The sequence below is a fragment of the Microtus pennsylvanicus genome, chromosome 1 (assembly GCF_037038515.1).
Source record: "Microtus pennsylvanicus isolate mMicPen1 chromosome 1, mMicPen1.hap1, whole genome shotgun sequence".
NCBI lineage: Eukaryota > Metazoa > Chordata > Mammalia > Rodentia > Cricetidae > Microtus > Microtus pennsylvanicus.
In genome coordinates, this window is record NC_134579.1 from 174,825,255 (window position 1) to 174,880,164 (window position 54,910).

General features: G+C 38.2%; 1 protein-coding gene across 3 annotated transcripts; it reads right to left on the reverse strand.

Moving 5' to 3' along the window:
* Positions 1 to 377: 377 nt before the first annotated feature.
* On the reverse strand, positions 378 to 15,992 carry Gprc6a (G protein-coupled receptor class C group 6 member A). Of its 3 annotated transcripts, none has more exons than XM_075959237.1 (6): positions 15,799 to 15,992; positions 12,368 to 12,671; positions 11,684 to 11,995; positions 5,399 to 5,611; positions 2,482 to 2,605; positions 378 to 1,589 (listed from the first exon to the last, which is right to left on the reverse strand). In XM_075959237.1, exons 1-6 carry the CDS (start codon positions 15,990 to 15,992, stop codon positions 478 to 480), a joined length of 2,259 nt encoding a protein of 752 aa, XP_075815352.1. In that variant the 3' UTR covers positions 378 to 477. The 3 variants fall into 3 exon arrangements, with proteins under 3 accessions (XP_075815352.1, XP_075815350.1, XP_075815351.1); XM_075959235.1 differs by having other exon boundaries at positions 11,159 to 11,995; XM_075959236.1 differs by lacking the exon at positions 5,399 to 5,611 and having other exon boundaries at positions 11,159 to 11,995.
* Between the last annotated feature and the right edge of the window lie 38,918 nt (positions 15,993 to 54,910).

A 54,910-nucleotide genomic window follows, 5' to 3' on the forward strand; every position in this document is an offset into this window, starting at 1 on the left:
CAATACAAAGGAAGAATCTTCATAGTGATTGGAGATATCTGTCTTTCCATGGAATTTGAGAGCCTGGAGACTAGAAATGATCCATTGTAACTTCTTGTGCCTTTGTATTTAGTGTATTACTGGATATATACTCACTACCCAAAGGCTTGTTCAACTTCAGTAGACTAAAAGTATCACAATGCTTGAAAAAGTGGCTTGAGAATAGTAGGGAATGGAAAAAGGCTATTGTCTTATCCATTGGCTTCAAATTGCCTAAGAGGAAGACTGGTCAAGATAAAGGCTGACGGGAGTAATAGAAAACAAAGGGAGATTAATACCAACAGCTTTATTTATTTATTATTTATTATGTTATAGGTAGTTATGCAGGAAGATAGCAAAACTATACAAGATATATTTGCTTGGAAAGTTAACACACAACTTACAGCAAAGACTAGAAACTTCTCCTTGGGGATCATGGCATGCCCTAAAAACTCTAATTCATATACTTGAACTTCTTTTCTGACGCAAAGTTTTAGGCACATTCATAGCATTTTCTCTGCCTATGCCAAACACTTGTGCCAGACAATGGTTGCTGTTGGGACAGGCTGCAGCTTTGTCATTATGGCTTAGATTAGTTACTGCAGTATCATGGTTAGTGGTGTTCAGAGATACATGACTCAAGGCAAGATTGTTGGCACTGTGAGATGAATAATTGTAAACCATCTGGAGGAAGGCTGATTTGGTGTTAGTCTTTTGCTTGTAAAGAATAACGTAGCACTTGGGGAAGAACGTACAGCAGAGAATCCCATAGTTGGATATCAGAATAACTATAATCTCCACAGCAGGCAAATACTTGCCAAATGTGGTAGCATAGACAGGGATGAATATGATCCAAGCTATGAAGTAAATCAGCATGCCAAAAGTCAGGAACTTAGCTTCATTGTAATTCTCAGGAAGTTTCCTCCCTTTGAATGCAAACACGAAGCAAAGGAAGGCCAGGACTGAGATGTAGCCCAGCATGGTGCCAAAGGCCAGGACAGAGCCCTCCTCACATTCCAGGATAATGACTCTAGGCAAGGAGATGTTCTCCTCTACAACAGGTGCTGCCAAGACTAGCCAGAGAGTGCAAATGACCACTTGAATGCCTGTGCAGGTGAGGACAATGGGGACTGGCCTATAGAGGCACTTCAGGAAGGTCTTCAGCTTGGGATCAAAGCTGAACGCTAGCAAAATTTTCAGGGACTTCATCAAAATGCAGGAGACACAGAGAGTAAAACTCACACCAAACAGTGTCTGCCTGGTCTTACAGGCAAAATCTTGGGGTTCGCCAATAAAAAAGCCTGTGCTGGCAAAGTTCAGGGTATGGCAGGTGAGCATCACGTAGCAGACCGCTAATCCCCCAGATGATTTCACAACTGGTGTGTTCAGGTTTCTTGTAAATATTATGCCAATAGCCAGAACAAAGGCGATTCCTAGTAGGGAGAGGGCGATGAGGAGGAGAGCCAAGGAGTCATTCCAGTCCAGATACTCCACTTCCTTCTCGAAGCACACAGTGCTCCTTACTGGGGCCCAGTGGGTTTCATTGTTGCATAAAAGGCAATGATCCATATCTAGCAGGGAGAGGAGAACAATTACATCGCAGACATTTAAAATAGGTGAATGTCTACACTAATATATATATATATCTCACAGGAGAGGTCAAATTGGTTCCTTATTCAAATAAAACCTACACAGAACCCAAAAAATAGAGGAAGGTAAATGGAAGCAAAGAGGAAGATGGGAAAGTAATAGAGAAGTCAAAAGGCCAACTGGGCTGTGCTTCTTCAGGAAATCTATATACTCCAGAGAGATGCGAATCTCTCATGAACTTCCTATTATTAGTGGCAGTTTAGAGACCTTGTTAAGAACGTGATTTAGGGATTAGACATAGTTCAAGCCATTTCCTCCCTCTACACCTGTTATTCTCAAAATCATGTCCAAGCTAACTGAATTGTGTAAGACTATTTTTCGAATCTTTCTGTCTCAAGGATAAGAATAGAAATAAAATAAATAAAAATAGAGGCAGGAGGTGTAGCTCAGTCGTAGAGCATAGGCCTAGAGAGAGGTTAGGGATGTAGCTCAGAGGTGGAGCATGGGCCTAGAGAGAGGTTGGGGGTGTAGCTCAGTGGTAGAGCATGGGCCTAGAGAGAGGTTGGGAGTGTAGCTCAGAGGTGGAGCATGGGCCTAGAGAGAGGTTGGGGGTGTAGCTCAGAGGTGGAGCATGGGCCTAGAGAGAGGTTGGGGGTGTAGCTCAGTGGTGGAGCATGGGCCTAGAGAGAGGTTGAGGGTGTAGCTCAGTGGTAGAGAGTGGGCCTAGAATACACAAAGCCCAATGTTTGATACCCAGAATGGAAAAGAAAGAACTGTAAAACAAAAGATAAAGCTAGGGTTGATATTCAGAAAAGTCAGCCCAAGAGAACCAATTCAGAGGCGTCACTGTCAGTGGGAAGTGGCTGTGGTCACCTGTCTGGTTGCTATAGTGATTCTCGGGGCAGCTCACACAGTCATAGCAACACATGTGTTGGCTTCCTGTGGCTTTCTTCATTTGACCAGGGCTGCATTCCTTGGAGCATTTAGATAGAATTTGCTACAGTACAAGAAAGAAAGAAAAAAATCTAAATAATTAAAAAAGAAAATTATCCTAGCTATTCCTCATTTAAACATTTGCTAAGTAGCATTTTTGGTCTTTTTCATAGCATTCCTATCTTAAGGAACAGGAACGAACTTAAAATATTATAGGACATTTTGGATGAAAAAACTATGGATGTTTCATAATTTTTTTTTTTGGAACAGGATTCCTGACTGGGACAGAACTCACTCTGTAGAACAGGTTAGCCTTGAACTCAGAGAGATTCACCCAGCTCTGCCTCCAGAGTCCTGGGTTTAGAAGCATGCACCCCCATGCCTATTGACATTTGTGGCTTCTATAAGAAAACCTTTCAAAGAACTCCCAGCAGAGGAAAAGGCACATATTTGTAAAGCTGAAAAATGAAATGAAGCTCTGGGAATTTCTGATTCTATGCTGAAGGAAGAATTCTGCAAGAAAAATAAGACTTCTGTATTTTTTAAAAAAGATTTTGAAGTTTTATGTGCATGAACCTCCCCTCCCCCAGTTTGTGTGTGTGTGTGTGTGTGTGTGTGTGTGTGTGTGTGTGTGTGTAATCTCCCTCGTAGTTACAGGCAGTTGTAAGTCACTGATGTGGGTTTTAGGGTGACAGCAAACAAGATAAGAAATAAACAAAATAGAGAAAATGAGAGATGGTGACAACTGGGGAGAAAATAAAACAAAAACAGGGAAGTGAAGAGAGACAGAGCGCTGACGATGTTTCCACTCTCCTGACCACTCTCCCTCTTTTTTAAATCTCCTCCCCTCTTTTTTTCTTAATCCTTCCTTTCTTTCTTCTTTCTTTTGTGGATTCAACACAGTGTTAAACACGTTCTTTTCATCTGTACTAGTTTATAAGCTTAGATGTGCTTTTTTCACTGTGAACCCAGGCTCATGATTCCCCTGTCTCTGCTTCTCAAGTGCTGGGATGATAGGCACTCCCCATCATGCCTGATTCAGGAGTGACAATGTAATGTAGACTGGAGCTGGTGCACAGTCCTTCCATCAAGAAAAAGGAAGGCATATATAAGAGAGAAAGAGAACTGTGGAGTGGCAGGGGAATGGAAATTAAGGGGAAGATAGAAAGAGAGAAGGTATTGAGAAGAGAAAAATGCTAGATAGAGGCAGGAGAGGGAGCACTTAAAGACACCCACCAGCCCTTACCTGGAAGGAAATACAATGCTGTGGGAGAGCTCTGAGCAGACCACTGCATTTTCCAGGATGGTGCCTTAAGAACAGACTAAAGGGGTGTGAGTGTAGGTGGAGCAGTTACAAAGCTTGCACTCCGACCTCGGTGAGCAGTGGCTGTACCTTGCAGTGCAGTGGTACGACCAGGGGGTTAAAACAGTCATCAGACTCATTTTGGAAGTTAGACTTTGAGTGGGTCCGCAGTATGACAAGTATGTGATGTGGCAGACCTGGGACAAGCATCCCGTCATGGCGTCTCATGAGCAACAGAGAAAGGAGGGTTGTCATTCTCTGAGATGTAGGAAAGAATACCAAGAATTCTGTTTTGGAGACAGTCAGTGAAAAAAAAAAATTATCAGATAGATATCTGTGTAGAAATTCCAGTTAGGCAGTCATGACTTATTTGACCTAAAAGATAAAAATCAAGAACTCACTAGAATCCTACAAAATGACATTGTTTAAAGACAGGAGCCTGATAAGGTCACTAAACAGACAACAAAGAGCAGGGTTGAGCCTGTACACCCCAGTGTTTAGGGGTATTAGAAAGATAAGGACCTAACAAAGGAGACAGAAACAGTGGTTAGAGACACAGGGGGAAATCAAGAGAGTGTGGAGTCTAGGAAGCAAATAAGGCCAATGGTATGGAGAAAAGAATATTTGACTATTAAATAAATTATAATATTCAGATTTAGTACAAGTGAGCTAGACAAACAATTTTGATAGCATTATAGGCAGCTTAAAAGAGAATGGAAGGAATTGGGGCTGCTGAAATAGTGATAATAGGTTCTGCTTCAAAGAGAAGTAGAGGCTTGGGCAACAAATGAAGGAAGATGTGGAAAATCGGCACAGCTGCTGCCTTTTGAATACAGGAGAAATAAAACGTTTATATCACCATGTGGACAGTGCAGAAGAGAGAATCGTAGAGGATGCAGGAGAATGTGCAGTTGGCAGAGCAAGTCCTTAGACAGGTGAAGAGACTGGGGTGCACAAGTCAAGTGGAGGTGCTGCCTTTGGGCACAGGCACAGCTGTCCATTCAAGGGACTATATGGAATTTAGAAGCACAGGTACCAATGTGCTATGGGACCCAATGCAGTTCTTTTTTCCTAGTGTTTGGGTAGAACAGAAAGAAAGCACGATCAACTGAAAGTGATGGGGTAAAGTCAGAGAAAAGTATAAAGTGGCCAGCTAGCAAGAGACAACGTCACCGGGAAATAGTCGGACTGATTGCCCAGCAGCACAAGGTCAACTGGACACTGGGGCTCCTAAATTTAATGCAAATTCAATGAACAAGGTTTGTCTTTCCACCTCTCCCGCCCCAAGATCATTTACTTAGGGGATGAGTATATAGTTGACTACATACGGAGTTGAATTTGGACACTATTGAGAAATGGGAACACTGAAGAGAGAGGCGTGAGGAAACCGAGGACATGGGTAAGAGTGTTATGCTGGCTGGACATGGAATTTAGGGGCGGAAAGTGTTCCGCGAACAGTGGGACAATCACTGGAAGCCCTGTTGGAGACCAGGACTTCTCCAGGTGATATGCTAGTTGACTTAAATTTGGCAAAGCACCCTACGACAAAATCACCTTAAGTTTCCTGAATTCGCGCTTTGCTTCTTGACTTGTGATGATGAAGACGTCGTGCTGCAGGTCATATTCTGCCATCTTTGTGATGGTCATGAGGCCACCTATCTCCTTCCAGAGAACCACGTCATACCCAGTATTTAAATCCCCGTGGGCATCGAAATGAAACGAGTTCCTTCCATCAGAGAATGTCACATTTTTCAACACATCAAGTAGCTGTGGAAGGTAAAAATGAGTGAACATTGAACAGGTTTTTGGTACACCCTTTATCCCAGGGATGACATTGCATGCATCCTCAGGAATATTATTTAAACTGAGAAGAAAGGAAAGAAAATTTTCCATCACCGTTTAGGCAGGCTTAACAAAGAATTTTCGTGTCGTCACCGGGAGTTCTAGATTTGATCTCTGTAGAAGTTTTTCTTATGTGAAATTGTAAAAGCAGGCTAGTTTTTTAAGAGTTGGTGACTTTTCTAGCCTATGAAACTGAAATCTGAGTACCTGCATGTGGCCATGTGGCAGACTTTCAGGATGGGTTCTTTGTAGCAGGTGGGGGCTTTTGACTCCTTCCGTGATTGCTAGCACAATGTTGATGGCAAAATACACCTTCTCATCTTGCCTCTGATGGTTCGTAAGCATACTTCAATGATCAGCACTCAACCAAGTGACCTCTAAATTCTATTTCCAACTTAAGTTACAAAGTGATTTCTTTTCAATGATAAAGAGCTTCATTTCAATAATCAAAACAGCTTCAATGTACTCACTGCCGCCTGTGCACTGCTTTAAAGTGTGCTCCTTTCCTAAGCAGTGCTTCCGGGTCAGCCTCAATCACTGGTTTAGGAAGCATATCCCTTTTTAGTCTTGTATTTAAATTGTTATTTCCACCTGGTCCCCTTCCTTGTATCTAATTTTATGCAAATATCCGATACAGGTATGTTCTATAAATAACAATAGCATTGCATAATAGCCATGCACAACTTATGCTTTCTCTAGCAGGAAAGAAGACAGAGGAAAGTAATAGTGCAACCCTTACTTAGGAAATATGGTAGAACATTGACTTTGGGTTAAGGTAAATTTCGAACCTCAACCCTCAGTATTTAAATTATAAAGTGCTATTTTGCATCAGTTACTTTTTCCCCAATGGAGACTTAACTTGGAGTTCATATCACAAAATTTAGAGACTGAGAATTGCATTTCTGTGCTAGGATTCACCCCTGTATGCTGAGATTCTCTTTTGAAGACCACAGGCCGGGGCCCACACTAGTTATCATTATGTAGTTCTCTTTAGCTTCATTTCCTAAGTACCCTGATGCCAACCTAGAGTACAATAGAAAAAGTAGCCTCACATCTTTGTCCTAGAGCCCAAACCATACCTTTTTCTTTAGTCATATTTTCTGTGGCATAACAAAAACACGCAGCCCACCAAGATTGACAGTTTAACTACTAGCCCTATGAGTAGCCATGGTGGATCCCTTAATTCCGAGTTCTCCTTCCCTGACCTCCACAACTTGGCTCCAAGTATACCCCCTCTTTCACTCACTTAGGATAGAGCATACAACATAAGTTCTGTGGATTTCCTCAGATACTGTAAAGATAAAAAGAACTCCATCTCCAGCTTCAACTCTCAGAAGCACAGACTTGAGATCAGTAGCTACTATTAGCTGAAGGTCACATACTCTCCCAACTTTCAGACTATATGAAGCCACCATTGCATACTTCCACGTCTCCTAAGTTCTTGCAATACAGCATCTCCAAAATAGAAGGTTGATATTTTCCCCCACCAGACCTCTATATTTCTCCATGTTTCCATTTTTAACACACAGCATTAACTACCCTGATTGGGAATCGTTGGTAACATCTTTGTTGTGTTTTCTTTCTTTTTTTTTTAAACATCTGATCTATTCTAAATGCTCTCCAACCATTTTCTCTAATATTCATATCAGTCAAAATGCTATTTCTACAGTGGAAAATAGATCATCACTCTGCCACCTAAGAAGTATTTAATTGGCCCCCCTTTTGATATCTACAGTCCAAACTCTAGACATTCTTTGCCGATTCCCTATATCAGCAGCTGGCGTGTCACCTGGTATGTTGCTAACAAGACAAGTTTTCCAGTTCCAAAGCAATTCAATTGTAAGTCACATTTTTGAGATGTCCTTTCCGGCAAAGTCTCTCGGTAAGTACCCCACACGAATCCCTTGTCTCATTTGTTCCCAGCTTCCCTTTGAGACTCCAGTCCTGTGATGTTGTTCCTGCTCCCCAAAGAAGCCAGGCTTCGGAGAATGTTCTTGAAGTTTCTAACGCTGAGCTTGCTCTCAATTGTGTGCTGTGGTGCCATCTCATGTGTTATGAGATGTTGCGGTGTGTACTCCTAAGTAATGTTCAACTCCTTAATCATCTGAGTGTATACCACACAGACTGCCATAAGAGAGGATTCTGTTTTCCTCCCCAGGGTACCTTCAGCATTTAGCACAATGCCTGGAGCACTGAGGCAGCTAACAAATACTTCCTAAGCACATGTGAGGTGTAGCTGGTAGACATTTTCTCATCTCAGATGTACTACGCATTACTTTACATAGGATCAAATGGGAAAACCAGTCAAAACCAAACCATTAGCTTCAACTTGAAGAAGCTTTGCTCACATACACCCGAAGAACGTTAAAAATCCGCTAAAGTAAAATAAAGGTGACTGTGTGCTGTCCCCGGACACTGCTCTCACCAAACACAGACCCAAAGCAGCGTCCTAACTGCACTGTAATCTAAGTTTAGTTGGATCTAAAACCACTCATGAGTATTAGGGCGTTTTGCTAGGGGGTGAAGAAATTAGGAATGTATCCTTGATTAAGGATCCTAAATGTTAATGTTTTGTTTTGAAATTTAATGTCTCTTAAAGATTTTCTGCATAAAAAGGCCATTGATCGGAGGACTTGTTGTCCAAACCTGGCTCTGATGATTGTGTGATTTACTTGCATCTCACCCTGTCTCCTCTTTTCCAGTCTGTTTCTCTATTAACAGGCTTTCAGGGGTGTGAAATACATACCACATGGTGACCTGGCTCAAGGGCTGAGAATGCATCACGAAGAGTGGCCTCAGACACCTAGTGTTTAAATAAACTACTATGATTCTATTTACTCAAGTCGTTTCTTCGAAATGTGTGAGACATATTTCTAATTTAAAATACATTCCCAGATCTTTGACAGAAAAAATAAATAGCTCTCTCAGTTTCAGTTTCTTTCCTCTTACAAGCTCCTTTCTCATCTTCCTATGGTATTCAGTAGGTTCAGCTGCTCATCTCCATGCTCTCTTCCAGTCTCTCACTCCTAAATTTCAGCTCGGTCATGTCAGTATAACATTCTACTTCTTACATCAAAAAAGCGCATTTCCATAGTACACTAGGTGAACGCATTGGAATGTTTAGAGAATGCCATAGGGAATGTCATATGGGGAAGGAGAGTGATCTAAACAAAGACAAAGTTTGCTTTCCCCCAGTATTTTATGAGAGTTTTATAGTACTAAGGAAGTACTACAAAGAGATGTTCAAAAATTATTGGAAATATATTATTTAGAAGAATTTTAATGAAGACACTAATCATTTGCATCTTTATTAGAGTTTTGGCTTTCTATTTATAAAGCAAAAAGTCCCTGAAAACGATCAATACCTGCCTCACAACATGTATAATGATTGATTATGCATATATTAAAAATAGATATAAGTACAATTTAAAAAAAGAGCAATTTCAACTATATAGTGCAAGGGTTGAGAATGCAGTTCTGGGGTTCAGAATACTCACTGAACCCCACAGCAAAACAAAACAAAACTGACGACAACAACAAAGTAAGAACAAACAAGCAAAACACATGGAAATTACTCATCTAAATGAGGAAGCAGTTTACTTCAGTCGCTGGTGCTCATGTTGTAGGTGATTAAGACATAAGCAATAGTGACTGGGAGGGAGCTCCTGGCAGCACATGCTTAGCTTGCACAGGGCCACTGTTTGAATTCTAAGCAATAACAATAAAAGTTATGACAAAAATACAAATAACAGTCTATAAGGTGCTTATAACAACCCAACTGTCTTTCTTATTCTACTCTGCCTTCTGTTCACTTATAACTCTGAATGACATATATGTTGTATTATGGTATGTATCAATACCTGGTCTGAATGACATATATGTTGTATTATGGTATGTATCAATCCCTGGTCTGAATGACATATATGTTGTATTATGGTACTGTATCAATACCTGTTCGAAGTCTAGCTTTGAATTCATATGATTGAGAAGTTTGATTCTCACAAGTTAATATTATTATTAAAAGAAGCATTGTACTTACATACTTTGCTCAAGGTCATTAAAAAAACAACAATATGATTTGTCACTAACTACAGTCATAATAAACTTTAAGTCTTTCCAAAGTAATCCAAGAAAAGAAAGGAAAAAAATTGCTGTATGCACACTTGGTGTCCCATTTAAACATAGATTTTCATATCTTAAATCTAACAACATTTCCATGTAGAAGACTCAGAAGACTGAATAGATGGCTCAGTGATTAAGAGCACTCTTTTAGATGACTTGGGTTCTATTCTCAGCACCCTAATGGTGGCTCACAACTGTCTATAACTCCAATTCCAGGGATTCAACACTCTCTTATGACTTTAGCAGGCATGGCTTGCACACAGTGCACATACACACGTACATGCAGGCAAAACACTCACACAAATAAAACAAAAATACAATTCTTCACACACACACATACACACACACACACACAGCCCTACAGACAGCATACTTCTTATGATAGTAAGAGCATTTACTAGAGAGTGATTCTCAACTTTCCAATTGCTGCAGCCATTTAATACAGTTCCTCATGTTGTGGTGATCCACAACCATAAAATTATTTTTGTTACTTCTTTATAACTATAATTTTGCTACTGTTATAAATCATAGTGCAAATATCTGTGTTTTTTGATTGTCTTAGGCAACCCCTGTGAAAGAGTCATTGGACCCTACCCTCAGTAGATCACCACACACAGGTTGAGAACTGCTGAACTAGAGGATAGGATTATAAAGTACCTGCTGCACAATAGGGGGATGTCATGTTTATTTATGATGCTTTTTGACTATAGCTTCCTCATGTACACAATGAGCATCCCTAATCCAAAATGCTGCAAATCTGAGTTTTTGGGCACCAACTTGATAGTATAAGTGAAAAATTCTACACTCGACTTCACTGGCACAATATAGCTATGCTAAAAATATTGTATAAGACCACCTTCAAGTTATATGAACAAGGCAAATATAAGCAAAGATTAATTTTATGTAAAGACTTTGTCCTATACCTAAGCTATTGAATCTCAACATGTATATTACTGAGCATAAAAGATGAGGGAAACACTATTATATTTAACAATAGCCAAATAATCTGCTAGTTCATGTAGTCTAATACTTACGGGCAAAAATAGGTAAACAACATAATACATATGAAGTATTGAAAAAAAATCATATATCTGAGGAGGAAGATAATACTACTAACAGAATCTCTGCAGAAAATTAAACAGAACTTTGGGGCTTAGGGAAAGAAGTGACAATAAAATATAACTATCATCAAGAACAAAAAATTATATTAGCAATACACATTATAAAATGACAGTTTTTACTTTCAGAAGTTATAAGTTAAGAGGTTACTGTGGATCTTTGTAAAATAAATCAAGAGGGGAAACGGGGAAATGACAGTAGGCCAGCAGGCTAGGATTTGTGAATTAGTACCTCCCATGGTTGAAAGGCGTTGGGTTTCTGGCAGTCTCTAGCTTGGCACAGATCCCGGATGGCATGGCCAAGGGCAAACACTGCAAGCTCAATGCTGTGAATGAGTCCTGGCTCAGTATAATGCCACAGGAAGTCGTTTCTCATGAAGAACTGGTTTTCAAGGGTCTTGGTAGTGTCATGGGTCAAAGCAGTTTGAGAATAGTTGGAAATGCATTGAGTCAAGTCACCATCTTTGACGTGCTTACAGGCAGAAAAAAGCATGGCAAATTCATGTAGGGGTTTGTTATTGTCATTGGGATACCTATGCAGAGTCTGAAGAAAAGAATGGAAAGAAGACATATTGCCTCTTCTGAATGTAAACCCCATCACTTTACCAAGCTTCTTGATATTAGGAATGGTGATAATCTTGGTAGCGGTTGACCAGTTATCGCTAGCAATCCAGATCTTATTTATTTTCCTTTCAATGGCTTTAGTGAAGAGATTAAAAACATGGAATTTCCTCAGAAACACCACAATGACATTAACCCGGGCTTCTGCAATGATCTTCTCCAGCGTCTGATTGATCCTGACTTCAATGGTACTGTCTGAGAGGAAGGCCGGCAGCACCTCCTTGAAGGCAATGCACACGTTGTTTGCAGCAGCCTGAATTGCAAAAGTGTTGAGAGCTAGTCTTCCATAGTCATCATCTGTTGTGATGAGGCCAATCCAGTTCCATCCAGATTGCTGAATCAGGTGAGCCATTGCTTTAGTTTGGTAGAAGTCACTGGGTACTGTCCGTAAAAATGAAGGAAAGCGGATTTTGTCACTCAGGATTTCGGCAGTGGATTCATAACTCACCTGGAAGTGCACAGAATCTTTGAGTTATGGTGGTGGAGCACAGGAGCTGGTGGTAGTAAGCTCATCGCCCTTTGATTTCTATTATTCTTCCTAAATCCTCTCTCTATAAGAAGATCAACCTATGTCAGCACCCAAGGATATTTAGTTATATTGCTTTATTTGAACCTGGCTGAGGTTACTATGGAAACAGAGCAGGTGAAGCCCTCAGAGACAGGTGTCTTTTCTAAATCAACGTTTTAAAAAGTTGTCAGAAATTAGCTTTTGACTCTTGCAAAAGTGACTCCCTAGCTAGTTCCTAGGTTTCCGCGATCTTTTTATGGGAACAAATGTAATCAAAGCCAACATATGGAAGGAAGGAGAACAAAGATGTACCTGTGGCATGAGCTGTAAGTTCAGCATCCTTGAGACAGCCATGGATATTTCCGAATAGCCAGCACCTATGACAGCTTTCACCCTTGGCATGTAACTAGAATAGTCACACTGGAAGGTCACGGTTTCTCTAGAGCAGTTGAATTTAGAGAGAAACCTCAGAGTTGCTGCCACCGCTGCTGTGACTTCGGTGCATGTGTCATAGATTTCATAGCCTAGTTTGACTCCGGGTAACAGTGTCGAGTTATTGATCACCTCGATGCTGTGTACCATAGCCAGAGCTTGAAGAAACGCTGATATTTCAAAGCTGTGGAGAAACAAGCAGTTTCTGAAACAAACCATGACCATTCTATTGATATGGGGATAGCATCCCTCATCCACACCTCTGTCCTCTGATGGATAGGTTTTGGATGAATCCAACTAATTTCATGAAAAATGTGAACTTTATTTGAAACCAAATTTTCCCTTCCCCTCCCTTTTGATAATAATTTTAATAGAATGTTTTCTATTTATTTGTTAACAATTTTATAAATGTAATCAATGAATCTTTCAAAGATACATTTACCTTTTTTTTTATTGATTTTTGTTGAGCTTTGCATTTTTCTCTGCTCCCCTCGCTGTCTCTCCTGTCCCCTTCAACCCTCTGCCAAGGTCCCGATGTTTCTAATTTACTCAGGAGATCTTGTCTTTTTCTACTACCCATGTAGATTAGATCTATGTATGTCTCTCTTAGGGTCCTCATTGTTGTCTAGGTTCTCTGGGATTTTTAATTAAAATATAATGGCATCATTTCCTCCCTCCAATACCTACTAGCTACCTTCACTCAACCTATTTCCTCCCAATTCTAGCTGGCAGTCTCTTTTTCTTTGATTATTATTGTTACGTGCATACATATGTATGCACACACACAAATATACATATAAAAGACCTGATGAATTCATTTTTGTTGTGTGTATATGGTTTCAAGGCTGATCACTCTGTATTGGATAACCAATAAGGAGACTCATTCCTGGGAGAGGGTATTTCTCCTTCTCCCAGCAGTGGTTAGTTGCCTGTAGTGCTTTGAGTAATGCACCTTGATCATAGATAGCCACTTCCAACTCCTTCCTCCAACTCCCCCAGTGAAAATAATTTCAAAGGAAACCTTTAAAAGGGACAATGTCATAAACACAAGTTTTGTAAGTAGAGTCTACAGCACAGCCTTTAGTATTTTCTTGACAAATATGATTGTGTTGGACATTTTAATAAGCTGTGATATCTGGTGTGTTGTGTCTCATTCCTGTAGGCAGTTACATGTCAGCATGTTATTGCTGTCAATGCATATGCTTCTTAGACTTAAATCCTATCTTTTAATGTTCTGGTTTTAATCTGTGGATAATGGAAATCAGATAAACAGACTTTTATGAATTTAAATTTTTCTTTTTAAAAATATTTCTTTTCTTGAGATTATAATATAATTATATAATTTCATCCTTCTCTTTCTTTTATCCAAACCCTCCCATATATGTTATCTCCTTGTTCTCTTTCAAATATGTGACCTTCTATTCATTAATTGCTGTTGCATTCACATATATTTTTAAATACATGAATCAGACTTTTAAGAATTACTGTTGTCTGTCAAAAGACACATCTGTTTCAGAGAACATTTCTTGCACGCATTTTGCTTTGGGAGTATTTCAGAGATCTCAGTAATTTAGTCCTGATTCACTGCTATCTCATTCCCTACTGTACACAAACACTGTAATTATAACCTCATATAAAATGAAAGGTTAATGGATGGTTTCTAAGTGGATGAAGGGAAACTTCCGGGTTTTGATTCCAAATTTTGCTTACAATTCATTAACTTATAATTACTTGAAAATTATCATTGTCACTATAGGATAAAATATAGAAAATCATTGTTAAAATTTTTATTAAAGATGAGAGAAATGATTAATATATTACTTCATAATTAAACCATACTGTATTTTCATAGTCCCTTACATGTAAACTCAATGACCTTTGTGTCCCCGGTGCTCAGAAAAGGGACCAAATAACACTAACCCCTGGCTCAGCATTGAGTAAGATGCATTTCCCTTGAGGAATGACAAGAAAGTCAAACACTAATTTATTTGTGAATTTTTTTTCTTCTAGATGTTTGTTAGATCAAATGTTTTATCTTTATCATTGGTTATTGACTTAAAACTTTGGACTTCAACTCGTTGGGTACCAATTCTGTGCACTGAACATCTTCACTTTTTATTTTGTACTGTTTCAGCTAATCACTGGTTAGAGTAATGTTAACTCAAACGGGGATGAAAGACCAAAGGGATCTTGGTATGATACAGGAAACACGTGTGATCCAAAAGCATCTTATAGGGTTTATAAATCATTATTTGATAAGGAAAAAAACTGGAGATTGGATATGATGATACATTTTTCAAGGCACAACACTCCGGAAGTCAAGGCAAAAAGGATCAAGAACTGAGGCTGGCCTAAAATATACAATGAGCTCCTGTCTCAAGGCAAAACAAACAAAACAAAACAGAAAAGTAAAACAGAAAAGGAATTTAAGGTTACCTCAAATTGTGATCAGAATTTTAAGAGGCACAGGCAAGCTTCAGGGTCACAACGTCACACCATTTGAAGCTGATGCTGTCTGTGTCCTTAAAGGTGTCTGGCCTCACTTTTTCCAGACAGGAATTGCAAGTCAGTTTCTCAAAAACTGTGTTCTAAAACTGAAATTTAGCTAAAACATATTGTTTTTCTTCAAACAAAATCCATTTGTAAAGTCCCCCCCCCCTCCAGTTTCAGTTTCTTGTAGGACACCGTGCCAAGAATTAACACTGCATGTAGCAATGTGTTCGGTAAAAAGGAGAAAAAGCATTCTGATCCCAGGATGGTCATAACTTATTAGCAAAGGATTAGATTATCCTATTTTTGGTCGTGAGCCTAGCTTTTAACGGTGGAGCCATCTTGCCAGCCTAGGATTAGATTATTCTAGAGTGAAATGAATACGGCGCTGATGAAATGTGAGCATTAAAACCTGAAATGTGAACTTTGAAAAAAGACATAAAACCGTAAGCCTATCCTTATAATTCTGAAGTACCTGCTGTGGGTGACAGACACATGAGCATGGTGTGCTTGCTGTAGGGCAGGACAGATTACAACATCCTTACAAGTGGCTTCCGAGGTTTTTCAAAAGGCATAGTTAAAAAAAAATACATTACTGTAAAGCATTCTCAACCCCCGTGTTTGGAAGTTGGTTACACAAACAGGGGTGATGAATATATTTTAAGGACCACAAAACTACCCAGATGCAAATTCAAAAGAAACTCATGCTCTATTAAAAAAAAAGTTATCACAAGTAAACCATCTGCATGTCTTAGTCTTACAGCTCAATCTTGAATTCTAACTCTTTAATTCTTTTTATTTTTTATTTAAGTTTTACTCACCCAACACATTTCTGGATTTGTGGTCGCCTGGGATGGTCATCTGAGGACAGCATTTTTTCATGAATGGCAAATAAACCCCCAATCATGATTTGTCCAGGAGAAGTGATAGCCACAAAGTCATCCGGGGTGTGGCAAGACTGGGAGGTATCGAGAATAATCACGAAGCAGGTAATTACTATAATTAATAGTTCCATTCTTCTGTTTCATTTGCTCAGCCCATGAGAATTATTAGGAACCATTCAGTTCACAGATAACAATGACAAGATTCTCATTTCCCCTAAATGCTTTGGAAGCATAGGACATCAAGGGCCAGAAATGCTCAGTATTCAGATTCTTGATGATAGTGAAAACAGTTCGCTCACTGACAAGAACACGTCAGACTCTAACAGTCTCTGGTGTTGAGCCAAGTGACAGTGCACAGGTGAGAGCTAGGTGAGAGCTGATAGAATTATAAACACAGGGACATGCTGACAGAATTGCAAAAACAGGTCTTTGGGGTATTGTATCCTTTTACTCCAAAGGGATGTCAAAGGCTTCGCATCCTGTAGGCCTTTCTTTTGAAAAAGGTTGTAAAAGCTTTTGGAAGAAGCAGAATAGGGAAAAATTCTTCTGCTTATAAAATGTGCAGTTCTCTATATATGTTCCAAAGATGTTGCTTTCAATAAAAATAAATAAAAGTGTAGTTATCAGCTATTTAGAAAAAAAATCCCGCTTTTATTTCTCCTAAAAACCTCGACATAAAAAAGGAAATTCAGTTGATTTAGGCTTTTATTACTTCTGTGTTACATAGTAGTAAGTAAGCATAAATGGGTTTTATTCTGCTGGGCAAAACTAAAAACAAGAAGGAATCTGTCAGAGAGAAAGGAAAGATCTATCTCTGATAACTGTCATTTACCTCACTATTTATTATTTATAAGAACTTTTTTTTTGAGACAGGGTTTCTCTGTGGAACAGCCCTGGCTGTCCTGGAACTAGCTCTGTAGACCAGACTTGCCTCAAACTCACAGAGATTTGTGTGCTTCTGCCTTGTGAGTGCTAGGATTAAAGGCATGTGCCACCACCGCCTGGCCAACATGTTTTTAAATGCTTATACATCAGGAATAGCATAATGTTACAGGTATCCTTTTAAATTTTTTTAATTTAATTTGCTTGCCTGTTCTGAGTCAGGGTCTCTCTACTTCTCTCCGGATGACCTGGAACTCACTATGTAGATCAGGCTGGCCTGAAACTCACAGAGGTCCACCTGGCGCTGTCTTCTGAGTGCTGAGGTTAAAGGCGGGCACCACTCCTGGCAATACATATCCTTTAAAGAGAGAGAGAGACTTACTTTTATGCAAGTGCTTTTTCTACATGTATGTATGTGCACTAGGTGCATACTTGGTGCTGCAGAGGCCTGATGAGAGAGGAGGCCAGAGGAGGCTGTTGAATCACCCAGAACTGTAGTTACAAATGATTGCAGGTGCCATGTGGATGCTGGGGACAGAACCTACATCCTCTGCAAGAGCAGAAAATGCTCTTAACTGTTGAGTCATTCTCTTGAAAGTTAAGGGGGTCCGGAAACTCCAGTAACTTCGGCACCATTGAGGATGACTTTAAAGTTTATTTTTCAAAACCAATCTAAAAATTGCTTGGTCATATTTGTTTTGTTTTGGGATTTTTATCTATCATTTATATTGATTTTCAATGTTTTGATTTGTTTTGTTTTTATTTGAAAGAGAGAGAAAATAAAAATGATGTTGGGTGAGTAAAGAGGTGAGGAGAATCTGGAAGGAGTTAGATAAGGAAAAATATGAATATGACCAAGATATATTGCATGGAAAAAATATTTTTAAATAAAAAAATGTTTGCAATAGGGCTGTCAAGGTGGACCAACAGGTAAAAGCACTTGATGCACGAAACTGATGGGCTGAATTTGGTTTCTGCAACCCCTGGTGAAAGGAGAGAACCTCCACCCATGCAATGGTATGCATGCACATGCATTGGTACACATCATATACACCAACATGAAGAAATAAAGCCACATCCACTGTAAAAGGTGTGTCATGCGAAGGCAGTTCTCGGTCTAACATTTCTCTGCTGTTTGGAGGGCGGTAGATAAACCTCTAGAGGAATTTCCAAAGCACAAGAGCACAGTAGCGACTGTAGCATTTGCAGTGATCCAGATTTGACATAGATTCATAAAAGTATGAAGGTAGGCTGAGTAGCAAGGTTATAGTTCATCACATGGTGTCAAGTGTTTTCTAATTAAGTTAGTGCATATAATTGCATAAATATTGGTGTCATTATGACATTTTACATATGTAAATCACTCACATTGATCATAATCACTCCCACTATCCAAATGTTTTCTAGAATTTTCTACTTTCTAGTGACAACATTTTCCAATAGAATGCAAGGCAGTGATTTCAGTTGTCAATAAACCTTAATAAATACATAAGAGTTTGCAAACCTTTCAATTATTTAATAACTTCATTTACTCAACGCTCTTGTTATTTGCATATATTGTGTATGTGGAATTGAATGGCTTTATGACCTTATGAATGCAGTTGTTTTGTTCAGGTAATCTCAAGGTTTTCATAAAATTGTCAGCTTAAAGATGATTTTTGGTAAAACTATACTAAAAATAGAAAGCTCGTAATTTTTTGGCAAAGCAATTTTGATGGTTAGATTTGGTCAACTCGATGCAAACTGGAATCATTCTTTCTGAGCAGAAGGAATCTCAGTCATAGACTCATACTCATAGAGTATGCTCTGTGGATATTTCCTTGATGGCAAATTTATGTAGGGGGTCTCAGCCCATTGAGAGCAATACCATCCCTAGGCAACTAGACCTGAGCTATATTTAAAAAGTAGCTGAACAAGTCAGAGAAAGCAAGCCAGCACACAGCATTCCTCCAGATCCTCAGTTTCTCAGCGTCGAGCTTCTGTCATGGATCCCCTCTGTGATGGAACTAAGAAGCCCTTCCCTCCCCACGTTGCTTTTAGTCAGCATGATATACCGTAGCTGCAGAGAACAGAAGGAGGCAAACCACAAGGGGGTCTAAAACGCTTGGACTGATTCTGAAGATGAGTTGTTCAGATCACACATTCATAAAAACTTTCCTGATAACGTTTGTTATAGCATCTCTTGACATGCAGTCTCATCACTGTTTAGCATTCTTATAATCTGAAACAACGTAAATGTTCATTTTGATAAATGACATATAGATTTGCCTCCAAAGCTAGGAAAACAAAAGCATTGGAAGACATTGTGCCCTGTTATACACAGTGGGAAGGCCTCCAACCTTGAAAGCTGAGAGACGGAAGCAGATTTTTCCTCTAGCCAGCTATGCAACAGGGAATGAGTTATGTTAACTCTCTGAGCACAAATTTTCTCATCTATGATAATTAGGATGCTAAGAGATATGCAATGAGATAAGCTAATAGAGTTATAATGTTCCTTTATCATTATAGTAGACAATAATTATGTCCTTTCTTTTCCTTGAAAGCCAAAGTGAAAAAAATTAATTCCAAAGTTTGAATCCATAACTTGATAAGCAATTGTTCAGAAAAATTTCTCAAATGTATTAAATTTATTCTCAGAGATATTTTTTTGGCAATAGGACACTATTTAGCTATTGTCTTCCCAGAATGAAAATTCATTATTGGGTTAAGCTTAAAGGGAGATTGAGATATTTTAATACCTTCAGAAATTCATTGAGCTTGTTATTCTTATTTTTCTTTTTTGGTGCTGGAAATTGAACCCAGTGCTTTTGCATGCTAAGCATACATACACTCTACCACTGAGCTATAACCCAGTCCTGTACACACTGTCTTGAATTCCATAGTTTCTTTAATAAGATAGATCACTCTCAGATTAGAGTAAAAAAATATTAGCCATTATTTAGATTCTATTATTACTACATAGAGGTTTTATTCGGTTCAAGAACACAGATGATAGAAATAACTCTTCCTTTTCCTAAAGATTGTGAGTTTTACCATAAGCAACTGTTTCTTGTGGATAAAAACTCTTCAAGGGAATTATGAAGTAGGTGTTAATAGTGACAGTAGCATGAAAATTCCTTTAATCTGAAGATTCTGTATTTCTGTAATAATTTTTTTTGTGACGAGATGACCTATTGATATTACCAAAAGAGAGCCCTATAGAAGGGACACATGGTATAATACATCCTTAAGGTACACATTTAAAGCTATGATATTTCCGTTATCTTCAAGAGTGGTTGGGAGAGGTAAGCATGGGAGGACTCAGGAGGAGCACTGGATTTGTTGGCAGGGACCCATCTGCTCTACTACACACAGAGCCAGCCTGGCAGAACAGACTGCCACCTTAGAATGAAGGAAGTCAGCACCAGTGTCACGAACGTAGATGCCAGGATCTACAGCCTAAGGGAAGAATAAGCAGAACTAACGAGTAAGTTCTGACTCATTGTTTCACACTGTCAATCTACTTTACTCCCTCCTCTGCTTAGGGCTGTGCACACACAAAATATTTAGCCTAACCAAGTAGGTATTCAAAGCATAATATTACAACTACATTTTTTATTTGACCAACAATAATGTGAACGCATGTTTTTTCTGCCGGAGATAGGCTTTCCTTCCATGATAATCCCTATAAAGAGAAAGCTGTTTCCTCCTAAGAACATAACCTTTAGTGGTAAGCAATGAATGCTACAATTAGGCTCTTTCAAACTGGATTTCTTGTGAAAATATGTTAAAATATAATTTTATTATATTATGTTTTAAATTTTTCATGTGTTCATTGTCTTTTTAAGTAAACAGAATATTTTGAAGGCAGAGGTTATTTTGTATATTTCACACTTCATTACATTTAAAAATAAAATTGCAAGTTTAGTGGTGAATTTTAGTATGTCAGAATAATATGTCTCAATTTCTCATCGTATCAAATCATAAATAAACTATATATTTAGACAGAATAATCCTTACAAGCTAACCCAAACTAAGGTTTTTTTTTTTTACTAGACATGGTTGCCTCCTGTTACTCTTAGTGCTGTGATCACTCATAAAAATAAAATTCTCAATTCATAATATTAGGCCTTGCAATGAAATCACTGCATCATAAATCACAAAGTTCAGGGCTGTCTCTACTGGAGATAAAATGACAAGGCAAAGACTTGAATACCTAGTGGATTCAGTTTTGCATATAGTTTAATTTATTGCATTGTTTTAGATATCAAATATGCAAAAGATCAATAATAGTCCTTAACAAATTCATGAAATAATCCAGTCAGACTTCAGTCTTCTTGAATTGTTTCCTGATGAGTTTTATGTTTCACTGGCTTGGAGATCACTTAGTTCAATATCGCATCTCTGGACTGCACCACACTAGATCAACATATTTTTTGCTTACTTATGGCACTGTAGTAGGTCTCTGAGTGGCATTCATCAAAGTCAGTCAATTTCTTGCAATTATAAAATAGAAACATTCTGAGTAAAAGAGCCCATGTGGAGAGCAGTCAGTGGTTTTGTCAGATTAGCTTGTAAAGCAAAACATCCTCACTCATCTCCCACCAATGACTTCATCGTATGCTTGATAGAAGGAACCATGTAGCATTAGTCAAAAGATTGTTAGCAAAGGTTTATAACCCACAAATTATTTCTTATCCCACTTAGAGTAAATGACAGTCAAAGCACCCTATATTATCACCAAAGAAAAGATTGTAGAATGGTAACTTTTTGCTAAAGTTAATCAGTTGCAACAGTCTATCTTGTTTATTAGTTCTGAATAGTCCATATGGGTATTTTTCCAAGCAATTTCCATCATTTTATTAATTTCTACCAGGAATACAAAATGTTAACTGTTATTGGCTGTAACTTGCATGCATATTGTGTAACACACATGAACACACATGCATATGCACATACTGTACACACATATACATATGATCACACATGGATGCATGCATACATGCACACACACCATAAATGGAGAGCTTTAGTATTCTTGATATTCATTTAACCCTATGCTTGACCTCACTTATCTTTTTTCTTTAACATGATTACAGCTTTAATCATAAAAATTATTTCACCAACTGGGCACTACTATGAAATAGAAAGTCGAACAGAAGTCTCAAAGCATCTAGCCATTTTCTATCTCAGCATCCAGTCTTTTCTCACATTCTTTTTGATACTAAGTCTTCTTATATTGCAAACTGTATTTTCAGTGGACTCAGTATCAAAGTAAAACTTTAGTTTTCTCATATAACCAATTGGGTAAGTTTGTAAGCTTTTTTTTTCACCGAATTATTATTTTTTATGTGTGTGCCTCATGCATTCCATGTAGAGTCCAGAAGATGGCATTGGATCTCCTGGTGCTGGAGTTACAAACAGCTGCGAGCTGCCATATGGGTGTTGAATTATCTGGAACAATAGCAAGGGTTCCTAATTGTTGAACCATCTCTCCAGTCCCTGGAAATGTCTTTTGATATTAAGCTAATTTATAAAGTGAATAAAAAACAAATCTATAAATAATTTCTTTACTGTTTGAAGACTGAGTAAATGCTGCATTTTCCCATCAGTGTTTGATGCGTGTATGTATAGTACAAGCCCACTTCGATCTTTTTCAACATGATAAATAGTGTAGAATTCATAAAATAGAGTTACTTCAAGAATCTCAACCTGTTCTATATCTGTGTCTTCATGTTCCATTATAGAACATTCTGCACAAGGTACAGATGGGGAGAAACTTATTTCTTCTCACCCAGATATCTGTGTTAGGACTGAAGTTGAAGAAGTATCAAGTATTCTTTTTACCTGAAGATACTAATATTTGATTATTGTCAGCCATTCTAAAAAAATTTTGGTTCAATCATGACTTCCTCAGCGAACTTGCTCATTTTTTTTTACGGTATTTATCAGAATACCCACTCTTCGGTGTCACTTATTGTCCCTCTCCCAATTTTGTTGTAAAGCTCTGGAAGGACAGAAGTCATGTTCATACATTCACTACAAGATGTTCAGTATCTCATGAACACCAACTAGTACTGGGTGAGAGTAACATATGTGTAAGAAAAGTATAGGAGTGGGTGAATATAGTTCATAGGTGACCCTTCCTGGATGGGTGGAGAGACAGCATTAGGAAACCACAAAACCTGAAAAAACTTGAAGGATGAGTAATAACGAAGACGAAGACAACTCACAAGCCCAAAGCAGAAATTCCAGGTTTGCATCGGCTACCTCCTGTTTGTGATGTCAGGACAGGGATTTGTTTGGGGAGCATCAGTAACACCTGCCTCCCTTTCTATTTGTTCTCTGTGTCCCTCTAAGAGGAAAGAAAGAAAGCCCACACCTGGCTGATGTACGCCCAACCTTCTGCCCACCATCAGCTTGTTGTTTGTTTCCCAAAGACATGTTCCCAAAGTTCACAGTGTGTGTTCCGAGTGTGCCATCTTTGTGTTTTAGGTATAAATGATCTTTTATATGTGCTGCATAAGCAGCTCTTTGTTCAGGTCAGTAGCAAAGGGTGGCCACATCTGATAACAAGTAACTAGACAGCAAATACAGAAACTGTTCTCGGAGAAGGCTGTAAGAATTTGTTCAGGTGCTGTGGATGTATCCCAGTTTTTAGAGGCTCTGCCTCCTGTGGTGTATGAAGCCCTAAGACTGATCTTCTCAACAAAAACACAAGGGAAGGCGGTGCCTGCCTGCTGTCCCAGCATTTAGGGGGAAGGGCAGGGGCTTCATAAGTTTAAGACCCTCCTTGACAACTCAGTATTTTCAAAGCTAGCCTGTCTCTGTCAATTTTTTTCAGAAATAAAGATCCTTATGTTCCTATATTAACACAAATCAAATAAGATCTTAGAGATTTTGAGTAGTGAGATAGTGTGTAGGAGAGAAAAAGCAGACTTTATCTTTGAGATTCTATACAATCATCAGCTTTATTCCTTTAAACAGCAGCAAACCATTATAGTTAAACAGACTGGTAAATTTGTGTAGCCCTGGCTGCTTTGGTTGGCAAGTCATCATTGAAAGTTTTCTTTTAAAGCTCCCTAGGCCTGGATGTAGCCAGGAGGACCTTGGACTTCCCACAGGACAGGGTTCCCTGCCCTCTCTCAAGCAGGGAAGGAGAGGGAGGAGGGGATGTGGGGGGAGCGGGAGGGGATTGGGAGGAGGGAAGGAAGTGTAAATATTTGAATGGAAAAATAAAATTAAAAAAACGTAAAAAAAATATCTTCTCTTTAGGGGAAGTGGCACACTTAGTCACTGAGCCTGATGTCCCGAGTTCAGACCCTAGAACCCACATGGAGGAGGAGAGAACTGATTCCCATGTTGTTACTGACGTCCATACAGGTGTGCACACACACACACACACACACACACACAAAGTCAAAGTATATTTTTAATTTTCCTGTAGAGTCAATGGAGCAGTTGCTATTTGATTTGCTCTGTGTTGTGTAAAAATAAAATCCATAGTACAACAGATAATTAATTAGGGGGATAAATTTCCCTAGGATGTAGAGTTCTAATTGCCTAGATTCTTCAAGAGGTGAGTAGTGTAACTCATGAAATCCATCAGTTTGTCTTTACATTGTGTGTGGTTCCTTTAAGCATACAACGTAAAACACTGAAGTTAGGAACTGAGTGAGCTGGAGTTGTAACTATTCTCCTAGTAAAGACTGTTGCCAAATTTATTGAGGCATTGAGAGAAGCTAATGATCATGCAGAGATTCAGTTCTCTGAGGAAGAGCAGAGAGGATTTAGGCCATTTATGCTGCTGACATCTGAAAATTGCTTCCTTCATTTAGTAGCAGTGGACAATTACCTGGTGATTAGTCCAACTACTCATTTTCCTGTAAATGTTTTCTTTAATTGCTGATGAGATATTACAAGCCATGCTTACAGCATATTCATTTGCTGAGCAAATACTCAGAGGTTTCTGTGTATCAGACCTTATCATAGACACCACAGAAACAGACAGAATACAACAGGGAAAAATATTCATTGTAACATTTGTATTTTAATGAGCAATTGCTATACATCTATACACACATGCATACTATAATGTTTTAGAAGGTTTGAAGAATAATAAATCAGTTAAAAAGAAAAGAAGTTCCCAGAGTCCCTTGACTTTTATTCTGGCAATTTAGACACTCTTTCCAGCAAGGTGACTTGTGAGCAAAGACTAAAGGAAATGATGGTTATTCTTGGTTGTCAACTTGACTACATCTGAAATTAACTAAAACCCAAAAGGGCTGGCCACACCTGTGAGGGATTGATTGATTGATTGATTTTGCTTAGTTGGATCTTTTAAAGATTCACTTCTAATCTAGATCTTTGAAGAAGGAAGACATGCCTCTAACCTGACCCACACCTTCTGATGGAAACCTATATGATGTGGGAGTCCCCTCTGTGTGCTGTGATTACCATTAATGAATAAAGAAATAGCTTTGGACCTATAGCAAGGCAGAACTTAGGTAGGCAGGGAAAACTAGGCTGAATGCTGGGAGAAAGAAAAGCAGAGTCAGAGAGAAGCCATGGAGCCGCTGGAGACAGACACTGGGAACTTTACCTAGTAAGCCACAGCCAAGTGGTGATAGAAAGATGAATAGAAATGAGTTAAATTAATATAAGAGTTAGCCAATAAGAAGCTAAAGCCAATGGGCTAAGCAGTGATTTAAAAAAAAAACAGTTTCTGTGTGATTATTTCAGGGCTGAGCAGCTGGGAACTAAAAAGCAGCCTCCCTCCTTACAACACCTATATATATAGGACATGGAAGAGGGAAGTTCCTCTTGTTTACCTGCTTCCTTTTGTCTTCTAGTCCATTCCTTTATTAGCCTTAAACCCGTTTGTTTGGGATTCTGCCTTATTCTGAAGACAACCTGAGACATCCAGCTTCACGAGCTGAACAACTACTGGATTCTTAGATCTTCTGTACACAGGTCATCATTGTTGAATTAGCTGGACCACAGCCTGTGAGTCAATCTAATAAATCACACCACACTCACCACACATGCACACAGGCATGCACATGTGCACACATACAGAAACGAAGACAAAAAGAGAGATTGATTCTGTTAAATTTTGCTATTCTAGAGAACCCTGACTAAGGCAAACATCACATGGACATGGGAGGGATGAGCGATTCAGGTAAGGACAAAGGTAAAGGCTTGAAAGAAAGAACACAAAAGAGCAGCAAGGAGGCAGGGAACTTGGAGAAAAGTGAACAAGGGATAGTGGTGAGAGATGATGAAGAAGAGGCATGAGTTTGGTGAGAAGCCTTTCAAGCCACTGCATAGACTTGGTTCTTTACGAAGTGGGGTACAACTGGATGTTTTGAGTAGTAGAAAGATATAGTCTAATATACATTTTGAAGGATAATTTTGTCTCTATGCTGAGGATAGTCAAAAACAGTTTGTTAACTCTCATAGTCACCCAGGCAAGATGATGTTGTCTCCTTGGAGACTGGTAGTAGCAAAGAAAGTGACAGGCAATAATTCTGAATTTATGCATATTTTAGAGTTGGTATATTTTGATGATATAGTGAATCTGAGGTAAAGGAAAAAGAGAAGATTCAAAGATGACTACAAATTTTTATTTTGGGCAACTAGTAGCTTCAGCTGGTCATTTACTTGAGATGAACAATAAGGCAGGAGAAACAGGATTAGAGTAAGAAATACCAGGATTTCCACTTCTTATTTTTCAGATTGAAATATTTGTGGTTTCATACTTAAATGAAGATATTAAGTAAGCAACGGTTATTTAAACATGAGATTTGGAAGTTATGCTCAAACTAGAAATATAAATACAAAAATCATCATTAAAGTTACAATATTAGAAGTGCTAAAGTTAATGAATTAGAAGAAATATCTTCATTAAATATCAATGCAGATGTTAAAGAGATGAGGTCTGAGGGCTGACACCAAAGACATTAGGATGAAGAGTTTATAAGAGTAAGAAAAAGCAACTAATGAGTTAGAGGAGACTCTGGAGATGAAGAAATGCTTGTAGGGATGGTCAATCTGGTCAAATTCTGCTTAGGTGAAATGAGAGCAGGACTGAGAATTGACCACTGGCTTTAGCAAAATTCAGGACATCAATAACCTTGACAAGGGTATGTTATTGGATAGGTGAGGAGTCAACTAGATGTTTGTTAGTCATATAAATGGTTACCTCTGGAATTATGACTGGCCCACTAGATGTTCACCAGGTTAGTATAACATTCAAAAAATTAGAACATTCCAACTGTTAGATCCAGGTATCTAGGCAGGGGGATGGGTGAGTCCACATCCAGTGGTTTGCTGTGCATCTGGGGATGGGAATGGGGATTGGATTTTATATAAAGACTTCAGAAATACACACTGCAAAATATATAACATTCCAATAATACTGGCCAAACTGAATGGCTGCATGCAGAGAAATCAAACTAGAACTGTATTTATTATCCTGTACAACACTCAACTCCAAATAAATCAAAGGCCTAGACATAAAACCAGAGACACTAAACCTGATATAAAAAAAGTAAGAAATAGCTTTGAATTCATTGGCACAGGAAAAGACTTTCTGAACACAGTACCTTTAGTACAGGCACTATGATCTACAATTAAAAAATGGAGCCTCATGAGACAGAGACGCTCCTGTAAGCAAAGGGTACTTTCATCCAGACAAAAGGGCAGCTTACAGAATGGGAAAATATTTTTATCAACTACATAACTAATAGATAGCTAATAAGCAAAATATATAAAGAAATCTTGTTGAGAATATTGTTTTAAGATGTGTTACATTTGCTGATGGAGCATTTGTTTTTAGTGATGCAAAGATGTGTTGTATTCTTTTATGTTGAATTTGTTTAACTCTATGAAGGTGTGATTCTTTGCCTGTCTAACACAATTAATGGTGTAATAAAGAGCTAAATGGTCAATATTGAGGCAGGAGAAAAGATAGGCAAGACACGGAATAAGAAGTAAAGAAAGGTATACAGAGATAGAGACAGCTAAAAGCCCAGAGGCAAAAGATAGATGGGATAATTTAAGTTAAGGAAAGCTTGCTAGAAACAAACCAAGCTAAGGCCAGGCATTTAAAAGTAATAATAGGTCTGTCTTTGTGTATGATTTATTTGGAAGCTGGGTTGTAAGCACTCCAGAAGGCCAAAGAGCAAAAGAGTAAAGAACAACCAATAACATTTTGGCATACCAACATGGGTCTGAATTTCCATGTAGGGCCTAAGAAAGCTGGAAGAAGGAAGGAAGCAAGGAAGGAAGGAAGGAAGGAAGGAAGGAAGGAAGGAAGGAAGGAAGGAAGGAAGGAAGGAAGGAAGGAAGGAAGGACACAGCTCCTTTAAGAGGCATTGCTGTTCGGCCAGCAGTACTAAGTAGAAACTAGAAATGGTAGACAAGTAAAAACTGTGGCAATGCAGGTACCAGCTTCCATGTCTAGAAAGGTTTAATGCAGTTCTCAATCAAGTGGGCAGAGCCAGGTACCAAAGCTGCTAGGAGGATCCAGGTGTAGCTGAGCAATCTAACATTTGCTCAACGCAGTCAAAAAAGGCTAAAAAAAAAATGCAGTAAAAGAGGTCCAGGTTTCTGTATGTTTAACAATGTGTGTAAAATTAAGAAAGAAAAGAAAATGGGTTATCAGTAGTCACAGAAAAAAAAGAGTTAAAAAAATAGAGTCTTTAAAGAGTAATATAAAAGAATATAAAAAATAAAAAGCCATGTAAGATGGGAAATTCACAGGGGGTCTGGATCCTCCATAGTATTGTGTTGATTTTTGACTTTGTTGTTTGTTGATAAGCAAATGACAGCTGCTAAGAGACATGGGATTGAAAGAAGGGCTGGAAGAAACCAGCCTAGATATTGTAAGAATGGAAGTCAAAACATGTATTTGTCAAATAGAAGTTAAAATGCTTTGGAGAAGAGGTTTTGCCTTTGTTTCCACAGGAAACAAGAGACTGTGGATTTGTTCCAGGTTAATAATCCTGGTTTGATCAGGGGAGACCTCCTGAAACTTGATCTATCAACAAAGGTTATAGCTGGTCTTCCCAGGACTTGGCATTATATCAAATTTTCTTAGGGACCCTAAAGATGCCTTCATCCATATTCAGCAGGAAACAGTATAAAGAATACAACATACATATTCCCAAGAAAAATTTAAGACTAGACATCAAGAAATTAGATAACCCAACTAAAAATGGGGTACAGATCAGAGAATTCTCAACAGAGGAAACTCAAATGGTTGAGAAAAACTTTAAGAAATGTTCATAATCCTTATCTCTCAGAGAAATGCAAGTCAAAATGGTTAAGATCAATAGAACAGGTGACAGCTCATGCTGGAGAGGATGTGGAGTAAACAGAACACTCATCCATGATTGGTGAGAGTGGATACTGGTACAGCCACTTTGGAAGTCAGTGTGGCAGTTTCTCGGAAAACTGGGAATCAGTCTACCATAAGACTCATCTATACCGCTCTTGGACATACCTAAAGGAAGTTTCACCCTACTACAGAGATACTTGCTTAGTCATGTTCATTGCTACTATATTCATAATGGCCAGAAATTGGAAACAATCTGGATATTCCTCAGCAGAAGAATGGATAAAGAAAATACAGTACATTTACATAATATTTACATAATAGAGCATTACTCAGCCATTTAAAAATTACATTATGAAATTTGTAGGCAAATGGATGGAACTGGAAAAAAAAACCAACCTGAGTTAGGTATCCCAGAGACAGAAAAGACAAATATGATATATATTTATTTACATGTTAGTACTAGTTAAGTCAGTGACAACCAAGCTAGAATCTGTAGCACCAAGGGTTATGTATAGGGTAAAGAACTAGAGGGTAGAGATAGAGTTTATATTCAGCATGCACAGGCTCTATATGGATCTACACCAGGTCCTCTGCATATATAGTATGGCTTTCAGCTTCGTGCTTTTATGGGATACCTGAGTGTGTGAACAAGTGGGTCTCTGATTCCTGTGTCTTCTCTTGGTCTCTTTTCCTTCTGCTTGTTTGTCTTGTCCAACTCTGCTATAATAGTTTTTGTTTTATCTTACTATTTTTATTTGGTTGTATATTTTTATTATCTCTTAAAAGCCTGTTTGTTTTCTAATGAGAAACAGAAAGATAGTGGAACTGGAAAGCAGGGGAGTAGTGGAGGGAATGGGAAGAGTTGAGTGAGAGAAAACTGTAATCAGGATATATTATGTGAGAGGAAAAAACTATCCTCGATAAAAGGAAAACAAACAAGCGAAAAGAATGTCCTATAATTCCCCATTTTATTTCTGCTGGAGATAAATTCCCTGTATTTTCATTCAACTATCCACATCTTGATTTTCTTTTCCTTCCTTGTAAGTATTTTCATTGATAATTGTATTCTGTTTTCTAGTTGGTTCCTTTCAGCACTTGAAAAATACTGTGTTACATCTACTTCTGTTTAAGTATTTGTTTCTAATATTGTAACAATTTCCTGTTTGTATTTTTTCACAGATCTCCATCCTTGAAGTTTGTATTCAAGAACAGCTCCCATATGTCAGATTCGCTGGGCAACACTTGGTGTGCTATACACACTTGCAGAACAGATTCTTTCTGAACACATAATGTTCTGATGCTTAAAGCCCTTTCCCAGAGAATTTCAAGTCAGATCCCTAGAAATAACTAATTTCATCTCTAAATAACTATTTCTAGTAATAAAAAAAAATTCCATGAGATAAATAGAATTTGCAATTTACCAAGGGATAGGAGGGGCAAATTTTTAGTTGTGGTTTATATAGGTTAAGTGTCCATCTGTTCAAAATTACTAGAAAAAAATGCCATCTCTAAAATTCAAACATTTTCCCTTATAAATTTTTGCCATAAAGTCACTGAAGATTCCAAGACAAACTGAGGTTCTCAGACTACGTGGCTGCGTGGTCTGTAATTGGCAGTGGATAAACTCTCAAGAAAGCTACATCATGCGATATATCCCAGTATTTAGTACTGTTTTATCTATCTTAAGATATTCAGAAATGTGGGGTAAAAGATAAAATGTGAGCTATTTGTCTTCTACTAAGTATATAAATATTTTAATGAGGTGTGGCTGAGGCATTTGATTTGAGTTTTATGGTTCTGTCCTTCTGTTTACCGAAATCTAACAGTGCACATATTTCTTGGAAAACACAGAAGATCAAAAGTTCCTCCCAACTTTCTTCAAAGCCAGTGATGAGAAAGACAGGAACATCATAATAATTAATGTTTTCCAATATTAAACCCATTACTGTCTCCTACTTAGTCTTTTTTTATATCTTATTTTCGTGATTAGTTTAAAGCTACCATAATTTTCCTCAGTAAATAAGAGATGATGAAAGCATTTTCTCAGGACCACAAAATAAATAAAAACACTTAGCTCGATCACAAAAATAAAATCTCTTCCAGGGGATAGAAGATAAACAAAACATGAAGAAGAGAAGAAGATATGATTTGGGTGAATGATAGAATGCTAGCCATAGAGGTGTTTGATACTTTGTTAGATTGGACGCCAGGAAGGTCTGGTAACATTTCATGTGAGCTTCTGGAGACATAGGAAAATAATTCAAATTTTTAGATTAGTATTTTCTGAACTATTTCTTAAGATGATAATAGTTTGCCTTAATAAAAAGGATTTGTGTGTATAAATAAAAGAAAAAGCATTCATTTGAACTAAGTAATTAGTGAATTAGTCAGGATATTATTATGCGTGCCAAGTCTCTCACCTCTGAAATTTCTGGAGGTCAGATGGTTTGGCGGCTTGAGTGGCAATGCAACTCAAACATAAGTAATCAAACAGAAGCTCGTTCCCCAGTTGGTGGAATTGTTTGAGAAACATTCAGAGGTGTGGCCTTTTTGGAAGAATTGTGTCACTGGGAGCAGACTTTGAGGTTTCAAAATGCTGGAGACATTCTCAGTTAGCTTTCTCGGCCTTGAGCTGGTGGAGGAAGACTTGACTTCTGAGCAGCTGCTGTGGAGCTCTGCCTGCTTGCTGTTATACCCCCCTCTTTGAGGGTCCTGTATTTTAGCTGCCGGCCATAGTGCCTGCCTGCTTGCTTTTATACTTCCTGAGGGTCAGGGATTCTGACCCTTTGAAACTGGAATTCCATTCTCCTATGATTTTAAACTCTTTCTTTTGTAAGTTATCTTGGTCATGATGTCTTTTCACAAAAATAGAAAAGTAGCTTAGACAGACGGATATAGCCAGTGTTTCTGTACCTTCAAGCTGTATCAGTAGGTATGCATATATGTGCTATTGGGATTATTCATATATGTGTGTAGCTCTATTTTTGATGGGTTTTTCATTTTATCCTTTTAAATATATTTTCTCTTAAATTTTATTTGCCAGGCCGGGCAGTGGTGTTGCACGACTTTAATCCCAGTACTTGGGAAGGAGAGGCAGGTAGGTCTTTGTAAGTTCGAGGCCAGCCTGATCTACAAAGTGAGTTCCAAGACTGGCTCCATAGTTACTGGAAAACCCTGTCTCAAAAAACCAAAACAACAACAACAAAATGAAACAAAAGAAATTATTTTGCCTTATACTAGTTTTCTCCTGGTTACCGTAGACTTGGTACATGTTTTCCACATGTTTTAGTCATAATCTACCATTTCATTTTAGATGTTTTTTTTTCCTTGTGAATATTGTGCAACTAAAGTTGTTTTTAAAATCAAACCCATCCACAACACAATCCTTACACCCAAGTCTCGGAGAACTTCACAGAACGTGGGGCAGAAAGATTGCAATAGACAGAGTACTAGGATTCTAGTGTGTGATAGTGTCTTCTATGTATGACAGGGTTCAGCACACCTGACAGTCTTGCCTATGTTAGAGCTGCATAATGATAGCTCCTGTTGACACACCAACAAAGACGGAAGAAACTGCACAAGGACCTATCCTCAGATTAATAGCTATAGGCAGTTAATGGAGATAGTCGGTTTTCTCCAGTGATAATCAGCCCTCCACACATTATACGTGAGAAACAGTAAATGTAATATATAATATTATATGTAATATATAAATTGCATACATAATAATAGTTGAAGAAGTCATGAATTTGAAAGGGAGTGGTATCTTAGTTTGTTTTATATTACTGTGAAAAAGACCATGACCAAAAGCAACTTGAAGAGGAAAAATTTTAATTCATCTTACAACTCTCAGGTCCCACTCCATCACTGAAGCCAGGACTGAACTCAGGACAAAAACACAAGGCAGGAACCTGGAGGGAGGAACTGAAGCAGAGGTCATGGAGAAAAGCTGCTTACTGGTTTCTTTTTCCTGGTTTGCTCAGCTACCTTTCTTATATGCCAGTACCACTTACCCAGGGATGGTACCATACTAGACTGTGCCCTTCTCTGTCAATCCCTGATTGAGAACACCCCACCCCCACCCCACATCCTTCCCTACAGGTGTCTGATGGAGGCATTTCCTCATTTGAGGCTTTTCTTCCTTGGTGATTGCAGCTTTTGTCAAGTTAATTACTACAACAACAACAACAACAACAACAACAACAACTAACCCAGATAAGTAGGGAGGAGACAGGGAAGGTAGAGAGTGTAGTGGAAATGATATAAATACAGTACTTACGCGTGGAATTTTCAAAATAAAATCAAATAAACATTGAAAACAATTTCCAAGTTTTCTATCTTTAACCAGTACATCAATTCATTTGCATACAGGGCGCTATTTATTGTAATTTGAAATTATTTCAGTATCCTGACTTGCTGACTATTCAGCTCACTATTCTCTCCTCAGATGCCAGCCTGCTCTTCACCTTCCACAGATGACCTGAAAACTTAGAACCTTGTTAGCTTCCATACAGTTGCCCTATCTGGTCTTAAGACCCAGCACCACACTGTCAGAGCAAAGTTGATTCAGGCCTCTTGATTTAGCCCCTGAAGGCAAACAAGCAGAAGACCAGGGATAATGATACCAGAGGAAATTGAAATTCCAACTCTGCTATGAATTACCACCCTCCTCAACATTGTAAACACCTGTGGTAAAAGAAGAAAGGTGACATGAACAAAAAAGAAAAACTCCATCAACAAATTAACTCCACATGAGCAAATAAAAACAAGATGAAAAGCCAAAATAATATTTCTTCTCCCCCAAATACAAACCCTGTAGTAATGACCCCTAATGAAAAATAACATGGATGAACTTACGAAGAATTCAATAAAATGTTTATAATTATGGCCAAACAATTCAAAGAAGATAAGGAGACAGTCAAGCAAGACATGGAAATGGAGCTTGAATTGTTGTATAAAACCCAAACTGAAATGATGCTGGAATTCAAAAACTCAGACAGATAAAAGTGCCAGTGAGAGTGTCACTGATGTCTTCATGTTGAAGACAGACTTGGGCATGAAAACCTAAGGAGAGGAACTGCATCACTCAATAAAGGTCAGTGAGATGAAAAACATGAATATAACATGGGAGAGCTTTGGCACAGTATGAAAAGACCTAACCTCCAAATTATGGTCCTAGAAAAAAAAAAGGAATGCCTTAGTAAAGGAAGGGGAGATATTTTTATTAAAACTATGAAGAGAGCTTCTCAAACTTTGAGAAAGAGATACCTATCCAGGCAAAAAAGACCTACCAAAAACCAAATAGAAAAACCAGAAAAGAAATTCTCAAAGATATATTATAGTTGCAACATTACAAACACAGAATAAATAAAGGGTGTTGAAAATGTATGAGAGAAAAGTCGAGTCATGTATGAAAAAAGGCCTTTTATAAAAACAGCTGATTATTCAGCAGAAACCTTGAAAGTCAGAAGGGCCTGGAAAGATGTAATCCAAAGCCTGAAAGATCACAACACTAACCTAGATCATCATACATAGCAGAAATAGCTTTTAAAACTGAGAGGAAAATGAAAACTTTCTAGGATAAAAACAGAGTAAAGAATTTATGACTAGAAAACCAGCTCTACAGAGGAAATTGGAAAGAATACTTTATCTTGAAGAGAAGGATTAAACACACCTGAGAGGTCAAAGGGAACAAACCAACAAATAAATACAAGGATAGGTAATCAAAAGAGTTCTGAGAAAATATCACAAAATGGCAGGAGTTAGCACACACCGTTCAGTAATTCTGATATTAATGACCTCAACTGTCCCCCACCCCCAAAAAAGATACAGACTAACAGATTGGATTCCTTTTTCCTGTCTCCAAAAAACATACTTTATTATCAATGGAAAATACCATCTCAGAATAAAGGATGGAAAAGTATTTCAAGAAAATGCAGCTAAGATGATGTGGGATTTCCCTCTGTATGCTATGATTACCATTGATAAATAAAGGAACTGCTTTTGGCCTATAGCAGAGCTATAGGGGAACAGAGCTAGATGGGGAAAACTAAACTGAATGCTGGGAGAAAGAAGTGCAGAGTCAAGGAGAAACCATGTAGCCCTGCTGGACACTGATGCCGGAACTTTACCCAGTTAGCCACAGCCTTGTAGCAATACACAGATTACTAAAAATGGGTTAAATTAAGATTTAAGAGTTAGCCAATAAGAAGCTAGAGCTAATGAGACAAACAGTGATCTAAATAATATTGTTTTTGTGTGATTATTTTGGGTACGAGCTACTGAGCTGCCAGGAACCAACAAGCAGCCTCCCTCCAACACTAAGAAACAAGCAAGCATAGCTAATCAAAGATCTGACAAAACAGACTTCAAATCAACATTAGTCAGAAGAGATAGGAGGGACTCTTTATACTAATTAAATAAAAAAAATTTCAACAGGATATTACTATCCTAAACATATATCTACCAAACACAATGGCACCCAATTTCATAAAAGAAATACCATTAGAACTAAAACCACAGACTGACCCCAACACAGTGATAGTGGGTCACTTCAATACCCTCCAGTCACCAATATACAGGTCATCTAGAAAAAAAAATATTGAACAGAGGAACTCTGTAGTTAAATGACATGATAAAACAAATTGATCTAGCATGTATCTACATAACATTCCATCTAAACACTAAGGAATATTTATTTTTCTCAGCAGCCCAAATCTCAACATATAGAGTAAGATTAAAATAACATTCTGACTTCTATCTGAGCACAATAAAATAAAGTTAGTTATCAACCATAAAAATAATGGAAAGAACACAAACTCATGGAAGCTAGTTGGTACAATTGAACCATAATTGGTTTAAGGAAGAAATAAAGAAAGAAATTTTAAAAATTCTTAGAACTGAATGAAAATGAAAACTCAACACACAAAAATCTATGGGAGTACAAAAAGACAATCCTAAGAGAAAAATTTATAGAACTAAGTGCCTGCATAAACTTTGTTAGAAATTTGAAGGACGTTTTTAAAATATAAAATTTAGATCCAAGTATTTTGTTGAATGTAGGTACAAAAAACATTTCCTGATAGGCTGTACCTAATCATCTCAGACTATCATCTCTGTTTTCTTCCAAAGCACTGGGAAAATTGTTTTCCTTTTAAGATTTAGATGGCTTTTTGCAAAGAGAACTTCCTAGGCAAGTCAGCAAAGCACTGCCCTTGTGTCGTTATACAGGCAACTTCCACATGTGTTAAGACAGCTCCACAGTGAGGCTGATGCTGCAGGGCAAGATGGGTAAGTGCGGTAGGCGTGTTACCAAAGGAGAAGTTATTTTCTGATTGTGCTTAACATCTATGTGCTCTGGAGTAACTCTAACTGCAAAATACACTCTGGCTATCACTTATTTTAAATTGTGTTAGGACAAGCGAACATCCTATTATCTTTATTAATCACACATGAATGGAATTCCATGTGCCTTTTTAAACACAAGCATACATTGTGCACCTGGGCACTGATAAAAACCACCTCCCTTTATCTACTAATTATCCCTCCATCTTCAGGTCAACTTTTGTTAGCTTCCACATGTGTGGCAAATAGATAGCCTCTGTCTCTCTGTATCTCTTATTTAATTTCTCACAATGTCCTTTTGTTGAAAATGATAAATTTTCCTTCTTCTTTGTGGCTAATGAGTTAGCTAAGGTGGCTAACAAGAGTCAATGATGTAAACACACCACATTTTCTGTATATTGATAAGTATTTCTTATAAGGCACTAAGGCTGATTCCTTGGCTTAGCTGTTGTGTTCAGTGCTTTGATGTAAATATGGGTTATTATATATTTAACTTAGGAGTTTCTCTTTGAAAATTCAGCAAACATTTGGGATACTTATTAGGCAAATGAAAAATAAAGCATGATATTATGATGTGGGATTCCCTTCTGTATGCTGTGATTACCATTGATTAATAAAGAAACTGTTTTGGGCTTATAGCAGGACAGAACAGAGGTAGGTGGGAAAAGCTACGCTGAATGCTGGGAGAAAGGAAGCAGAGTCAGGAGAAGTCATGTAGCCCAGCCAGAGACAGACTCTGGGTTCTGGTAAGCCACAACCATGTGACGATATACGGATTAATAGAAATGGGTTAAATTAAGATGCAAGCACTAGCCAATAAAAAGCTAGAGCTAATAAGCCAAGCAGTGATTTAAATAATATAGTTTCAGGAGTCTGTGCTGCTGGGAAACTAACAAGCAACCTCCTAGTACAATATCAGCCAATGGTAGACTCAAATTCTGATTCCATCATTTACAAGTTGGGTGAACTGAGCTAAGCAATACAATTTTCAGCTCCCTTAACTGTAGACTCCATCTAATAATGCTGGCCTTCTGGAACCTTTATTAAGATAACAAGAGTGGAAATCACCTAAGTGACCTTGTGCCCTAAGCAGCAGTTGCTCCATAACTATTATCAAGAAGAAGAAGAACTGCTAAGGTTTTATATCACTACATTTTGACACACGGGCACTTTACTAGCAATGCACTTTGCCATAAGTGAGGAGGAGACACTGCTTTAGAGTGCACCATGAAGCCAAAAGGCAAAGGCTAAAGCAGTAACTGTGTACACTGAGAGCACCAGAGTTCACATTCTAGGCTGAATCAATCATTATGCATACTTTTAAAAACTCTAGAAAGCTATATGTTTTTAAAAAAAATTTCCCTATTATTATGAGGTACAATAATAGGGCACATGTGTTTTCACAAGCTTGCTTTCCAGAAAGACTTTTGATAACCTTGAAAATATTGGTCAACACCCCCACCTACTGGTTACTCCACACCAGCATTTTTCAATTAGTCAAAGAGCAGCAGACACCAATTAATGCTAGTATTTTATAATAATGTTTTTTATTCATAAGTTTCTGGTGATATTGACAATAATTTATGCTTGTTAAACTCTATTTTGGGTTGGAGACCTTTTCAATGGATGTATGCTACAGAAAGATATCACAAAATAACAGAATCACAAAAAAATCACAAAATAATAGACTCACAAATTATATTTTGACTGAGTCTATATAACCTAGTGACAAAATAGTTTCCAGCATTATTCTCAGGAGGAATTCACTCATGAACAAACAGCAGAATCTTGAATGTGCAATATCTTATGTCTAGAAGATGACAGCATTCTCTGATGAGGCACTTCTGTCTTCATTTTCTCCCAATAGTATTCATTCTTTTTTTAAAATATTTATTTATTCATTATGGACACACTATTCTGTTTGCATATATGTCTGTAGGCCAGAAGAGGACACCAGACCTCATTACAGATGGTTGTGAGCCACCATGTGGTTGCTGGGAATCGAACTCGGGTCCTTTGGAAGAGCATACAATGCTCTTAACCACTGACCCATCTCTCCAGCCCCATTCTTTTTTTTTTTTAACTATCCTAAGAACACATTTTCTTAACCCAATCTAATCATCATCATCATTAATGATTGGGCATGGTCTCATAATATAAATGCAGCCATAAAACTTGCATGCTCTCTCTCAACTGCTTGATTTGGTTTCTGTTCCCTGTTTGCGCAGAGGACAGTGATCTTTGAGTGTGGGATTATGTTGGGGTGAGCTGCTTTTTTGTCCCAGCTGCCCAGAACCAAAATAATCACACAGAAACTGTATCAATTAAAACATTTCTTGGCCCCTTAGCTCTAGCTTTTTATTGGCTAACTCTTATATATTAATTTAACCTATTTTTATTAATCTGTATATTGCCACGTGGCTGTGGCTTACTGGGCAGAGTTCCCCGTGTCTGTCTCCAGTGGCTCCATGGTGTCGCTCTCTGCCTTCTTCCAGCATTTTTGTTTAGTTTTTCCTGCCTAGCTCTGTTCCCCTATAGCTCTGCCGTAGGCCCAAAGCATTAACCAATAAAAGCAACACATAGACAGAAGGATCGCCCATACCAGGATTACTTTATAGCATCCACCTTCAACCACCTGTTTCCTGGGCATCTTTAGGGACACATGAAAATCAGTCTGTCAGAATGGTGTATAAGCTGTCTTTTGCTAATTGCAGCCTCCAGTGAAATGGTAGGGTTGATAATGCTATTTGATATAGACAGAAGGCACTTACTTGCTAAATCTCATGATAGTCTCTTTTGATACAAGCAATAAAATCCTCTTGTATTAATGACAATATCCTGCTCTAGAAATAAGAACAGACCAATCCTCTTTCCTGCTGCACTTCTGGAGATGCAGGCTGGTCCTGGCCTCTTTTTCCCCTTCTTCTTCTTCTTTATATTTCTCTTTCTCTCTTCCTTCCACTTTACTCTTCTCTCAATAAACTCACTTAAGCTCTGTCTGCTTGAAGTATTTGTCTCCCACCAACTATGAGGCCTCTGGTGCTCACCCACCAAGGTTCCCCTAGCACTGTTTTACAATATTTGATACAGTGAAAGTCGGCAAGCTCTCCTGGCAGTTCCTCCTGCTGGCCAGGAGTTTAAGGCCCATAAGTACCCAGTAACTTTCAACCTGGCCACTTTTCACAAGTAAGGATCACTGGAATTCTACACCCAACACCGGCAGAATCGGCAGTAATAGTGGGCCCCTTCCCTTTCCATAACTGAGAATTTTTCTCAGCCATGTTTTCTCACATTATGGCATCACTCAGAAGAATTTGAAAGACCTAGTACTGAGCACCCACAGTCTTGGGCTCAGAGCTCTGGCCTCTGTCTTTGTGCTCGATGGACCACAGAGGTAGTCTGTGCCAATCATATCTGTTCTTCCCTTAGTCTCTGGACTCTGGAGGATACAGATTCGGGATCTTCCCTCCCTCCCTTGTGGAAACTGTCTGCCAGTCATCCAGTAGTTGGTAGTGCTGCCTCTGCTCTTTCTGTTTCTTTGCTTACCTGTCTGCCACCTCTTGTTCCCAGTGTGCTAAAACTCTCCAGTCTCCCACTGCCTCCCACTGTGGCTAAGTCCGTCTGGGTTGGGGTCTTCCCTCTACCTGAAAATGTTCCATTTTGCTACGTATCTCCTGCTCCTCTTCAAAACGTCTTGTTCTTCCATTTATCCTGTCTCTGCCACTGCTGCTGCACCATCAAGCCAAGGGTGATGGGTTCTTCTTTCTTACCCAGTTGTGCTGCTGCTCTGTTCCCATCCTCTCTGCAGCAACCAGGAGTGGTGGGACCCTCCTTCCTGCCTGGTTGTGGGCTGATAGCGAATGCTAGGATGTATGTGTAAATATTGTGGCCACATGCACATGATTATGATGAATTCCTGTATCCTTTATGTGTGTCTTACTAAGGGTATGGTTTAAAAATCAATACAATGTCTTACAGGTGGACAGGCACCATCTTTGCTAAGGGTGACCATAAACCACCACCATTTTGTTTAAGGTTAAAGGAGATGCTTCACTGCCATCTTGGCACCATCTTTGCTAAGGGTGACCATAAACCACCACCATTTTGTTTAAGGTTAAAGGAGATGCTTCACTGCCATCTTGACTAAGGGTAAGAAGGGCAGGTCAAGTGTTCTAGTCACCAATTTTGCTAATGGTATATAGGAGGAGGGCCTGCTTGTTTGTCCTGGCCACCCAACTTGTTTAGCCAGGAAATAATCATACAGAAACTGTATTAATTAAATCACTGCTTGGCCCATTAGCTCTAACTTCTTATTGACTAACTCTTACGTCTTAGTTTAACCCATTTCTAGTGATCTGTCTATCACCACGAAGTCAGTGGTGGCGCACACCTTTAATCCCAGGTCTTGGGAGGCAGAGGCAGGCGGATCTCTGTGAGTTCAAGGCCAGGCTGGTCTACTGAGTGAGTTCCAGGACAGATTCCAAAGCTACAGAGAAACCATCTCTTGAAAAACAAAAACAAACAAACAAAAACAAATGTGAGTCAGAGATGGAAAAGTCAGTTTCCTCTCATTCAGTATTCATGTGACTTTTGATTTAACTTTATCTGTGAAAATCAGTTAACATTAACTCTATATGTGTGTGTATGTGAGCAGAGAGAGAGAGAGCACATCTGGGTCCTCCCAGTTTTTCTCCCTGGGGTCCAGGTTGCCACACCTTAATTAGATGTGATTGGTTGACAGAGTTTCCCCATCATCTCCCTCTTTTGTTTAAACAAGATCGATCCAAACCTAATACAACTATATATAATAGGAACAGGTACCAAATATAAAATTGCAAACAATAAACAATATTAAGCAAGGAAGACATAACAAAAATTTTACTAAACATTCTATTTTAAGGAATCTAAACATTGCATTAAAAATAAGCTTGTCTAAATAATGAGGAAGGTAACTACAATTATCTAATCTTTAACTCCATTGAAGATCTGAGAAGGGAAACAATATTACTTGAATAAACAGGAAGTGCAATTGAGAAATTTTCAAAATGTGCAACAAATGACAGAGACAACTGACTACGTGAGCAATCACCCAAAGTCTCATTTGTAATGTTGAAGCAATCAACTTTGGCTAAGGCCTAATGTAACTGACATACCAATTTCAAAGGCAAAAAACTTTTCGAAACTATCTTACCCTGTCTTGGTAGGATATGACAGTCCTGTTTTATCCATTTACGGATACTCTGTATCTCTGTCAGTGGTTGAGGTATGGGCTTTTTTTTTTCTTTTTTGCCCAATGGCCAGTTCTGCCAAGAAGAAAAGCTCTTTGACGCCCAATATTTGGGGGGGGGAATAGATTGGTGTTGCCAGGAGCGATTGTGTCTCACTACCACAGAACTCTAAGTTAGATTGAAGGCCATTTTCTACAGCTCTTTGAAGAGATTGAAGGTTATCTATCTATACTGAATATAATCTCTATGTATCTAAAGAACCTGATTAGCCTAATTATAAATATGACAAACATAGATGACTATTGATCTATAATTCTCAATACCTATCTAACTTAAAGACTAAGACAATAAACAACTGTGCAATAAATGAGAACAATGACCTTCAAATGTAAATAGTGTATAAGTATCTTGATCAGAGGTAGTAATGTACACTGTAATATGGTAAATCTATATGTCAATACATAAATAATGTTTTAAACAGAGGTAGAAGCATACATGTATACAATATTTAATATAATTTAACTTTGTATCAATATATAAGAATCTATACCAATATAATTGTCTAGAAACAATAACTCACAAATACCAATCTATTATCCCATCATCAAATTATCCCCCCCCCCTTTTTTCCCAAAAATCCCTGAGCCTATACAAATCAGATATTATCTGTTTGGAGCAGATAGAGAAAAGGGTGTAGATCCAGATAGGAGTAGGAGAAGTGGGGAGGAACTGGGAGATGAGGGAGAAAAAACTATAACCAGGATATATTATATGAAAAAGATCTATTCTCAGTAAAATAAAAAGAAATGAAGAAAAGTTATAGCTTTAAATGGAATTAATACATTCACAGCCTTGAGTCTGTGATGACTTCAATCCACTCAATTCTGGAATCTGCTTCCCTTCCTCCCTTCCTCCTTCCCTCTCTATCTATAAAATACATTTTTGTTATACCCACAAACTTTGAGGCACCATTTTTTTTTATATTGGGAGCTAACACTTTGGAATGGGCTGGGAGAGGGTGCTGAGGAGGAGGATCATAGGAGGGAGGAAGGAAGAGTGTGTACCAGGATCAGCGTACTCTCCTGGGAAAGAGCAGAGTGACCACAGCAGCCAGTCTGCTCCAGAGCTGGGGATGAGATTGGGGGACTGGAATTGGAGGAGAGGAAGGAGAGTGATAGCCTACCTGTTTCCCTCGTTAGTGTGGCCTGTGGGCACCCAGGGAATGCCTGGAAAAGTAGGGGACTGAGATAAAGGGATTTTGTGGCAAAAAAAAGCTGTATGAGAAGATCTGTGTGATCACTGGTAAGGGGGGACAGTGAGGAAGGGGAGACCGCAGCAGGTGGTTTGCCATAGAGCTTGGGATGAGACTAGAGGATTTGACTGGATTTGGAGATGAGAAGGGGGAGCGGATGCCTGAAGATTGCCTACCTGTTTTTCCAGCAGGTCAGTGTGGCCTGCAGGTTTCCAGGGAGTGAAAGCCTCTGCTTTCTAAAGAGAGAGAAAGAAGGTGTAGAGCTGCATAAGTAGGGAGGAGGGAAGGATCTGTGAGGAGATCAGGCATGGGAGAGTCCATGATCAGAGTACATTGGATGAAAATATTTTATACATACGCACACACATATGCACACATACACTGCTCTTCATTGAAGAGTCAGTGTATTCAGAGGTGTCCTGAATACACAACTGTGCAGGGAAGCATTTCTCTTTCTCTTTATTCAGCAGCTCAAGCACTCAGTAGCTGCTACAGACATGGTCCAAGGGTCCTAGCTAATATTCATGCAGATAGTAGGCTGGCTTTGTCCATGGATGCTGGATAGGGAGCTTCAGGATTACTGTTTGGTTGATGTGACCTCATTCCTCCTTTTTATGCACAAATTCTTCCCTTTGGAGATGAAAATACTTACTCCATGACATTGTATATTGGACATTTTTAACTCCATTTCTTTTTTATTGATTTTTGAATAGCTCAACATATATTTAGTTTAGAAGATAATTATTTCACATGCAAACACAGAGGAATGCGGTATTCTATCATGGTGACATGTTACAGAGGACTAATAATGGTGGAGACTATTATTGAGGACTATTGTGGTTATCTTGTCATTTTTGAGGAATTTACAGCTCCTCAAAACTTAATTGAAGAGTTCGGAGGCTTTCACCGATCATTCCTCCCATTTACACCAAATTCTGCTTCTTTACGTTTGTCTTCGTTATTCTCTCCAGGCCTAGAATTTGCTTTCAGACATATGAGGTACTTTTTTTTCAATCTCCTTTTCTCTCAGTGTCCATAAATGCATCCACATTTATTGTGTTCCTGCTACATCTCAGGACTACGAAGAGATGGCTGGCAGCTCTGTGAACTATTGGTGGTCAGGAACCTCCTATGTAGGGTGGGCCACTGGGCTGGGAAAATGATGCAGCCTTCATCCTCAGCGAGCACAAAGGGCTTGTCTCAGTGTAAGTATTAAAGGCTACCTCTGACAGGGAGATTTACTTCCTTCAGGGCACTGTGTCTACGCAGGTCACATTCCATGTTTGCTGTCCAGTGAATGAAACCATGGAGACATTATAGTCTTCCAGTCGCTGATACAATGAGTCTTAACAAAATAAAAATAGACCATGAACTTGAAAGGGTCCTTTTATGATCACAGTTTTTAGGTGAAAATTCAGACTTTTATTACCTGTGCCAAGCCTTCATATTTACGCAAGACTTCATGATTCTGATTGCTATAGCTTCGACTCTTAGATTCAGTCACCTCACAGTAGATGATGAAAGGATTGGAATTCTAAAATATGCCTACTGTTGGCACTATAAAATTACCTTTTCTTTCCATAGGCTTGTAATTATCATTATACCGGAACAGGGTCAACACAGAAATCACCCTGACTTGACCCCCACTCTATTAAAATCCTTCTTTTACTTCATCACTTCCTGTATCAGTGATTGCAATTTCCTTTACTTTATGGTCTTCCTCAGTCCTCTCATTTTTAACACTAAGTGAGTACTGAAGGCAATTGGCAATCCATCAACTTTTAATGGAAGCTCGTCATAGGATAATTTTCCATTAGTTTAATTTTCCTTATATGATCAACCAGTAAGTCAGATGATGAGTTTGCCTACTATCTCAAAAGGGAAGAGTTAGCTGTCAGATCTCTCCTGTGGCCCTTCAAATTTAATTCATAGTTATAAACAGATAACTGCATTTCTAGTGTGATTAAGTTATAAATTAATACTTCTGATGGCTAAGCTTTGCAAATAAAGGTCTCGTTTACTCACTTTTTAATGCTAAAGCTGAACTCACAATGATTTCAAGTTCATGAATAGGCTTGTATTTATTGTGGCTTTCCATCTGCTTTTCTGTTGTCCTGCTTGTCGGTGATTTGTTTCTGGAAATCTGCACAGAGAAATAAGTAAATCAACCTAAAGGGTGCAATCCTATGTAACTATTTGCTTTCTGTGTTAGTGTGAATGCTATCATAGTTTATTTTGTATTCTGAATGCTATTTGCTTTTTTTAAAAGGTCAAATGTGATAGTCAATGTTATACATTTTCTGATTTATCCTGCAACATTTTTATATTATAACATATTCAACCAACACTGAAGCTTACACTGTTAAAATTCAGCATAACATGAATTATAAATGGAAACCTTCAGCTTTAGTACTGCATTCTTTAGGAAAATGATCAATTGGCCTTTACATTTGAAGGATTAATCATGGTAAATTTAGTTATTTTATCTTATAAGCATCAATGTCAATGCTATCATTTTCCATCTCTATGTCTAATTTAAAGCTCTTCTTTATTTTAGCTCGGAATGCTTATTTATCTGTTTTGCTTTTTTTTTTTAAAAAAAAAAGATGCAGCTATGATCAGGAAAAAGCTGTCATATAAAATAATTAAAAGTGGATCCTATCACTTTTATATATTTTATAACTCTCTCTTGCCAATAATGAAAACTCTTGAAATTTCACTTGGGGCTGTCATAGATCACTAACTGAAAATAAAACACAAGTAAATTATATAATGATCATTAAATTACTATTCTTACGCAAATACGGCTAAAATAAACTAAGAAGAATTTTCTACGTGTCATGTTCTACACGAAATACCCAGTTTAATAGTTCACTAATTATCCCTGGAAATGGAGCCAGTAGCTGGAGAATCACTCAATAACTTCCTGAAGTCAGGCTACGTGTTAGATTAAGAAGGCAAAACTAGCACTTAGGCAATACTAGCAATATGCTGCAATGAGTACATTAGCAGAGAAAGTGCTGAATGTGTCCTGGAGAATTTCCACAGGTGTTCCCAATGGGATGCCCCAGGAGACCAGAGTCTCTGGTGTGCTGTCCTCTGTGATGCTCACTTCAGTATTCTGGGTGCAGCATGTTCTCTTAATGATGTCCGGGACATCATTCAAACACTAGAAATACAATGAAGGAATGTGATCACATTTCCCTGCCATCCTCAAGTCTTTCCATCTCCCTGCCCTTCTAAATAAACACCATATTAAATTGCAATGTGGTTGAAGGCATCCTATGTTTATAGACTATGCCTCAGGTTGTGACACATTCTCCCCCCATCACTTTTTTGAAACAAATGCTCCTTCTTGTAATTGAGAACTCTATAACACCTGACACTATCTTGATAAAAACCATTTAATGCTTTGGTTCTTTGGTTCTCAGGTTGCTGCGACTTCAGATAATTCTGATGTAGATGGTGCAATTTCAAGAAACACCAAATTCCTTGGTTATATTACATCTAACTGCTTCTTCTCTTGTTCTAATGTTTACTTGCTTATTGCACTGTTCTATTGGTATTTATCTACTCCTGGCACCCAAAAGCAATGCTGTAGAAAGAGTGGCTTCCACTGAGCTCTTCCATTTGATAAATTGCTCAAATAAGAGGTGCTTTCAAACAGAGTGAGAGATGGGAAATGAATGCACCATACCTATAGTCTTCATGTGTAGCCTGCACTTATCCAGCCCACTGAGTGACACTGTAACAAACAAGTAACTTAAAACATTCTTATTCTTATTTTGGTTTTTCAAGACAGAGTTTTTCTGTGTACCTGTGCCTGTCCTGGAACTTGCTCTCTAAACCAGGCTGGCCCCAAACTCAGAGATCCTCCTGCCACTGTCTCATGAGTTTTAAGACTAAAGGCATGGATCACCATTCCTGGATAAAACCCATCATTTTTAGCTTGAGGAAATTATTTAAGTTCTGAAAGGAGTTATTGTTTTAAATATTATATTTAAAAGCAATGAACTTAATCAGAATTACAAGTCATTAGTAGTCAAATTATGAATCTACAAAAATGGTTACAATTATCCATCCATAGAGCAATTTTATATATTAAAAACATTGAACACTTAGGGGGAAAGTTATAGTCTTAAATATCCTCTAATAAAAATTCTAAGGGCTATGCAATAACATAAAGAACTGTAGAGAAGAAAACTAGAAGGGGATTCCACTATGGACTATGAAACATCAAGAATAGACATAGCTTATCATACTTAACAGATTTATGCTCCAGATGTTAGTGGCAAACACCTTTAATCCCAGCATTCTGGAGGCAGAGGCAGGCAGATTTCTGTGTTTGAAGAGGGCCAGACTGGTTTACAGAGTGAATCCTAGCACAGCCAGGACTTTAAATGAAGTCTTTTCATCCTACCTGGTCCCCACAGACATTTTTTTTTTTATTTTTGATCACTCAGATTTTTATTAAACCAATCATAAGGTGTCTTAGGCAAGTGAGGAAACACATAGATACATCTTCACACAATGTATAAAAAGACTGTCTTAATAGTATACCAAAATATTTTTACTTAATTTTTTTATTTTTTTTAATTTATTTATTTATTAAAGATTTCTGCCTCCTCCCCGACACCACCTCCCATTTCCCTCCCCCTCCCCCAATCAAGTCCCCCTCCCTCATCAGCCCAAAGAGCAACCAGGGTTCCCTGCCCTGTGGGAAGTCCAAGGACCACCCACCTCCATCCAGGTCTAGTAAGGTGAGCATCCAAACTGCCTAGGCTCCCACAAAGCCAGTACATGCAGTAGGATCAAAAACCCATTGCCATTGTTCTTGAGTTCTCAGTAGTCCTCATTGTCCGCTATGTTCAGCAAGTCCGGTTTTATCCCATGCTTTTTCAGACCCAGGCCAGCTGGCCTTAGTGGGTTCCCGATAGAACATCCCCATTGTCTCAGTGTGTGGGTGCACCCCTCGCGGTCCTGAGTTCCTTGCTCGTGCTCTCTCTCCTGCTCCTGATTTGGACCTTGAAATTTCAGTCCGGTGCTCCAATGTGGGTCTCTGTCTCAGTCTCCTGATTTTTGATAAAGGATCTAAAAGTATACAGTGGAAAAAAGAGAGCATCTTCAACAAATTGTGCTTGCAAAACTGGATGTCAACCTGTAGAAGAATGAAAATAGATCCATATTTATCACCATGCACAAAACTCAAGTCCAAATGGATTAAAGACCTCAATATCAGTCCGAACACATTGAACCTGATAGAAGAGAAAGTGGGAAGTACTCTACAACACATGGGTACAGGAGACCACTTCCTACGTATAACCCCAGCAGCACAGACATTAAGAGCCTCATTGAATAAATGGGACTTCCTGAGACTGAGAAGCTTCTGTAAAGCAAAGGACACTGTCACTAAGACAAAAAGGCAACCACTTACTGGGAGAAGATCTTCACCCACAGACATTTTTTAAACACTCAAAGGCTTAATATTAATTACAAACTGTTTGACCTATTAACTTAGGCTTATCACTAACTAGCTCTTCAAACTTAAATTAACCAATTTCTATTAATATGTATATTGCCACATGGACTGTGACTTACCTGTATTGCTCTGAATCTTATTCCTCCAGCAGCTGCTGGTGTCTCCGTCTACTCTGTCTTCTTTCTTACTGTATTTACTTTGGCTTTCCCATGTAGCTATATTCTGCCCTGTTATAGGCCAAAGCAGATTTATTCATCAACCAACAAAAACAACACGTATTTCCCCCTCTTTTTATTGTTTTTGTTGAGTTACATATTTTTCTCCACTCCCCACTTCCTCTCCCTTCCCCTTCTATCCTTTCCAGAAATCCCAACACTCCCAACTTACTCAGGAGATCTTGTAGTTTTCTACTTCCCATGTAGATTAGATCCATGTATGTCTCTTTTACATAGGGTCCTCTTTGTTGTCTAGGTTATCTGGGACTGTGAATTATAGGCTGGTTTTCTTTGCTTTATGTCTAAAAGCCACTTATGAGTGAATACATATTATATTTGTCTTTCTGGGTCTTGGTTACCTCACTCAATATGATGTTTTCTAGATCCATCATTTGCTTGAAAATTTCAAGATGTTATTATTTTCTTCTGCTGTGTAGTATTCCATTGTGTAAATCTACTATATCTGCTTTCTCTATTATTTTGTTGAGAGGCATTTAGGTTGTTTCCAGGTTCTGGCTATGACAAACAGTGCTGCTATGAGCATAGTTGAGCACATGTCCTTGTGGTATGATTGAGCATCCTTTGGGTATATACCCAAAAGTGGTATTATTGGGTCTTGAGGTAGGTTGTTTCCTAATTTTCTGAGAAATTGCCATACTGATTTCCAAAGCAGCTGTAAGAGTTTACACTCTCACCAGCAATGGAGGAGTGTTCCCTTTACCCCACAACCTCTCCAGTGTAAGTTGTCATCAGTGCTTTTGATCTTGGCCATTCTTACAATTGTAAGATGGAATATCAGAGTTGTTTTGATTTGCATTTCTCTGATGGCTATGGATGTTGAGCATTTCCGTAAGTGTCTTTCAGCCATTTTAGATTTATCTGTTGAAAGTTCTCTGTTTAGATCTGTACTCCATTATTTATTGGATTATATGTTCTTTTGGTGACCAATTTCTTTTTTTAATTTTTTAATTAATTAATTAATTAATTTATTAAAGATTTATGTCTCTTCCCCGCCACCGCCTCCCATTTCCCTCCCCCTCCCCCAATCAAGTCCCCCTCCCTTGTCAGCCCAAAGAGCAATCAGGGTTCCCTGCCCTGTGGGAAGTCCAAGGACCACCCACCTCCATCCAGGTCTAGTAAGGTGAGCATCCAAACTGCCTAGGCTCCCACAAAGCCAGTACGTGCAGTAGAATCAGAAACCCATTGCTATTGTTCTTGACTTCTCAGTAGTCCTCATTGTCCGCTATGTTCAGCAAATTCGGTTTTAGCCCACTTAAGGTCATGTTCAACTTCCTTAGCGATCAGGGAAATGCAAATCAAGACAACTTTAAGATACCATCTTACACCTGTCAGAATAGCTAAAATAAAAACCACCAATGATAGCCTTTGCTGGAGAGGTTGTGGAGAATGGGGTACACTTATCCATTGCTGGGGGGAATGCAAACTTGTGCAACCACTTTGGAAAGCAGTGTGGTGGTTTCTCAGGAAATTCGGGATCAACCTACCCCTGGACCCAGCAATAGTGACCAATTTCTTGAGTTCTTTGTATATCTTGGAGATCAGTCCTCTGTCCAATGTGGGGTAGGCGAAGATCGTTTTCCATTCTGTAGGCTGCCGTTTTATCTTGTTGACCATGTCCTTTGCTTTTCAGAACCTTCTCAGTTTCAGGAAGTCACATTTATTGATTGTTGCTCTCGGAGTCTGTGCTACTGTGGTTATATTTAGGAAATGATCTCTTGTGCCAATGTATTCAAGCATCCTTCCCACTTTCTCTTCTCTGAAGTTCAGTGTGTTTAGTTTTATTTTAAGGTCTTTGATCCATTTGGACTTGAGTTTTGTGCATGGCGATAGATATGGATTTATTTTCATTCTTCTACATGTTGATATCCAGTTATGCCTTCACTACTTGTTAAATACTCTTTCTTTGGTCCATTTTATACTTTTTTCTCAAACATCAGGTGTTTGGAGGTGTGTGGGTTGATGTCTGGGTCTTTGATTTGATTCCATTGGTCCTCCTGTCTGTTTTAATGCCAATACCAGGTTGTTTTCAGTAATGTAGTAGAGTTTAAAGTCAGGTATTGTGATGACTCCAAAAGTTCCTTTATTGTACAGGGTTGTTTTGGCTATCCTGGGTTTTTGCTTTTTCATATGAAGTTGAGTATTGGGTTTTTTTTTTTTTTGAGGTCTGTGAAGAATTTTGCTGGGATTTTGATGGGCATTGCATTGAATCTGTAGGTTGCTTTTGTTAAGATTGCCATTATTACTATGTTAATTCTACCTACCCAAGAGCGTGGGAGATCTTTCCATTTTCTGTTATCTTCTTCAATTTCTTTTTTCAAAGATTTAAAGTTCTTATCGTACAGATCCTCCACTTGTTTGGTTAGAGTTATTCTAAGATATTTTACATTATTTGTGGCTGTTGTGAAGGGTGATGTGTCTCTGATTTTTTTTCTCAGCCCATTTATCTTCTGTATAAAAGAAGGCTGCTGTTTTTTTTTTTTTGAGTTAATCTTGCATCCTGCTTCATTACTGAAGGTGTTTATGAGTTGTAGAAGTTCCTTGGTAGAATTTTTGGGGTCACTTACGTAAACTATCATATCATCAGCAAATAATGAGAGCTTGACTTCATCTTTTCTGATTTTTGTCCCCTTGATCTCTTTTTGTTGTCTTATTGCTCTAGCTAGAACCTAAAGTACTGTATTGAATAGATATGGAGAGAGTGGACAACCTTGTCTTGTTCCTGATTTCAGTGGGATCGCTTTGAGTTTCTCTCCATTTAGTCTGATGTTGGCTGTTGACTTGCTGTATATTGCCTTTATTATGTTTATTATTTATTATGCTGCTCTCTCCAGGACATTTATCATGAAGGAGTATTGTATTGTGTCAAAGGCTAATTCAGGATCTAATCAGATGATCATGTGTTTTTTTTCCAGTTTGTTTATATGGTGGATTGCATGGACAGATTTTCATACATTGAACCACCTCTGCATCTCTGGGATGAAGCCTACTTGGACATGGTGGATGATTTTTCTGATATGTTCTTGGATTTGGTTTGCCAGTATTTTATTGAGTATTTTGCATCAATGCTCATGGGTAAATTTGGTCTGTAATTCTCTTTCTTAGTAATTTTTTGCATGTGGTTTGGATATCGGGGTAATTGTAGCCTCATAAAAAGAATTTGGCAATGTTCATATTGTTTTTATTGTGTGGAACAATTTGAGTATTGGTACTTGTTCTTCTTTGAAAATCTCATAGAATTCTGCACCGAAACCATCTGATCCTAGATATTTTTTGGTTGACAGGTTTTGACGATGGTTTCTATTTCTTTAGCGGTTATAAGTCTATTTACTTTGATGATATGGTCTTGATTTAATTTTGGTAAGTGATATTTATTCGGAAAATTGTACATTTCCTTTAGGTTTTCCAATTCTGTGCAGTACAGGTTTTCAAAGTATGACCTGATGATTCTCCAGATTTCTTCTATTTCTGTTGTTATGTCCCCCTTTCATTTCTGATATTGTTAACTTGGATATTCTCTCTTGGCATTTTGGTTACTTTGGATATAGGTCTGCCTATTTTGTTGATTTTCTCAAAGAACCAACTCTTTGTCCTTTTGCTTCTTTGTATTGTTTTCTTTGTTTCTATTTTGTTGATTCTAGCTCTCTATTTATTGCCTGCTGTCTATTCCTCCTGGGTGAGTTTGCTTCTTTTTGTTCTAGTGTTTTCAAATGTTCTGTTAACTCACTAGTGTGTTATTTTTCCAGATTCCTTATAAAGGCATTTAGTGCTATGAACTTTCCTCTTAACACTGCTTTCATTGTTCCATAAATTTGGGTATATTGTGTCATCCTATTTGTTGAATTTTAGGAAGTCTTTAATTTCTTTATTTTTACTTGATCCATTGGTGATTCAGGTGAGTATTGTTTAATTTCCATGTGTTTGTGAACTTTCTGAAATTAGTGTTGCTTTTGAATTCTAATTTTAAGTCATAATGATCTGGTAAGACAGATGAGATTATTCCAATTTTTAAAAATCTGTTGAGGTTTTCGTTGTCACCTAGAATGTTTTCAATTTTTGAGAAGGTTTCATGAGGTTTTGAGAAGAAGATATATATTCTTTTATGTCTGGATGGAATGTTCTATAGATGTCTGTTAAGTCCATTTGAGTCATAACATCTGTTAGTTCTCTCATTTCTGTGTTAATTTTCTGTCTGACCTGTGCAGTGGTGAATGTGGGGTGTTGAAATCTCCCTCTAATGTGTGGTGTTTAATGTGAAAAACAACATGTATTTGCAGCGTACAGAAGGGCATCCCACACCACAGGACTACACTGAGAAACCCTGTCATGAAAACAACAACAACAACAACAAAAAACAAACACACAAGCAAACAAAAAGCAAACACATACATTCACAAAGAAAAAAACACAAAACACCCAAATTTATCCTAAAATGTGTCTTGTTTTATGTGTTCCTTTTTATATTATTTAATTTTGCTATGTGTTTTATTACAGTAAATAAAACATAATTAAAATAATACTCAAAACATAACATTAATGTCATTGTTTGGTTTTGATAGGCTAGAATTATTATGATAATAATACTGAAAAGTATTCTGGTTTTTCTCATTCTTCCCAAATGAGCATTGGTATGACATTAACTGATTTATTGCCTTTATCTTATAAATGCAACAGTATGTTATAAAACTAAGTGCATTATAAAGTAACATCTTATTGCAGAGCTCCGAAATAATATAACATACAATTTAGCCCCAGAGACACTAGGAAAACTGTGTTATAAAGACTTCAAGCACATGCTGTTAAAGTAAACTTGAGTTTTTCTAGTTTTAAAGTGTATATAATGTATTTCAAGCATTTAGGGTTTACACTTGGAACAGTTTATTCTATTTATACCCAGAAAGCAACTCTGCATGAACAGCTTGCAGAAGAGACTGCTGAATTCTCTGAGTTTGGAATAGTAGGTGAAGAAATCTGTAGGTGAAAAGTTACATTTTTTTCCCTTTAGCCAGACCATTTAGGAAGTATTATTTAGTACTCCATTATATCCAAGTTGTTCTCTCCAATATGAAATATGAACATATGTCTCTGTGTATATAAACAATGCAAAAATTTCATTAAAAGTAAAATTGGTAGGGTTCATTTCATCCACTTTTTCACTTGCTATTTTTGTGCCTATTGTAACATTTGACTTTTATATGAAAAATTTCCTCGTCTTTGAGTTGCAATATTTTCTCATCTAAAAACTGAAAGCAAGCAAGCAAACAAACAAAAAAACATCTGAGTACATAACCTTTTGGGCAGTAAGTCCTGGGCTGGATCCCCAGTAAGCACACACATGGTAGGGCACACCTGTAATCCTAGTACTTGGAGGTCAAGGTTGTCCTTGGCTACATAGTAAGTTTGAGATCAGCCTGGGCTGCATGAGACCCTGTATTAACACAAAACAAATCAAAATCCAACCAGACAAATAACCAACCAAACAAAAACCAAAACTCAAAGCTAAAACCAAAACAACGTGCCACTTCATTCTGCAACCTGCTTCTCCCATTGCTAAAGTCAACACGTTTTTGCGAAATGTGAAGCTCAGTCATCTTCACATTTTATATGAATACATATCGACTAGACATGCATGCTTTTGCCATGTAATAAACCATCCAAATTTTAGTGCTTTAAATCAGTCATTACAGCTATGTAGGCTGGGCTCAGCTTCTCTATGCTCCATGGAATGTCATGCTCGAGGCTGTGGTCAACTGACTAGAGGCTGCCAATTTTGGGATGGTTTTGCCCTCCACAGGTCCCATGTAGTTGGCTCTGCATAGTATAATTCTGGGTGTCAGCTGCAATAAAAGGCATATCCCCTACAAGCTAACCTGATCAAGCCACATGGTGATTAGTGGTTGTAAAGCTTCCAACATCATCAAGAGCCCATAGTAAAAATGCTTTTCAACTCTCTGCAAGCACATTTGCTAATAGCAAAGCATGAAGAAGGCAACCAATTGAGTAAGGTAGGGTCAGAGGATGCATGAACCTTTGAAGCTAGTACTGTGACAATTAGTACCAATATCTGCAAGGGGCTCTTTAATCAGCCTTTTCCTCGTCTTCACTTAGTAGTGTCTTCCTTACCCTGCACATTCTTTGCATCACCCAGTATTCCTAACTTCCTTTCTCCACAATAGACCCACACTTTTAACACACACTTCTGAATTTCACTCCCAGATTTGGTATGGATCCTTATAATAAAGTATGTCTTTTTGAGCTTGAGAAAACATCTTAAGGTCTGGCCTGCTCCTGATCCCCCATGCCACCACA

What these genes read in the sequence shown, in the direction of transcription:
- Gprc6a (XM_075959235.1), bottom strand. Translation starts at nt 15,992, where the DNA reads ATGGAACTATTAATTATAGTAATTACCTGCTTCGTGATTATTCTCGAT. An exon ending in ACGCCTTTCAACCATGGGAG is followed by an intron (nt 5,612 to 11,158) that starts GTACTAATTCAC and finishes TACCTTCCACAG; the next exon opens with CTACTTGATGTGTTGAAAAA. An exon ending in TCACTATAGCAACCAGACAG is followed by an intron (nt 1,590 to 2,481) that starts GTGACCACAGCC and finishes TCTCCCTGCTAG; the next exon opens with ATATGGATCATTGCCTTTTA.